Source organism: Macrobrachium rosenbergii, chromosome 19 (assembly GCF_040412425.1).
Source record: "Macrobrachium rosenbergii isolate ZJJX-2024 chromosome 19, ASM4041242v1, whole genome shotgun sequence".
Classification (NCBI taxonomy): Eukaryota; Metazoa; Arthropoda; class Malacostraca; order Decapoda; family Palaemonidae; genus Macrobrachium; species Macrobrachium rosenbergii.
Window position 1 is genome coordinate 17,199,507 of NC_089759.1, and position 72,089 is coordinate 17,271,595.

The following is a 72,089-nucleotide window of genomic DNA, read 5'->3' on the forward strand; positions in this document are numbered from 1 at the left end:
GAAAAAAAGCCTCAGAATGTCTGATAAACGTCTTTGCGCCGGAGCCACGAATATTTCCTCAAGGAAGGATCCGGAACGTTACCTGAGAAATTAAAAATCTACGAAGACTGAAAAGTCCTCGCGAAGTAGGTTTTGGTGTTTCTTATTTGAGTTTATTTGATATTTTTTCGATTTGTTTTTCGGCACGTCCGCATATTCTGACATGTGTAAATATGTTGTTTGAAAAAATGTGCATAATTTGACCTCTTCCTTTTCAGCGCCAGAAACGATTTGCGGTCTTCTAGCTTTTGGAAGCGCGAAGAACCTTTCTTGTACGAGGGCTTCAGAAAATAAATCAAGAGAATAATGAGGTACGCTTCAAAATTGTTTGAATTTATAACGCCTGTGCTTTCCCTTACGAGACAAAAGTAAGTAACGGGAAAACCTGCCCTTTGTTATCACGAGCGTGCTGACGCTTTTCAGTGTCTAGCTCAGACTTCGGAGAACTCACTTCTTGCTTCGGAGCGTTTCTCGGAAATTTGCTTCAAAATCTTCTATAAGGAAAATTTCTCTCTCCCCTCTGTTTCTACGACCGTAAGAAATCCTTAATTGAATCTAAAGCTGTTAAGTTCTTCATATTTTTGTGAGACTTCTCCCCATGAGGAATAAGTTCCATCTGGAGCGGGACCAAGGACTTCGGAATACAAGAATCATACGAACGTCCGGAACTACAGAGCCTCTTTGTGAAGGTTGGAGTCTTCCTAGAGGCTGCAGATCCCGTGAGATTGAGTCTTGGGGACTTAATATCTAGAAGTATGATTCCATTGTCCTTCATGTAGCATATTGTGAAACTAAGGTAGCGACAACATCCAATAAGAACACAAGCGGGTCGGGAGATCCTCTCTTTGGCATACTGTCTCGGGGAGCCAGGGAAATCCCGGCAAAGAAGGCCTCCTCGGGGAAACCTTCCCAGGAGGGAAGCATCCCCCGGGGATGTCTTAACCTGGGGAGCTAGGGAGCAAGGCTTCCGAAGGAAGGCATCCCTCAAGGAAGGTCACCAACCCCTCCCCTAGGAATGCCTTTTCAGAGGGAACCAGAGCTCCCTCCCCATCCTTGGAGGTTCTCCTCCGGGGTTTCCTTCCTAGGAGGAAGGCAAGGCTCCTGCCAGGCCAGGAAGTATCTCCAGAGGAGGGTTTCTCCTGGAGGGTGGGGGCAAGGTTTCCAAGGGAAGGCATACCTTGAGGGGGGAGGGGGTGTCTCTAGCCTCACCCCCAAAAAGGATGCCTCTCCAGAAGGGACGACAGCAACCCCAAGAGGAAGGTTATCCTCCGGGGTTGCTTTCCCAGGAGGAAGACAAGGCTCCTGCCAGACCAGGAAGCATCCCTAGAGGAAGGTTTCTCCTGGAGGGTTAGGGTCAAGGTTTCCAAGGGAAGGCATACCTTGAGGAGGGTCTCCAGCCTCTCCCAAAAAGGAAGCCCTCCCAGAGGGAGCCAGGCCACCCCCAACATGGAGGTCCTTCTCAGGGGTTGTCCTCCCAGGAGGGAGGGAAGACTCCTGCCAGCCTGGGGAGCATCCTCAGATGATGCCTTCCCGAAGGAAGCCAGGGCATCTCTTGTCAAGGAGTCCCTCCCTGGGGTGCTGTGTTCCCGGAAGGGAGGCAAGATCCCTGACAGGCAGGGAAGCATGTCCAGAGGAGAGCTTCACCAGGGGGATGGAGGCCAAGGCTTCCGAGGAAAGCATCTCTTCAGGAGGCCCTTCAGCCTCTCACCTAGGGATACCTTCCCAGAGGGAGCCGGGGCACCTGTGTCAGGGAGGCTGCCTGCCATGTAGGAAACGTCCTTGGAAATAGGTCTTACCGCAGGGATGGGTCCAAGGCTTCCCCTGGGAAAGACAGCTAAAGAGTACTGTAGTTCCTTCCATCTGGATGGTGGGTACTGTTCGGCTTCCCTTAGAGGGCAGCCCTGAAGGAGAACCTCCCAGCTGGGGTATTAATCCAGGCTCTCTTGGGGAGGGAAGACCCGAAATAGAGCCAGTTGGTCAGGCTTTGGCCTCCGAATTTAAGAAGGAAGTCCTTCCGATAGGGCAGTCCCCAGGGCTCTTGCGGGGAAGATAACCCCGAAGGCATAGGCTTTCTAGCTGGGTATGAGCTTTTGGGCTTTCATCGGGAAAGCTGCCTAAGAAGGGGAGCTTTTTTTATGCTAGAGTAAAGCGCTTTTTCCCAGGCATTTTGATTCTGACCTAAAGTTGTTATTAAGCATCGTTACCTGGAGATTTGTTCGATGCATTTTCAAAGAAAATGAAGAATCACTGGTATTTCTTTGGTTTTGAGTTTCTTCAGAAGAATAATCTTATAATTGACAAAAACGGAATATATTGCAGGTATAGCCACAGTTAATTAAACATTTCTGCTTTTTACCAACTGCTGTATTTTCCTGCATGCTTCCATGTCGCTCTAAACGGAATGCCTGTAAATTGTATAGATTTTCCCTCATTTAAATTGCTTACCGACGTATACATAAAACTATACAGATGATAATTATTGTGGTTCAAAATCGATTGCAAATTCAGTTTTTAAGAATGATGAATTAACGTATGATGAACTGAACATCAACTGAATACTATGTTAACAAAGAACAAATTTATTGCGTACTTGTCATTTTTAACATTTCTCGTGCGTGCATGAAGGGCGTATACAGTACATAATTTTTCGAACTCTGTTAATAAAGTCTCAATATCTAATTCAAGTTCTACGATTTATAGATCCTAAGAATTTTCTTTGGATTTTATGGGCGTTCCTAAGTAGTGATAAAGGTGGGCATGCGAAGGAGCTGACTTTTGCAGTGTCTACAGTATATACTTTAAACGAAGTGTACCCATGAACTCGCCTTCACAGTTTGTCTACTATAGGTCGTTGGTCATGAAAATGTAGCACTGAGAGTAACAGAGTTTTTGTGTATTTCGTCATGAAAAAAGAGATAACAAATGATTTTGGAAAACAAATTTAAGTTATTGTGAGGTTGAAAACACGAAGTTATGGATATTACTAGCCGAAACCATACTGAGCATAATACTTGCACAGATAAAAATCAATAAATTGAACAAGAACGGTACCTTGAACAACCGAAAGAGGTGGCGTAGTAGGAGGTACAATTCTCCGACAACAACCAAATAGTGTCAAGTAAATGAATTATTTTAAGTAAGAACATTCGGATATGCCGCCGTTAACTTTTAAAACGACAGGATTAGACAGCTGTAATTGTCTTTACAACAGTCTACCAAATTACTGAAGAAATTGTTAGGCTTTTTTATGAGAAAGCTAAATTAATACAGGATGAATAACGCTCCTTACAGTAACTCACATCCCAACTGAGCTTCAAAGATAAGTATTGACTCATGGAACCAAGACGTAACAAAGATACTGGGAGATGAACCTTTGAGTACACGGCGCCAAACTAATCAATATCCTGTCATAGGAACTAAAAAAATGTAAAATTTTGCGGATACTTAATGTGAAAAAGGCATGTTGGTTGAAAAAATACTTCTATGGCTATAAAGGAAAGGTTATTCAGGACATTAATGAAGTAAAATACCTACTCACAATAGGTATGATTTACACATACTTTCATAAAACGTAGGTGTGTTGCTTCCTTTGAAGTTAGATCTAGGTCTATTCTCCCCACCTCTCTCTCTCTCTCTCTCTCTCTCTCTCTCTCTCTCTCTCTCTCTCTCTCTCCTTTTTTTGGCACTCTTGTTTTTTGGAGCCTAGGCTTCCGTAGGGGCATTTGAATGCTTATCCATTTAGCCTGTTAAGAAAACAGGAAATATTTCCTCAAAATTACATTTACAATTCACGTTTAATTAATGATGATTATCTGTCCAACTGTTTTCTAGACCTCACCGTTTGGTGGGTGCATTGATTTGCCGGTTCCTGTAAAGACTCAAAACAAATAAAAGGTGTCAGTACTTTTTAATTTTATTTTAAGCAGAAATAGAATAAATAGGTAAATCTAAATTATATTAAAATTATTTTATATTGAAAATTTTATTTTATAAAAGCTTTCTGCACCATGTGTATTGACTTGAAAATGAGAAACATTATTTTATTTCAACCATGCCATGTCTGCTTTTTAGGAACGTTTCCTGATTTGTTTACAATGTCAGAAGTCTCATGTTTGTAGTTTTGCGTTTGTTTTGAGCATTCACAGTTCATGTGACTTTGTTTATCTACTCTCACAACCTACACAGATTTTTAGCTTATTTAACGGGGAGAAATAATCATATTTACCTCCCTGCATCAAAAGAACTGAAAATGGACACCATATTAGAACAACAGAGGCGATACCATGAGGAGAGAGAGAGACTTATGGCCGCTATGGTCAAAGAATGCCTTCACAAGAAGAGTTCAGTAAGTTTTTATTGGTCTTCGTACTTTCGCTTGTATTAATCTTAACGTTCATGTCATTAATTAACTTTTGTCACAGTATGATCCTGTGGCAGTGTAGGTCACAGTGCCAGGTCTATGGGCTAAGCTAAAACCCGGAGCCTAGGCTATGCTCTCTCTCTCTCTCTCTCTCTCTCATATATGAATATATGGTGAATATATTTGCTGGAGAGTAGCCTAGCTTATGTAGAATGTTACAAGCTGCTTACAGTTGAGGGTAAAACTAGAAACTATTAGCCTACTGCAGCTTGGTACCCGCCAGTCGCCTATTGGGATATTTACTGCCTTTGTTTATGTCTCTTGATTATGTTTTTACAGTAATCCCCAAGGGGCTGGTACTAAACACAGAGCCCATTTTGCATGTAGTATTTACCTAACCAGAGGGGCGCAGTACTAGTCTTCAGTTTCACTCAGGTTTTTCCAATAGCCTTTCATGTGATTTTGATGAATTTGAGTCATTTTCATAGGAAATGTTTAGTTAGCCTAACCCTTAAAGCACTCCCCCCTCCATGTATAGCTACAGTGGGGTCATACCTGGGCCAGGGGCAAAATCCCCCAACCTAACTTGACCTATAGCACAATAAAATAAATGGTAGTGGTATATACAAGGATATGGTTCTATTGCAACCTCATAAAATTACATTACAATACCTTAACCATATGGATTGATAGTTTTAAGAGGGAGGGGAAATGAAGTAACAATGCATTTCTAACAAAACCTGTCAAAAACAAAGCATTTCCAACAAAATTTACTGTCAAAACAATTCCAAACATATCCAAAACTGTCAGAAAAATTACATTTCAATGATGATTTCAGTTGTCAGCACCTAGCAGATATTTTACTGGGACTGTTAACCTTTACAGACCAGGCTAAAATAATACAATAAGAACACCCTGAGACTAAAGTCTTGAAAGAAATAAAATTTTCTGTATCTTCCATGGAAAGTTGAAAATTAATATTTCCAACCCTCTGTGGGTATGGATGTCACTTTTAGTGAGTTATACATGTAAAATTATAATTATAGCTCTCATGATATCATAAAAGATAAGAACTAATATCAGCAACAACCCTTGAGTATATTTATGGTAAAATATTTACGACATGTACTGGAATGGGGAGAAGTATATAGTACCTTTTAGTAAGTTATACATGTTCTTTAAATTTTATTTTTTTTTTTTACTTTATTTTGAAAAATTACAAAGATGGAAACTATCAACAATCCCTGAGTATATTTATGGGCAAATATATTTAAGATGTACTGGGATGGGGAGATGTAAGGCCTTCCCCGTGACATCTCATGGAAAATTGTTTTTCCTCATGTCATCAGCCGTGGTGTTGTCATGTCCTTATTATTCTTTCTTTCTGTTTATGTCTGCTATTTGTTCCCAAGTTAAGAAGATTACTTTTCTTTATAGATGCTTATCGTTCTGGCTTTGTTATGTAGTAGCGTTTTATTCCCAGGAGGCTTGAAGAAGATGCAATGTAGTTTTCTTTACTTCATTAACACAATAATAAAGTTACAGTAGGTTTTCAAAATGAATTGCAGTGCAAGATTACAGTGAATGTCAAATGTGAGCCTTTCTTCTTATATCAACCCACAATTGGTGAGGCTTACAACCTCACCCCCTATCTTCTCTCTGCTTCTCTGCTACCTTCTCTGCTGCTCCCCCTCAGAACTGGACTTGATAAGGATTTCTGGAAGTCCATGTCCAGCCCCCTCGTGGGTGGGAATCTTGTTTTCTGTCCCGCCTTTGTAGATGCCTGATTGGTTCGCGCTAATCTAAAGATGTCCCTTTTTGGGTGGATTTTTAGAAATCGCAGCGCCTCCAAAGGAGGTGCTTGCATGTCACCGGAAGTTATGGATTCCGGTGGCTGTTTATCCAATTAAGGCCACCATGCATTTTGTTATGAATTCCTTGTGATTTCCAGTTCAATTAAGTGCAGCCATAATGACTCCGTCACCAGGCCACAGTCATAACGTGTACCCGAGTTTGGCTTTTGTAATCCTAACACAAGTTTTGCTTTTCTGGCACTGGTTTACAAATCCTTCATGCTTTCCAGTTTGGCCTTGTCATCTCGATATAACCAAAGCACAAATGTTGTTTTGCTATTTTCTCTCTCTCTCTCTCTCTCTCTCTCTCTCTCTCTCTCTCTCTCTCTCTCTCTCTCTCTCTCTCTCTCTCTCTCTCTCTGTTCGTTTCTTCAAATCTTTCTCTCCCTCTCTCTCTCTAACTACCAATGTCTATTAATGGAAGGTTTCTCTCTCTTTCACTCTTTTGCTATGCTAATTAACATTTAGAATATTCAGAATTCTTAGTTATCACTACATCGTGAGTGTTACCATAAGAGTTGCGTAAGTCATTTATGGCCTATTCAAGTATCTGAACGTTTTCCAACTAAATTCGTTCAAACTGCATGGCTTGAAATATAGAATCTCAGTGGGACTGGTCCAGATCGCACCCCAAAAGTCATTACGGGCAGCCCCTGGTTATTGGCGGGCTAGATTATCGGTGATCCGGTTTTACGGGGCTTGTCTGGCGACGAAAATCATAAATATTGCAATACACTCCCTGAACACCTGAATTCGCCCGTAATCCCACTAACCTGAACAACTCTCAGTTACCCACCCCACTAGTGGGAGTTTTAACAGCCAGCATTACCAACGCTGCAGGTAAAATCTTGTCGCTTGAGCTACCATAATAAACGGTTGGCAATGCTGACACAGGTGTGCACCGACACGCCCCATTTTCATCAATTGCTTTTTGTTCGTGGTGCTGGAAGGTTGCTTCCTTCTGCAGTGCGAGGTTTTAATCCCATTGCCCGACTTCTCTGAATTTTGGACTTCTGGTGAAGACCTGGATTGTATGTAACGGTTTTTCTCTTGGATTTTCTGGATATCCTCGACGTGGAATGTCTTTTGGATTTGGACTCACTGGTTCCCAGTCTCGATTGTTCATCATGGACTTTTTCACCTTCTACTGCCGCGCCATTGGCTTCGACGTCGACCTCAACTGCCCCTATGATGGTGAACACTGGCGCTCACCGCTTCTTCCTGCAAGAGACGGATGAGTACCTTAAGATATGATAGACATTCTGTCAGGTATGTAGGAAAGTTAAGTGTGATATGCAGACTCATTGCGATGAATGTTCCCATTGGAAGGCACAAGAGATGGGGGATTATATTTGTCATCGCAAGTCTTTGGCTAGTAAGGGTGGCAAACGTCAGTCAGATTCTTTGTTGCCTCAAGTATCTCAGGCTTCTACTACAAATCAGTTTACGAATTTAGCGAGTTCAGAGATAATCAAACAGATACAGGATAGGATTGCCAGTAGTAAGGAAAATTTAATAGCTAGTCTTTTCAACATTTCTCAAATAAGGATAGTAGTGTTAGGATGTCTAATCCTTCTTCCTTTTCAGCTCCCCTGCCTGTTCCAGAACCAGCCCTAACAGGTGGTGAGGGTAATGGAGAACTTCAAAGCCTCCGAGTGGGTAGGTTCTCCAGCCCCCTCGGCACAGAGCAGGCAGTGAATGACCCCCCCCCCCAACCCCCTTGTACTATAGTACAGTATTGATAAATTTAATGTTGATAATGTTAGTCAGGATCAAGAGCCTCTATGGCCAAGTTGGTTAGAGCAGCAGCCTTGGACTTCTTAGAGGTCTGTGGCGCGGGTTCAAATCCGCAGCTGACCGGTCAGAGAGGCGGACACTTTGCTATCCGTGTACCCCGGGTTATGTATGTAATCAGCAGATATGTTTGCTTAAAAGCAAATGGGTGTTACAGACTAATACACACACAAACAAAGCCAATCCAACATCTAAAAACATAACAGACACCTCACATGTCTCGACTGTCGACCTAACCTCGCAACAACTCCTCGCTACTGCGAGAACGGGCACTGGTGACTGGTACAATACATGTACATAAGCTACCGGAGTCTAAGCGATGACAGGCAGGGCAGCCGATCGAGACTACAAAGTCTACCCCAAAAGCCAAATCAAAGTCCTTCAAAAAGAAGGCATCGTGCTTACCCTATACAAATGGGAAAAAAGCACGTTAAAAAAAGAAGACTGTTAGTCAGGATCAAGATCTAGGTGTGATAAAGGAGGATAGGTCTGGGTTAGTTAGTGAGGAAAAGGTAGTAAAGGTGCAAAGTCGTTCTCCTGGACGGGTTCCGGCTCCGGCAAAAGTTTCGCCTTCATCGCTTCTTCTCGGTCTGGCTCAAAGTCTCAAGTCAATGTTTCAGTTCCAGTGGTGTAAAATCCTTCTGCTCTAACTCCTAATTCACTTCCGACTGTTTCTGAATCTTCTACTGTAGTTTCTCCCTTCTCTGTGTTTTTCTACTCCTCCATCTAGTAAGGCAGCTTCTGGTGTGTCCTTTCGGCTTCTAAAAGTAGTTTGCGGGACCTGCAATTGGATGTGGCAGAATATAAGGCGGATTTGCTGGGTCTTTCAAGTGGGTACAGACCAATGGTGAAAGGTTATTTTTTTTTTTAATGGTTTCTGTAACATTAGAGAGTATGTGACTCAGTAGTGTCCAGAATTCATGTCCGATATGTTTCAGGATTATTGAGGGGGGAGGTGGATTCGATGTACTTTCTGTCCCTTTGTTCTAAGTTTTCTTCTGGGTTATCTATCGCTTCATGTCCTGCTCCCACATCCTCTGTTGGCTCCTTTTTCAGTCTCCTCTTCGGTCTCTTCTTCTGCTCCAGATTTTCTTGCGGCTTCCGCATCTTCCGTTTTCCATCCTTCGACTCTTGGCTTACATCCTTCGACTCTTGGCTTTTCCTCTTCTCAGGTAACCTTTTTTTATCTGTCTGCTATTCCTCTGTCTCCCGCCTTTCCTTCCTCAGTACAGTCGGGTTATCTGTCGCTTCATCTCCTGCTCCCACATTCTCTGCTGCTCCTTTTTCAGTCTCCTTCGCGGCCTCTTCTTCTGCTCCGGTCTTTCCTGCGGCGTCCACAGCTTCCGTTTTCCCTCCTTCTTCGACTTTTGGCTTTCCTCTTCTCAGGTAACTTTTTTTATGTGTCTACTATTCCTTTGTCTCCCACCTTTCCTTCCTTAGTACAGTCTTCTCCGGTAGGAGGAGCTTCCGGACTGGTGAAAACGCAGTTTCGGTAGAATTTGGCCGCAGGCATTTCATGTTCAATCCCTTCGGGTATGCGCAACCCCTTGCTTCCTCTTCAAGCGGCTGTTCCGGTAGTATCAGGTATTTCACAGGGTTTGCCTGTTGCTTCCAGTTTGGGTTTATGCTCCACGGTTTTGGCAGGGCTTGCGATACCTTCTTTGAACAGTCCGCAGGCTTTCATCGCCTGCATTTTCCACGGCGGTAACTCTGAGAGTAGCTTCTACCTCTTTCATTCTCCCTCCTTCTTCTTTATCTTCTTCCGTCCCTCCACAAGCGGTTTCATAGTTTATTTTAAAATACAAACACATGTAGAGAATGAACTGTGAATACTTTTTGATTGAATGAACGGAAAAATAAATAAATATTTTATATTTAATAAGTGTAAGGAGATAATGAGTCAGTATAGACTTAAGCACAGATTTGTGTATGTTTGCTTGTGATTGTATTCATTTCTATGGGGAAGAGAACAAGAGAATAAAAAACAATAAAAGGTCTGAAGGTTAATTGTAGGAGGAAGTAGTGATTATCTTACGAAAGGTCAAAAAGAGGATATAAGTATCATCGGAAACAAAAAATGCTGTGGTTGATATGATGTAAGGAGAAAAAACATTCACTGGACTCACAGTCATATATTATACTTCTTTTCTTTCTATCTTCCTTGATAATTGCAAATTTAAGTATGAAAATGCCTTGTTACAAGCGATGATATTTTGTACTCTATTGTCCTTGTCAAAAAATCTTGCAGTCCAAATATCTTGAAAGATTTATCATTGATGTATTGGAGAGTAGGCCCAGACAAAGATTATTGCTAAAGTTTCTGTAATCAAGCTGTACCACATTTAGCCATTTTGTTTATAATTTAAGGAATGATTATGAATACAGTGTTTATAAGTTTATAAAGCAGATGTACATGAATTGATCTTTTCAGAATCGGGAAACAATCAACTCTGATCATCGTCACCGAATATTATTAGATCGTTATGTTGAAAGTTCACAACACCTGCGAGACCTGTATGAAGACAAAGATGGACTTCGCAAAGAAGAAGTGGCAGCGTTATCAGGTCCAAATGAACTGGCAGAATTTTACAACAGGCTTAAGCAGATTAAGGAGTTCCATAAAAAACATCCAAATGAGGTAATGTAGTTGTTGATAGAATTAATGTTAATCCAATTTCTCTCTCTCTCTCTCTCTCTCTCTCTCTCTCTCTCTCTCTCTCTCTCTCTCTCTCTCTCTCTCTCTCTCTCTCTCTCTCTCTCTCTCTCTCTCTAAGTTGTGCAAGGGTATATAATCTAGAAGTTTTGTCATATCAGGGGGTGTGGTTGAAGAGGCACCTGGAATGTAACAGGATATGAATTTTTAGAGAACCCTTCTCAAGACCACTAAATCATTTCTGAACTCTCATAGAGTTTGTTTTAAGGATTTTTTCATAAATGAAAGGTGAAAAATGGAGCAAGCAAAGTTAAAGAAGTTGGATAGGTAGTGTAGAAGAGACCATAAGGGAAGGCTAAAAAGTGAGGTTACGGTGTGCTTTCTCATAGTAATTAAAAGTTTAAGTTTCTTCAATTATGTCTTTTACTCCTCTGAATTGGTACATTTTGTAGTGGCACCACAACAACCAAAATTAAGAAATGCTACATTAATCCTCAAAACATTTGTATATCATATACAGTAGTTACGGTTTTGTGCAAGTAATTTTAAATTGTTGCTGTTCACAGTTTTGTCTTTTGCATTTTTTCAACATTTTCTTGTAAATATATACTTTAGTTACAGTAGTTGAAGCTAGTTCACATAAAGCCAAAGTTACAGAAGGCAGATATTCTGTGTTCAAACTGCCCATTAATTATTGTAGTTTAAGTATTTTTTGCAAAGAATGTATTCACAAACCTGAGCATGTATTATTATATGTCACAGATATATAGAACTTATTGGCTGCTGGGTTTTAACTTTAGTAAATTAACCTTCCTAAGGAAAATGATAAACTGATTTTGTTGATTGGATTCTGTTACAAGAAGCTATTGCTTGTTTCCTTGGCTCGAAAATGTCAGTTGTTGGAAAAAAAAAAGAGGAATACTGTAATGACATGATAAATCTCTTGAGGTATTATACCTTCAGTAAGAGCAATACCCCCTCCATCCTGACTCTAGCCCCTAGTTATGAGTGGGTATCATCTGGAAACAACTAAGTGTGAATATCATTGCTCATATTTATATAAATGAGCTAGCTAGATAAGTTAGGTTTTCTTTCTTCCCTTACACTGTCAGAATTCATCTTTATATGATTTGTAGAATTCAAGTAGTTGACATGGTCAGGTGAGGTGAAAGTCTAATGTCAAGCTCTCTACCCCTGATATTGGGCCTGATAGCAACTGATGGATGACCCTTAAGGAACTGAAGCATTGCATATTTCTGGATATATCTTCTTGGTTTATTGGGCTTAGTTAAAGTTTAGAGGTCCACATCAGGCTTCTCATTCCCTTAACGCTCTGTCACACTTGCAGGCTGGCTTTGGGCAAGAGCCTGGCAGCCAGTAAGTGAATGGTTCATCTGTCCTTCAAGTTTAGATTCAATTTAGGCATGGCAGAATAACTGGATGATTTATAATAATCTGTGTACAACGAAGATAGCTAACACCCCAAGCATTGATGGTGTGTGGGAGTGAACATTTCTCCAAGAACAAAATCCAAACAAGGCCCACTACAATACCACAGTATTTCAAAATAGTTGAGGTGACCTGGTAGATAAAGACTATACTAACATTCTCAAAAGAAGGTACAGCAACATACAAGACTGAAATCAGTGAAAATCCTAGCAATAGAAATAAAGGAGTGTCATTAAAAGCTTGAAAGTTCTAATTCATTGGAAAAAGTTTTCCTCAAAAAATTAAAATTCTTACCCTAAACAGAGAAAAAACAAATTTACATTGGCCTCTTCAGTGCAAAAATTGCTCTAAATAAGGAAAGGCAACTTAATAAGAGAAACCCTTATTATTTTTGTTATTGTGAATACGGTGATTTACATGTTTTAAATCTTAATAAAAAAAAAATCCAGTTATGAAAATCCGTAGCTTTCAGGAAGCACCCTTCCTATGTAAAGAGGGTCTAAAAAGGTTTTATTTTTCATGGTGGATCTATGATGTTAATCCTTGTTGACCTTTTGATGCATTGTGGTAGTGTTCCTATCCCTGGGGAGGTATTTTGGGTCACAGGACTACTGCTCCCCAGGACTACAGTCTTTAATTTAACCTCCATGATTACCTTCTTTCTGTTGATGGAATCCAGCGTAGCAAAGGATTTGTTTCCATCCGTATACATGTGATGATTTTCATCCCAACATTGTGAATGATGACTCTTTTGCTTCGGTATTCTTACTGATAGGTCTCTGCTAGTTTCCCCCTGTATGTTTTATTGCAATCATTGCAGGGGATTACAAATAAACTTGGTTTTCCCTGGATTGCAGAGTCCTTGAGTTTGTTTTTTATATTCTTCTTAATGGTGTATTTATAGCCAAAAACTAATTTATAACTTGCATTACTTAATCTTTTGAGAAGTTAATTCTTGGGTAAATCAAATATTAATTATTTTACCATTAGTAATTCTGGGATGAATCAAAGGTTAATCACTTTACCTTTGCCTCATTCCAATTTTTTTTTTATAAGAGATTCTTTTGGCTTTGGAGGTGGCTTTGCTTATAATAGGTGTGTGAGTAGCCCAAATTGAGGAAGTTTTCATAACATGATTCAAGCCAGCATCTTGAAAAACAAGGTTCACAGAATATGCTCTTGGAAGATGCCCATTATTACATCTGATTTTATCTAATGACCATTATTGGAAAATTAGTGGATGTAGCTGTCAGTATGGGGATTTTTCTTATAAACCTTGCTGTGGAATTTCTTGTTAAACCCAAACTTCTGAAAAAAGGCTGTTTGCAAGTGTGAGCATGATAGAATCCTCCTGTTTTTTTGGCTAAAAGCTTCTCAGTCTTGTTCATGCTATCCGATACAGTCAGGGCAATAATTTTGTTTACATGGTTGTTCAGTTTCATGATCTTTAATCCTTGTATATGGATACATAGCTAAAGGGAAGTTTCATAGAATTCCATGTATATGTTAGCCATGATGGGTAATAGGGAAGAGCCCTTTGTTATGTCAAAAGTTTGTCAATAGGATTGTCCCTTAAAGGTGTAAAAGGAGTCTTGCACTTACAACTTGATTAACATACATGTTGATGTATCCTTTTCATGAAAAGATAAACCGGTATATCGAAACGACAGTATGACTGAACTCTACAACGTTTTCTTGTAAGGTTTTTTGAAAATCCTTGGTTCTATTCAAATGTGCCTCTGATGTTAGGCGTAACTTTGCTCCCAGTATCTTGGCAAGACAAATGGTTAGATATTTTTGTAGGGCTCCAGTACTTGAGATAAGTTTGAGGGGCACCCTTGTATGTAAATCTTGGATAGTCTGTTGATGTAAGGTTTATATAGTTTTAGAGACAAGCATTACTGGTAAAGAATTCTCTTTGGTTTAAAGCAAGCTTGACTTGATGGACACCAAAACAGCAAGGGGGATTTAGGGAGAATCTTTTTTATGCGTATGAGTTGTGCAGAAAACCCCAGGTAAACTGGACCAAGCCATGGATCCTTTTGTTATCCTTTCATACCATTACAAGAAGGAGGTTTTCCCTTTATTTCCCAGCCAATTTAATGTTTAAATATCATTGAAGTAGCTTAGTCTTGAGGAAAGTTTCGACAGCCATTATCTTTTTTAAGGGGTACCAGGAAACAAGTGGCAGGAACATGACTGCTTTGGCTCAGTAAGCAAAGTTCTTTAGTGACATTCAGTAAGGTAAGATGTACCAAAACAGCCACAGAATCATTGTTATCTTTTCATCTATATTTTAACAATTACTAATTTTTGGCATAGTTTGTGTCATAAACATAGGGGGTACAAATCATGTGTTTTTCTTAAGGATGTGATAGTCATGTTTAGCACCATTCTTTTCAGGGCCTGGAGTAGCATCTAGACAGGTTATACCTGCTTGAGTTGTAGTAGTCAAGTTTGGTAGATTCTCTTTCTTCATCAATGTAAATTTACTATCATAGTCCTTGTTGACAATTTTCAGGGTGTAGACTATTCAGAGTACTAGTTGCCATGCCATATTTGAGTGATTATGCCTTCTACTACTATAGTCACTTCCACAAGTATTCAAGACAATATTTTTAACCCACAGCTCTGTGCCAGGGTCTTGGCATCATCAAGTACAGTTCCCTTTTTCTTGGAGACACGTGTTTAGTTACTCTTCTGTATTTCAGTAGGCGTCCAGCAAACTTTTCAAGTCTTGGCCAATTTAGAATTTTAACAGCTCATTGCCTTCCCACTTAAGTTGCTGTTGAGGCTTTCTAAGTAATGGGTTTGTTGAATCTCCATATGGAAAAGGAACAAATGTAAATTTTCAAAATAATTTGTATTTTTCCTAGGTACAGTATACTAACTGGAACTTTTCATATTGGTGATAACCCATCTCATCCATCCCGTTTTGTTTCTTCAGTTTTCACATTGAATTTGCAGCAAGAAGACCAGTGGGTAACATTGGTTAGTGAGACTGGGCATCCTGTCTCCCCCATCCCCACCTGGCTACCCTCTGTTAGTCAGTACACAGCAGTCAGTGCACTCCATGTATGAAAGGAAAAATACAAATTACTGTAAAGTCTGGCATTTTTGAATACATATTCATCGCATGTACATGTACATGTGCAGGGGTTCTGTCTACTGTTGATCTGTTTATACAAAGAGCTGGTGCGTCTGGGATTCCATTTTGTTTTAAGTAATTGTTGTATATTGAAAAAAAATAGATCATATGTTTTTTTAGTAAAATGTGCATTAGGCAAGATCCATGTTACTGAAATGTGTTAAGGAATGGCAGTTATCTCTGACCTGGTAACTCACAGCTAATCGTAATTCATAACAAGCTTTACTATCCTGCCTTTTCAGGCCAGTCACGGTAGTGGAAGGTTACTGTACATGACTTTATTTTATAATGTACAGTAGTTCTGATTTGCTTTGGTAATAAAAAATGTTTACCTTTTATTGTTTTGTTTCCTAAGTTTGTATGGTATTGAAAGAGTTTATATAATATTTACTTTCAGATAAGTGTTCCCATGAGTGTGGAATTTGAAGAAATCAACAAGCAGCGAGAAGCTAATGATGAAAATCTCATTATGGTAGACTTTACAGACGAAGAAGGTTATGGCAAATACCTGGACCTACATGAATGTTACAATAAATACCTGAACATCAAAGGTAGGACATTGCTTATTTGTAGGAAACTAGGATAGTGTCTTTTCTGTGCTGTTTAATTTTTCTCAGTTTTCCGGAATATGGAATGAGGAAACAAAGCCTGATGATTGGAAATTATAAGTCATAGCAAATGTACCAAATAAAGGCGACGTAACCAAGTTTGATAACTATTGAGGCACTGCACTTAGATTGATTTTAATGAAAATATGTATTATGCTTATTCTAAGTTGCCTGGAGAAAGAAACTGATAAAAATTTAGCGGTGAACCATCAAGTTTGAGAAGAGGCAGAAGTACCACTGATCAAATATCCGTGTTAGAACGTTGTGCAGCAGTGATGGTTTGTGTTGATTATGAGAAGGCATTTTTTGACAGCATCCACAGAGTAATATTATGGGCAATTCTTTTGGTAGTAATAGTGGTAGCTAAGTCATTCCTTGTGTGTCCAACAAGCCAACAATAACTTGCTGTCGCTGTTCCTAGAAATTGTTAATTTTATCCATTAATATTTTCATTTTTTCTTGTTTCATCCATATTTCTGTACGATTTCAGTATTCGTCCTGTTTTGTTGGTTTGCCTACTCTTCCTAAGAGGATGGAGCAGAGCATATTTGATCATTTGCATATTTATCTTGTTCTCTTTTGAGAGTATTCTCCTTTTTAGAGCCCCTGCTATCTATGACATAACCTGATGGGAAGCATGGGTCTTGTATTTTTGAATCCTGGCTTCCGTAGCATTTGTTATCATGGTTACAGTAGTCTTTGCAGAGAGGCAACAACGTTGTCTTGTGCCACTCATTGAATGTTTTCCTGTGATGGAAGGGAATGTGTTATTTAGTCAGTCTCTCTCTCTCTCTCTCTCTCTCTCTCTCTCTCTCTCTCTCTCTCTCTCTCTCTCTCTCTCTCTCTCTCTCTCTCTCTCTCTCTCTCTCTTGCTACATGTATGGAGTGCCCAAGAAGTGCTGCTCTTTACATTATGGTCACTGAATTCTATCATGATTCCTCTTTTCCAGGTGTATATGACATTTTCTCGTAGTGCAATTACTTGTCTATATCTGGAGTAGTGTGGCATGAGCCACGCTCCAATAAAATTTGACCACATTGTGTGTGTTAGACATTCATCTCTGCTTGGACAGGGGGTGCTATAATAAGCAGAATGCCAAAGAATTCGTCTCTATTGGCTACATGTTTTCTCATGCATGCCTCTCTTGCTAGTAATGTGGTAGATTACATACAGAGTGCAGTGCACTATGCAACAGTTTTCCAAATTTGGCAGTGTGCAGCACTCCCAACACAGTTTCGCTCAAGGTCTATAAAATTGGCTACATGTTTTCTCATACTTGGCATGTATTGCATTACAGCCTGTGGTGGATTACATTTGTGACCTTTAGCAAGCTGTGCACCAGTCTTACCCATAATATGCAGCATGCCAAGAACAGGACTTTATCATTGTTTTTGTAATTCCACACGATTATTTACCTCACCTGTAACAGGTTGCATGCAGCATGTCAGCAACAAAACTAGCTGTGTGACATCCTCTGTTCAGATACTCAGTGTTGGTGAAGATTACATGCTGTTGTTTAGCTTTGCTATGTGTGTGGTCAGTGAAAACCTCCTTGTACACCTACTGTTTGCTTTGTAAATAGTACACATCTGGTTAAGCATAGGGAATCAGTGTTGTCTCTCGAGTCCCACATGCTTACCTAACTCACCCATAATAGATTTACAGTGGAAGGAGTGAGTATCGGTTGTCCAGGGCCAGTCAGAAGAAATCCCAAGTGGGGAAATAGCTGCGACAAGGGCGGAAAGCAGTGACTAGGCCGTGAATGCCGCAAGACTTAGGGCTACAGAAGCAGCCCCAAAAGACCTGAAAAACTGAGGACAGCACACAGTGATGGCAGTGCATATTACAGGCTGGAATGGTCTGACACACGAGCAGTGGATGGAGTGCAATAGTAATACAGCTGGTGATAGTAGTGGAACACCTGTGAATTCCCCCACTGGGGAGGTTAGTATTGTCAGTGCACCTCACACTGTTCAGTAGACATGACGAAAGGTTGTTCACAGTGTCCCTTCAGCCCCTAGCTGTAACCAGTTTTTAGGTGTTCCATCTTACTGTCCAACTTCTCCAACTCCCTGTCTTAAATGCTGAATGGCTTTACTGTATTGCCAAATTAATATCAAATCAATCAGTGACATACAACTGGGGGCAGCTAAGCCCCATAGCAACTGAATACCTGGGTGCAAGCATGAAAGGAAATGGCTGCGGGCAACATAAGCTGTGGGTTGTAGCAAACATTCAGGAGCACCAACCAGACCACTGCTGCTTACTTCATGGCATTTCAGACATCAAAGGCTGTGGCCAGGTTGGTAGAATAACGTGTAGGTCTTTTGACATCTTAGTTCCTTGTTGGGCGAGTCGGTAGAGTTGTCGGCTAGCACTCGCTAGGCCCGAGTTCGAGTCTCCGGCCGGCTAATGAAGAATTAGAGGAATTTATTTCTGGTGATAGAAATTCATTTCTCGCTATAATGTGGTTCGGATTCCACAATAAGCTGTAGGTCCTGTTGCTAGGTAACCAATTGGTTCTTAGCCACGTAAAATAAGTCTAATCCTTCGGGCCAGCCCTAGGAGAGCTGTTAATCAGCTCAGTGGTCTGGTAAAACAAATGTATACTTACTTTTACTTTTGACATCTTGCTATCTTGGAAAAGCACTGATCACATTTATGATGTCAAAGAACATTGTTGTGAACACATGAGACTTAAGAAGATAAAGCAAAAAGGGGTCCTTCCAAAACTCACCAAACAAGGAAGCACAAATGCATTAGGCAAATAGGCAAAAAAGTGAGTTAAAAAACATTTAACAAAAACCCCTAAATAGTTAGCTTCAAACACTACAAAAATGTGATGATGAAGTGTCATTAAGATTCTACAGGTTTTATATATATAATACTACTATTATTTATCAAGAGATAGCCTTTAACTGTGCAGTTTTAGAGTAACTGTCAACTGTCAGCATCCTAAAGATCCTGCAGTAGAGTAAATGTTACATAGCAGGTGTTTGGAGATTAAAGTAATCACCACTCAACAAGATGCATGTTTTTTATTCGTTTGTCTAGCGATATTCCAGAAATAAGGGCACTTTCAAATTATATTTTTTAAGTTTTTTGAGTTTCCAAATGCGCTACCTTATCTCATCTCTTCATTTGCTATAGAAACTATTAAAACACTCTCTTTCCAGGTTTAGAGAAGATTGATTACATTGGCTATTTAACAATATTTGATCGCTTATATGAGATTCCAAAGGATAAAAAGACAACCCAATACCGGGAATACCTTCATGTTCTCTTGGACTACTTGTATTCGTATGTTGAAAGAGTGAAGCCCCTCCTTGATCTTGGTGAAGAACTTGATGCTGTCAACAAAGACTTCAATGAGCAGTGGGAGGCAGGAAGGTATGTGCCGTGAACTAAGCTAGAATTACATTGACTGTAATCTCATTGTCTTATTTAAAGGTTGGGGAAAAAATGTGTCACTTTCCATCTATTTTTATTGACACATTCCATAAATATGATGTTATTTTAACCCATCATATTTTTCTGTGTTGGTCTTTTGTTTGTTTATTCATTGTTTTATTAACAAAATATTGCTTTGATATTTTAAATAAATATCAAATAAAAAATTAGCACTTACCTTTAGCCTAAATTGTATATTGCATTTGTTGTAAATAAAAAAGAAGCAAATTTAGTATTGTAATATGAATACTGTAATATAAATACATATTATGGAACAAATATTTATAGCCTCATAATCCCCTCCTATTGTAGGTTGGGGCATCAGAGAGCAACTACAAGATTTATACTAATAACTAATAAATTAAATAACTAGTGCTTCCCCTCATTTTGCTACTCCATTTTATTTTCTTGTCGTGTATGATTGACCTGTCGTTGTTGAAACAGGCAGTGACCCGTCTCTTGGTCCCCCCACTCCAGTTCCATCACTGACCACTACGTGTTAGGTTAATAGAGTTAGTTAGTTATAAATGATTTGTTTAACCAGACCTCTGAATTACCCTCTTGGAACACTTGGCTACAGCCAAGGTACTACAATTGCACCGGTCTTGATGGATGTTAGCAGTAGCCTCTTTGACTAAGATCTTCAATCCTGATGTTTTTGATGTTCCTGCTGCAACTCCTGTTCCTTTAAGGATGCTTGCCAGGACTTCATCCTTAGTAACCCTGCGAGAGCCAGCAGTTGAAAGAATTTGGAGTGCAGGAAGGCTTCACCCTTCTGTTCTTCTTCCTCTTCACCATCCTTTTCATCTAACCTGTTTCTGGATCAGAATGCAGCCTTTTGCCAAAAGAGGCTAAGAAGTCATGCCATGGATGTGTTGGCCTCAAGCCAAAGTGATGACAATCTTTGCACCTATTCATGGGGGCGGGTGATCGTGGGTGGATTGGTTCACGAAACTGCTTTTGACCTCTCGTTGGTGCATGGGCCCACTTGTGCCCACTTGATCTTCTGGGGAGAGGACTGACTGTGACTCCCTCAGTTAATAGGGAGAGTCCACACTTCCCTAGACTATTTTTGACTATTGACTATTCAGGTTCTTCAAAGCCTGTATAGTAAATCCTTGAGCATGCTTGTGACTGGTCCCTGGACCTTCATGAATGGCTGTATTTCTGTGCCCAGTATAGAGCCATATCACCCCTGTCATGGTACACATGCTCCTGCTCGCCTGGATCAGTTAGCGTTGTACTTCCGGTTCTAGCCCAAAAAGTAGAGATGATGATGGTGTTTTCGCACCTTTGACACATTCAGACTATGGTTTGGTGTGCTTCAGAAGCCTTTCAAAATTATTATGCTAAGAACCCCTTTCTCCAACAGATCTAATTTTTATTCTACAATTATGAAGCTGGTATAAATGTTGACATTACTATGACTAGATCAAATATACTTGTATTCCTGTCAGTGATTTGTTACTGTCTTTAAGCCTCTCATCTTGACTAAGTGGTAGGCATTGTGGAATAACGAATCTGAAAATAACAGATTAAAACAGTTTATCCCAAGTTCTAGACTATAGTGCTCTTTAACCCTGAACAGAAGGCAGAATGTGAGCAAACAGCGTGGGGAGTCTGTGGTGTTGCTTTAGTCATGTTCTTCAGAGCCAAAGTTTTGTTTAGTTGCCTTCAGGTCTAGAGAAGTCAAAACTTTGCTTCTGGGCCTTGACAATTATGTTGGCTTAATAGACAAGAAGCTGAAAACTGTAGCTTAAAAAAAAATTAACTTGATCACATATACATGTTAGAAGCAATTTTATTTTACATATATATGTCTTCAGATTATGTTTTAGAAGAAATTCAGGTGGGATGCCCAATTTCCAACTTTTTGGTTCCCACGATGGCGACTACTTCAAAATGGTGGCCATCCGTGTCCTTCCTATGTCAAAATTACCAAACCTGATAAATGGGAAAACATATCATGGCATGGAGTGAAGTTGAATCTGAAGCTAGTTAGTTAGTTATAAATGATTTGTTAAATAGTGGGAATTGTGGTAGAACCATCATCTACCTGATAATGTTCAGACCTGTTTATTTCAGGCGGAACTATTCTGTGGAGCTGGACCACAGATCCCAGGGGGGAGCCTGGTTCTAGGAATAGGACTCTCAGCTTTCTGTCCGGTTAGCCCATATTGTGATTAGGATGGGGATGACTGTATTATTACAATACACTCAGTCCTAGTAAGTGGGTTTTGCTTACACTTGGGCCATACTAATCATGATATGCCATCCCCTTTTTGTGGTAGGGTAGGGACGCTGACATTTGGAAGTCACTTCCCACTTGTGCCATTAGTGGAAGATTCAACTTCATAAAAATCCAATGATATCTTTTCAAGATTTATTAATTTTTTTTTTCCCTCCTTCATATGCAAAGTAGAACTAAACTTTTCAGTACCCCTGGACCCCATGATGGTAAAATTCTGGCACAGTCGATGAATATTGGAACGTCACTCCAGAATCTCCTTAGTATAGACATAAATGCTACAAAGGAACACCCTGCTCCAAGTCAAATATCAATTCCTAAAGACTCAGAGAGTTTAGAAAGTCAAAAAGAAACAAATAAAAACAAATTGGTAAACTTCAGTATCATAACACTGGAACCATACATAATGGACAATAACTCTAAAACAGAGACAAGTAATCCTCCTAAAACCCCATCAACACAAGACAGCTCATCACCGATGAATGTGAAAAAATCAAAAAGAAATAACCATCGACTCAATCCAACGCTAGTTCATTTTGAACATATTTTTAGACCAGACAATTGGTCCAGATTTTTGGTATTAAGAGCAGAAAAACAAATCTCACCAGCCATATTAGAGAACAAGTTATTAAATATACACCCCACACAAGATATGGAATGTAGACATATCAACAACCTTTCTTCAAATAACCAACATAAATGAAATAAAAGTAACAGTAACCAGCCATGAAATACTAAACTATACACAAGGAACAGTGATGCTCCCAGACAATGATGAAAAAGAGCTACCATCAAACAAAATTTAATCTTAATTTACTCCCTTAAATTAAGATACAACAACATACATGACTTGGAATTATACACTGTCCCAAGTAGAAAGGATGCAAATAAACATTAAAATAGTCAAAATAAAATTTACTAACCGGGAACTACCACGAAAAATAAAAATTCCAGGACTAAATAGAGAAGTTTGCCCCTTTATCCCTAAACCTCTCCAATGTTCTAACTGTCTAAAATATGGCCATTCAACAAAAAGATTTAGAAATAATGCTATATGTGCTGTATGTTCTGAAGACCATACAACAAATTGGAAATGCAAAACCTTTAAATGTGTCAATTGCAAATTAAATCATCATGCAAAATCATATATCAGACTGGCTAGCATCAGTTAAACCTTTAATTTATAGGGATTGGCAAAATGATTGGTCGAATATACCCCCTCAAAACAACTAAGACAAATTAAGAAAAAAGTTAAAAAGTGGCATTCTTCTACCCAAAAACAAAGAATTAATGAAGTAATTTTAACAAGACTCAGAATAGGACATTCCAGACTCACACATGTCATCTGATGTCAACTCAGCACACAAATCCAATAACCTGTGAAAGATGTAACATCCCAATAACAATCAAACATATCTTGATTGATTGTCCCAGATGGCAGCATGAAAGAAATACTTATTTACAAAATAAATCAATTAAAGATATTCTAGCTGAAGGTAATAACTTTTCAGTTAATAACATCATTCTCTTAAACAAAATTAAATTAATAAACAAAATATTATTTCCCCCCCTTTTTTTCTTGATTTTTAAAATTTTTATTTATCTATGTATTTAATTTTTTTGTATTCTTTCCTTTTTTTTCCCAGCCCGAGAAGAACCCTAAAAGGGTTCAAAGGTCTGGTTAAACAAATCATTTATAACTAACTGCATTCAGTATGGCAGCCAAACTATTGGTCGAGCAAGGTGGCATCCCATCTGAACGTGTTCACAAACATCATAATAACAAAATCAGATGAGATGCCAGCTTCTAACAAGCAAAAGTGATCAAGTTCACCATTTCTGACTGTAGCCACCCTACTATAAACCGTAATGTGATCTTACCCATCTTTTTTTTAAAAAGACTGCTGATTTCATTGCTCCTAAGATTACCACTGATTCCTGAAGATTAGTTGGACTTGCAAGATTTCTGTTTGGGGAAAGGGTAGTACAGTATTGCTGTATTACCTAAGGGACTCTGTTGTAATGCCCCTCAGAATGTAGGCCAATTTTAGTTAACCCCCTTTTATCTAAGGTTTTTGAGAAGTAGGTCTCTAAATGTCTTTGGAGGTTTGTTAAAAATAATAACCTGCTACCAGAACGTTTGGGTTTTGTAAAGGTCTTGTTACTTGTGATGCCCTCTTTTCTACCACCTTGCAGTTAATTAGTTAGTTATAAATGATTTGTTTAACCAGACCTCTGAACTCTTTTAGGGTTCTTTTCGGGCTGGGAAAAGAAGGGGGGAAAGAGTACATAAAAAATTAAGTAGTTAAATAAATAAATAAGTAAATAATAAAAAATAAATAAAAAAAAAGGGGGAAATAAAAAATCAAGAGGGAAAGAAAAAACAAAGAAAAAAAAAAGAAAAAGAAGGGAGGGAAAAAAAGGGGGAAGATTATATTTTACTTATCAATTTAATTTTGTTTAAGAAGAGAATGATATTATTAATTGAAAAGTTACTACCTTCTGCTAGAATATCCTCTATCGATTTATTTTGTAAATAAGTATTTCTTTCATGATGCCATCTGGGACAGTCAATCAAGATATGTTTGATTGTTATTGGGATGTTACATCTTTCACAAGTTATTGGGTTTGTGTGCGGAGTTGACATCAGATGACCATGTGTGAGTCTGGAATGTCCTATTCTGAGTCTTGTTAAAATTACTTCATTAATTGAGAATGCTCCTGATGAGGGTGCAGAGGCACACGTAGTTGGTCTAAATTTGAATGCAGCCTTTGATGGTATGAATCGTGAAGCACTTACCTACAAGCTAAGATTACTGGAAGTTGGTGAATCTTTTATTAATATTTTGAGTGAATTCTTGATAGGCATAACTGAAAAGGTCTTTTGTTGGCCAGTATAGTAGCTTTAGTAATGTCATTTCAGATGCTTCCCAAGTACAGTATGTTGTTGTGCCTTTGCTCTTTATTATCTTTACTAGTGACATGACATGTGGCAAGGTCTGGAGAACAAACTGATTGCATACACCATTGATGCTACTTTTCTAGCTGTTTTTCCTTCTCAGCAGAATCCTTGAATAGAGATCTGGCACATATTCATTCATAAGTAGAGTAGGCTTTTGGGCATGAAGCTTAAACCTTCTAGAACTCAAGGTATGATAGCTAGTCGATCTAGAACACTTTTGCCTTTTCATCCCGATTTACATGTAAACAGTGCTGTTTTAAATGTGAGAGACTAGAGATTTTAGGTGTAACTACAGTATCGATAAGAAGTTGACCTGAGAAGCATGTATGCAATATTGCTTCCTGATTCTCAAAAAAAGTTGGGATCTTGCAGAATTGTTTTAGAATATTTTGGGAAGGAGCTATTATATGTAAGTGTTTTAACTTTTTTTTTTCTTATAAGCATAATCAGTTACCAGATCAATACTTTAAATTGAATGATAATTACAAAATCCCGGTTAGGATAGGCTGTTAGACACTATATGGAATTGTGCTAGATTGTAATCTATGAGAGTCAGCCCCAGGGTCCCCCCATTCTGTAGGTTTTATGGCAGTCTTCGTTACTTATTGGAAAGGGCAAACCCCAAGCTGTTCATTAAGTTGAAGAAACACTGTACTTAAAAGAAATTATTAAGTAATTAACATTTTCTCAAGGTCACAAGCTTGGATTAGTTGAAATTTTAATGTGTAAGTCAGACTGAAATTACTCATCAGAATTTTCCATATTGTTATTGTATCAAGTTGAAAAAAGAAAAGATTTTTCTTGGATTATGGAAGATTGATAGCCCTGTTCATATTTTTTTTTTTTTTATCCATTTTGAACAACCTAGAAATGCAAGGGCTTGTGGATATTTATGTTTATGGGATAGAAATTTTGATTTTTAATTTATAAAACTTAGTATGATTATTCAATATTAATTGTAAACAGTTTTAAGACATTTTTTATAAACTGCATTACTGTGTTTGATATGCCTTGGATGATATTGTACTTCACCTTATGTTTATGGATACAGTGTATTGAAAAAATTTGGTCTAATCTGTTCTTTTGTAGAATGCATGTTGTCATGAAGGTTATTGTGCTTGTTTCCTTGCAGTGAACATGGATGTTAAGAGAGTTATTCCTATAAAAATTAAATATTTAAAGTATTTTAACCTTTCATTAATCACTCTTTCCAGATTTCCAGGTTGGCCTAAAGAAACAGGTGGTGCCTTGGCTGCTATGGGAGCTCACCTTGATCTTTCAGCATTTTCATCATCAGAGGAACTTATGTCCTTGGGTTTAGATCGACTGAAATCTGCGCTTATGGCTTTGGGTTTGAAGTGTGGTGGCACACTCGAAGAAAGGGCACAAAGACTTTTCCAAACAAAAGGCATGTCAGTTGAAGAGCTTGATCCATCTCTCTTTGCCAAGTCAAAACCAGGAAAAGTAACGAAAGGAAGAGAAACTGAGAAAATCAAAGAACTTGCCATGCTAGAAGCTCAAGTCTATAGGTTAACTGAAATTCTTAGTGAACAACGGAATTCAACTAAGGAAAATGTACAGCGGAAACAGGCAAGAAGAGATGGTGAGGAAGAAGAAGATGAAGAAGCTTCAGCATCAGAGTCTGAGGATGAGGGTGATGATGAAGTGCCATACAATCCAAAGAACCTTCCTTTAGGATGGGATGGGAAACCTATCCCTTATTGGCTGTACAAATTACATGGTTTGAATATAAGCTATAATTGTGAAATATGTGGGAATTTCACATATAAAGGCCCTAAGGCTTTCCAGAGACATTTTGCAGAATGGCGACATGCTCATGGGATGAGATGTTTAGGTATACCAAACACAGCCCACTTTGCAAATGTCACTCAGATTGAAGACGCCTTGAAATTATGGGATAAACTGAAAGTCCAGAAATCATCAGAACGGTGGATGTCTGAACAGGAGGAAGAGTATGAGGATTCACAGGGCAATGTCGTTAATAGAAAAACTTATGATGACTTGAAGAGACAAGGTCTCTTGTAAAATTTTGTGTTAGTAAATATAGGAAAATAACATTTGCAGATTATATTGTGGTAAGGTGTGATTTTTAAATTTCAGTCTTAAGATGAGTATTTTTTGTTCGGTGGTATAGCTTAAGCTGTGATTTTGTTCAGGATTTTTGGGAGTCAAGTCATTCATCCAAAGGACAGGTAACCTATGAGTATATCATACTTTTGGAGAAGTTCCTTTGCGACGCTGAACTAGTTTTAGTTACCTTGAGTTGCTATAAATAATTGATGGGACAAGTTCTGAGGAGGCATTAACCAAGTTTTTTTGACGTCAGTTGATCATACCTAGAATTATTAGATGCTACTTGAAATACTGTATATGTTTACTTATAAAATATGTAGAAAAGAAAGTTATAAGAGGGAAGATAATACAGTAATAATAGTAAAAGATAAATATCTGCCAGAAGAATAAAGAAACTAGTAACTTATAGTAAACTACATGAGAAAAGGATGTTTTCAATATATATTTCAATAAATAAGGATACAACAGGTTAAGCAGAAAAATCCACATATTTTTTTTTTTTTTTGTTCTTTTTAGTAAAAGTATGATGTTGAATTTCATGATCATAGTTTTGTTAATAGTTGTCAAAGGGGGATGGAATTAGTACAGACTTCAAGTAATCATAAATAAGGCAACTTCAAGGATGACAGGAATGTAACAATGAATAATTTCACGTCTTGACATGTAAATGGATAAATGTTCCCTTCTTGTTAAAGATGTTAAGGCAATTTTATACTTGGTTATCAAGCATTGAATGATGCAATTGAGCAATCCAAGTAAAGCTTCTGGTGCATGTGCCATAGCACAACATAGCACTGCTTATGTCTAATTGGTGCAAAGTATGATTGGTATAGGTGACTCTGACTACCACCTGAAGCAGATGACCACTTTCAGTATATAAATAAATAAGTTTTCTCAAATGTTCCCAGACTCAATGGTCTTTGTCCAAAACAGGAGATGTAAGTATGGTAGTCTCATAGCATGTAACCCACCTAGACCCATCAATCATCTTCCTCACTTTTTGCGAGTATCCTTCACAGTAAATAGCTGTGAATGGATAACCCTAGCTTGTTTCCTATGTAGGATTGCCATTTTCCAGCATTACTCTGTTATTTCCTCATTTGTAATCTAATTCATCTTTTTTAGTTCTTTTCTTAGAATGATGAAAAGTGCAATTACTCGTTTGTCAAGATATCCTTCTGATAGTCTGTCAGGTGATGGATAATTGTCAATAGGTACATATTTATTTCTTTACTGTGAGAATTATCGAGTGTTTTTTTTTTTAGCATTTTTCTCAAGTTTTGGTATCTTGGGTAATGTTAAGCACTTATCAGTAACTAACTAGTTAGCTTTCAGAGGTAGGTTTTCCTTGACTACTTCACTGGTTTCTAAACTGTATTGTGAGCAAAGGGGCACTAATTTTTGGGTATTTTTTTATGGCCTTTTATTAGTGTGTATTTTGTTGACACCTAAAAGGAATACCCAGACACTACAATCTGTTTGGTTGTCATTAGGTATGTTAGTGTTCTTTTATTTTGTGAGTTTTGCCAGCATATTGGTTATGTATAATTTTGCTGCTTGTAGTTGTTATATATTTTGTATTTTATGCAATTTCATGAAATTATACACTACTGCTGTTAGGTGGTTTAACATGGTTTAACTTGACAGTAATCTGAATCTGAGCACTTTTTTTCATAAGGCTGACTGAAAGCCTATAATATATATTATTTATTTTTCATTATGTTGCGTTGTTCATGTTGTCTAAGCCAGCAGTCTTTGTCACTTTTATTATTTCTATGACCTTTGTTAATGCTGTCTTTTGGCTGTGCCTCAGTGAATATGCATTTATGTTGTCTTATGACAAGAAACCTGCATCTCTTGTGCAGCAGCTTTTGCTTCTTTGGGATATGTTAGCCCAACCTCAACTCTGAGAGGTGCCTAAAGTAGTTGCTCTAGGTGGTCAAGGAATTTTACAGTGGAGGTGTCTGCTTCACCTGCATTGAAGGGAGTTTTTGGATGGTTCACTAACTTCGTCCAGTACAACTCTCCTGCCCAGTCATCAAGGCTGCTTCTGCTCAGCCTGCTGTTCTTCCTGTCAGCCCCACATCTGCTCTACCCCAAAATATGCCATGCCTACTGACTAGCCTACCTTCTCTGCATATGCTCTGCTGCTTGGCTCCCATTCAGCCTACACCCCCTGCAGTAACGTACTCGTTTTTAGAAAGATTCTTGCCTGTCCTGTCTGGAGGATACTTTGTTCTCTTCTAAGATCTGCTTAATTCAGCACATGTTGAGGCAAATGATGGATGCTACTCTGCACATTCTGCTGTGCCTGAGCCTCCAGCAGTGGATGCACCTGGAGTATTACCCGTTCCTCCTTCCTTTCCCTCTTGTTTTTTATTTTAATTTTTTCCCCCTTTTTTATTATTTATTTATTTATTTAATTACTTAATTTTTTATGTATTCTCTCCCCCCTTCTTTTTCCAGCCCAAGAATGTTAGTTAGTTATAAATGATTAGAACCCTAAAAGAGTTCAAAGGTTTGGTTAAACAAATAATTTATAAGTAAAATGTAGCATTTACTGTTCTGCAGCAGAGGCAAAGAACATATCATTTTAGGGATCCATTACCAGAGAAGATCCATTTGCCACTTTAGGAGATATTCAAGGAATGACATGCTTTTTAAATTTCATTGTCAGAGGAGTGTCATCATTTTAGGGATCCATTACCAGAGAAGATCCATTTGCCACTTTAGGAGACACTCAAGGAATGACGTGCTTTTTAAATTTCATTGTCAGAGGAGTGTCAGCCAAGATGCCAGCAGCTGCCGAGATTGTGACTGCCTCCAAATCTTCCACATCCAGTCTTGGTTGCACCACTGAAGATGATGATATTGTGACCTGGAAAGTGTCAGCAAGAAGGGGTTGTAACTGTGTTGAGCTTAAAGTGCTCACATTAAGGCAGTTGTCTATCTTTTTGGTGATGTGATGAAGCTAGACAGTGAAGTTCTCTCCAACCTTACTAGACTCATTCTTGTTCCTGAAGGGCTACTAGAGCATCAGTCTTCAGTATGAGCTGTGCAGCATCTCTGGCAGGAGGAGTCAATGGGCAGAGTTGTTTTCACACGAAACTCGGAGGGCAATGGATACTCTGTATGCGTTCTAGATGAACTTCTACTTTCAGCAGTTCAGCTACTGCAAGACAGGGTAGCCTCTTGGCTTAGGAAAGTCAGTTGGCTTAAAGTGAAATCCCCTAGTAAGGGGTTTAAAAGGAAATCCAGCACTCCTACCCCCTCCCCCCTCTCCACTGACACATCTTTGGCCCAGGGGAAACTTGTCTGTGGGAATACTGGAGGTCATGGCAGAAGGTATGAGCAGAACTGTTTTGGGGGTAGATGATGTCAGGGTTTGGTATCTGCTAATTACAAACAGTAATCTACAGGATGTACTGTGGTGGTACCAAGAGGTTCCAGTCTTTGCACTGAGGCAAAGTTGCCAAATTGTCAAAATCAGTGGCCAGTAATCTACCTCAGCCTATTGAACTTCAAGGTGGTCTACTTCAATATTCCAGTGAATGCACTGTTGAGGAGTGCCTTTTCTTCATTTAGGTGTGGAAAATATTTCAATTTGAGTCATGTTTTGGTAGTACAGTACATATAATTCATGGGTTTATGAAGAAATGAATTGAGTTTTAATAGCATCTAACTAGTTGGTTTTATCATTTAAACACATCTGCCACATAGTGAGTTTCTCTTAGCCCCACAAAATCTTTCAGTCTCTTTCCAAACCACAAAAAAGTTTGGAAAGTGATTCATGGGTATCTAAGTGTTCAGTTTGGCATATGCACCTTGAGGCCACCATACTGCCGTTCATAAGTCAGTTAGATGACATTTAAGACCACAAATGTGTTTTAAGAGAAAGTAGTGTTGAGGTAAACTCAGCTTTTTGTAAATTGCCAAAAACATTGGATATACAAGGGGAGGTTTATGTATATTAAAATTATTTTAATGAAAGTACTATATCTTTTGGGTAATTACCTATTGTGTCCATAGAAAATTCTTTATATGAATGTTATATGTAACCTTGTAATTGGAAAATACATAATGTGAAAATTTCTCCAATGGATTTCTTTTTTGTTCTTGGCATATGATTGTTTTATATTAGATTTTATTAATAAACTAAAAGAACTCAAACTGCTTTACTATTGACCATATCTTTTGAAGTTGAAACAGCTACGCAGTTTTTGAATTAGCATTTCACAGGCATGTGCAGTCCATTAAAAAACACACAGTTCTGCCAAAGTTATTATTGTTGGCTGGGGGGAAATCACGAGAAAAGTTACCTAAATCCAAACATCATAACTCAATCCTATGTAGTTGCTTTAAACTACATTGCCTTGAGGCTTCTCCCCTTCTTTGCTGCTGTTTTTTCTCTTCTTTTCCCATCTGGACTGACCTTTGGCTAAAGAACAAGGCATGCATCAGAACCTGTAGGAATGAGTGATGGGCAGCTAGCCACAAGAGAGGGGATCATTTGTCCTGTCCTTCAATATTAACTTGGAGGCAACCAAGTCCCCTTTCCTTTAACTGCTGATAACCCTAGAAGAATGTAGATAAATCTTAGTCTCCCTTCCTGAGTCAAGTGGAAATCAAAGTTCCACACAGGACTTAAGAGCTATATGTGAGAGAAATAAGAATATACTGTAAATATATTCTAGCTACATCCAACCCTTTTTGGGTGTGAATACTGGTCAAATCTCTAATTCTGTAATTAAATCAGTTAAAAGTAACATCCAAGATTCACTTGAGATATCCAGAGAAAGATATCATTTGGGCAAATTAGAGAATAGCAAATAAGGCAATACCACCAAAAGCAGTAACAGCAATAAGATGTTTGTGATTCAAGTGACTATCAGTGTTCCAAACAGGATGTGCTGTAAATGGCACTCCACTACTTTCAATTTATCAAAACCACCTTGCTAGGTCTGAAGAATGCTTTACTTATATAAGGAATACTGTAGTAAGTTTTAATACTGCACAACAAGTATAACATTAAAGATACAAAGTTAGAATTGAAAGTAAGGATTTCAATATCTCTACCAAAAAATAACCCAAAACTTTGAATATTTAAGAAATCATAATGCAAGCCAAGTATAATTATTAGAATTAACCCTTAAACGCCGACTGGATGTATCGTAAGTCGACTAAAATTGTCTGTCGGGTGACGAGCAGATGTACCGTACGTCGACTACAAAAAATTTCAACCTTCGGTCAACTTTGACTCGACCGAAATGGTCGAAAAACACAATTGTAAGCCAAAACTCTTACATTCTAGTAATGTTCAATCATTTACCTTCATTTTGCAACAAATTGGAAGTCTCTAGCACAATATTTTGATTTATGGTGAATTTTTGAAAAAAAAAACTTTTTCCTCACTTTCGCGCGGTAACTCTGCCGAAAATTTCAGAAATTCTTTCGTCATTTTGTCGTAATTTTTGCACCGTTTTATACTAGCTGTAACATAAAGTTTTATATATGAAAATATGCGCAATTTCATGTAGAATACAACAAAGAACAACCCACAGTTGTAGCTTTTATCAGTTTGGAAATATTTTCATATAAATCACGATAAGTGCCAAACTTTCAACCTTCGGTCAACTTTGACTCAAACCGAAATGGTTGAAAAACGCAATTGTAAGCTAAAACTCTTACATTCTAGTAATATTCAATCATTTACCTTCATTTTGCAACAAATTGGAAGTCTCTAGCACAATATTTCGATTTATGGTGAATTTTTGAAAAAAAAAAAAAACTTTTTCCTTACTTCCGCGCGGTAACTCTGCCGAAAATTTCTGAAATTCTTTCGTCACTTTGTCGTAATTTTTGCACCGTTTTATATTAGCCGTTACATAAAGTTTAATATATGAAAATGTGCGCAATTTCATGTAAAATACAACAAAAAACCCATAGTTGTAGCTTTTATCAGTTTGGAAATATTTTCATATAAATCACGATAAGTGCCAAAATTTCAACCTTCGGTCAAATTTGACTCTACCAAAATGGTTGAAAAACTCAATTGTAAGCTAAAACTCTTATATTCTAGTAATATTCAATCATTTACCTTGATTTTGCAACAATTTGGAAGTCTCTAGCACAATATTTCTATTTATGGTGAATTTTTGAAATAAACTTTTTCCTTACGTCATGTGCATGTACTTTCGGCCGAACATTTAAGAAATTCTTTCGTCATATTGTCGTAATGTTAACACCTTTTTATATTAGTCGTTACATAAAGTTTTATATATGAAAATGTGCGCAATTTCATGTAGAATACAACAAAAAATAACTCAAGGTTGTAGCTTCTATCAGTTTTGAAATATTTTCATATAAATCACGATGTGCCAAAATTTCAACCTTCGGTCAACTTTGACTCGACCGAAATGGTCGAAAAACGCAATTGTAAGCTAAAACTCTTACATTCTAGTACTATTCAATCATTTACCTTCATTTTGCAACAAATTGGAAGTCTCTAGTACAATATTTCGATTTATGGTGAATTTTTGAAAAACCTTTTTCCTTACATCCGCTTGCAGTAACTCGGCCTAACATCTCAGAAATTTTGTTGTCACTTTGTCGTAATGTTTGCACCGTTTTATATTAATCGTTACATAAAGTTTTATATATGAAAATGTGCGCAATTTCATGTAGAATACAACAAAACATAATTCATGGTTGTAGCTACTATCAGTTTTGAAATATTTTCATATAAATCATGATGTCCCAAAATTTCAACCTTCGGTCAACTTTGACTCGACTGAAATGGTTGAAAAACACAATTGTAAGCTAAAACTCTTACATTCTAGTAATATTCAATCATTTACCTTCATTTTGCAACAATTTGGAAGTCTCTAGCACAATATTTTGATTTATGGTGAATTTTTTAATAAAACTTTTTCCTTACGTCTGCGCGGTAACTCGGCCGAACATCTCGGAAATTCTTTCGTCACTTTGTCGTAATGTTTGCACCGTTTTATGTTAGTCGTTACATAAAGTTTTATATATGAAAATGTGTGCAATTTCATGTAGAATACAACAAAAAATAACTCATGGTTGTAGCTTTTGTCAGTTTTGAAATATTTCCATATATATCACAATAAATAGAAAAAATTCGACCTTCGGTAACTTTAACTCGACCAAAATGGTCGAAAACTGCAATTGTAAGCTAAAACACTTAAAGTCTAGTAATAATCAATCAATTACCTTCATTCTGCAACAAACGGGAAGTCTCTAGCACAATATTTCGATTTACGGTGAATTTTTGAAAAAAACTTTTTTTACATCCGAGCGTTACGGATTCATGCATCACTTTGAGATAATATTTTCTGTGTTGCTTTGATCGTTTTACAATTTGTTATATACCAAAATCATCGCAATTTAGTGTACAATATAAAGAAAAAAATAACTCATTAGCTTTAACTGTTTAGCTCACAGCGCGATCTGTATACAATTATATATGAAATTTTTTTTTCACGCTGTCATATATTTCAATATTTATATATGATAATTAGATATTTTTTTTCATTTCTGATGGTTGTATACTAAACTTCAGGCAATTTCAAAAAAAGGAGCCAAAAATGAACTCTTAATCTTAAAAACTAAGCGTGCTGTGATTTTTTTAAAGAAACTTTTTTCCCGCTTCGGCGCTAACTCTCGAACGCCGCCGGCATACGGCATACACTTTCGTAAATAGAGGCTTGGTGTTTAAGGGTTAATGAACTAACAAGACCAAATGTCTTATTATTCTCATCACACATGGTATTTCTTAATAAATATATAAAAGCTTGTTTAAAAAAACACTTAAATATTTAAAGACAAACTGAAAATGATTCTGATAATAATTCTTTCAAGGACCTGCCTCCCAGGCTAGATACAGTACTCATTGTTGTTGATAACTGGTCAGTCAAACAAGATGTTCAGTTGTAAGTGTTGCTTGCACATTCTGGAACTAGGCTGTGCATTCCTTTGATGCAGTACTCCTCCAAGAATAAAGAATGCCACAGTCCAACAGCAGGCCCAATCAACTTCTATTTGTTATCAGGTTCGTCATTCCACAAAACCTACCAGTTATGGCAGATCATGGAATCTAAAGGCAATAAAGAATCACTGACAAGAACACGTGCATTTGAGTAAGTTGCAGCCCTGCCTGCTTTATTATCTTCACTTCCCAAGTATACATAGGTGCTGAGACCTAACACATTTCGACACCCACACTGGCTTTATTTACATAAGAAATGGGACAAAATTCCTTAACAAAACATCATAAATAAGGGATAACTTGGAAACTGAAAATATACTGCTTAGTGCAATAAAAATGTATGAAGTAACAAACTAAAAATGCCCCTTCAAAATAAATGATAAATGTTTCTGTAGCAAATGAAATACATTACCACAACATACAGTATGACCAAACATATAGTAGCTAAATGGTACACAACACTGATCAGGACCAGTTAATCTGAAAATTACAGTTATTTAAATCGTACTTAACAGAGTAGAGTGAAAGATTTGTCCTACTTTCCTCACCTTTTTGCATTTTTTTATGCATAATTTTTTTCTATCTGGCTGCTCCATCTTCTTGCGTGGCCTTTACCATGGCATTTTTTATTACTGACATGAGTGTATGATTTTGAAGTCCCTTGGGCTTTTGTGCACGGGTGGGTCATTTCTGAGTACTGTACCATTAAGCAAGCAAGGTAACACAAAGGCAAAATACCTGTAAACTCCAACATTGTTTCTATTTTGAGCAATTTATTGAACCAAACTGTCTTTGACAGGCCAAAAAAAAATCCTGCCTTAACAACTTAGGTGGATATTTAACCAACCAAACTTAGCTCCAACAACAGCCATATTTCCATCTGCCACACCTAGGTGGTAGAGGAATAAGTGACAATGTTTACTGAGCGTGCTGCTAGTTAACTACCTTGTAACCTAGCTTCAACAACTAAACCAGCTCTCACCAAAGGTGACAAAAGTTTATAATCCTGCAGGAACAATTACATTTTGAATCAACTTACCACTAAAGTAAAAAATCTTCTTCAGATACCTCTTAATATGTTTTTCTAAAACTATTGCGAAGGCCACAGATTTTGCATGTCTAATTTGATATGCAGTATATAAGGCCACAGCATCATGTGCAACAATGGCAGCAGCAGCAAAATCTAATTGTTATTCTAAAATCAATGATTTTTGTTCTGGTCTGAAACATTTAGGTAACTAAACAAGAAACCTATTCATACCAAAATATGAAAAGACTATGTCCTCATCATCACCAGGTAATGTAGCACAAATGTCTCAAACAGGGTAATCTCTGATGTTGTACTCTAGGTATTCTCAGCATCACAATCACTGGTAATGGTCCTCAGCATGTGAGGCATGGCCACTATCCTCCACATGCCTGGGCCAACACATGTCAGTATTGACATCCACATCCTACTATACTCATCCAGATACTGATACCAGCAGCAGTTTTGATACTGAAGTATTTTTGGAAATGACACAAGCATATCCTGGAACCAGGAAAAGTTGGTTCTTAAATTCTTAAATGGTGAAGACGGGAAGGAGACAAGTACCATAGGCAGAAAGAAATAACTTCAGTCTTTCCAAGATACAGCACTGTTAGAAGTCAAATGATCCTCTTTCATACTAACAAGTCAAACTAAAATAGACATGCAGAGTTATGAATGAAACTCCTGCCCTTATGAAATGAGATCACATAATGATCTGAATCACATGTCTCCTCTAATATTTTTGCTTTATAGAAAATAAGTATAATTAATAAAACATTTTATTTGTTACTTTCAAAGTTACTTACAGCCAATATCACTCCTATGGTAGTTCCTCCTGTATCTGCCAAGATTCTATGCCCACCTTCATTCTTTCAGCATCTGGTATAAGCTACCAATTACATCATGGAAGAAAAGATAAACAGAAAGTTTTTTTTATTTATTTTACATAAACATAAATAAAACCCGAAACATAAAACATATTTTCAACTCAGTTCCCAAACATATCTGTGAGAAACACTTATTGCATTGCCATTTGCAGAGAAATCAGAGATCAGTGGCTAAAATGCCTTAGAAAAAAAAAAGTTATCACAATGCTTGATGTAATGCTGTACTTAAGCCCAAACAAAACCTAAAATTCAACCAGGTCAGTAAATTGGTATCCTGAATAAAAATGAATACTAAAAATGAACAATGATGGGAGTAAATTTCTTAATATGATACTATGTATTTCCGTTACGTATATTTTAGACCATCATCACCAAAATGAATAGTGTTGATTACTTTCCAAAGTGCTACACACAGAATGATATAGTTCAGTATCCATACTTTGGAAGCCTGAGAGTTGAACAAATTAAGCAGTGATCCTTAAAATTAAGTAGTATCACACTGTGAGGGCCGAAGCATAGGTTTCAAATAATGTTTCCATACTACCATGAATATGGTTGCTGTACTTGAGCATTATTCACCCATCTTGGATAAAATCACCAACAATATGGTAAAATATGTCACAGAAAGATGTGTTTACCTAACGTCTACCAGCACCATGAATTTGAGCTATCAATATAAGATAGGATAATTTCACCCCGGAGCAGTTACATGCAAGAACAGTTTCCAGATGAATGCTTTTACCTATCCTTTCCTCTCCAAGAGATCAGTTTTACACCTAACACTGTAAATAGTCATTAATTTCATTGGCAGTACTGTCTATAAATCAAACTACACTGTTGGTTTCCTGCACGGAATATCTTCGTCCTCAAGAAATGTCTTCAAACTGCAATTTTCTCTATTAAATTTTACCTAATAATGACACTTGATAAGTATTCCTTCAATTGCATCATGGTACAACTCAGAACATATTGTCCGCTCAATAGAACTTTCATCTACAATTTGGAATGCCCCATCAGAAACAAACCAATCTTTGAGGTAAAAAATTCTTGATATATCACCAAAATTGTAGTTTTGTTACGATCTTCCCCCCATCCAATGACTGAATACCTTACCATTGTAGAATGAGTCCCCTTTACTAACACATTTGAAATTCATTCTGGAAAAAGTTACTATGCATTGTATTGTATAGATTTTACCTCACCTCATCTTCTGAAGACCATCTGACCCTTTTTTGATAAATTGATTTAAACCAAAGAACTTCTATTGTTAACGGCTACAATTCTATCGGGTACACTGATTTGACCTCATCATGAAGTCATCCTTCTTGCCACATTATAAACAATAAACTAACAGCATCATTAATTCAAAAATAATCCTTTACAACTTGCAAAATTTGACAGTAGTATCATACTGGATAAAATCTCAACACATTAGTAAGGTTCAACTCGCTAATTATGATAATAACTAGATGCAAGCTCTTGTTGAAGTGAAACTAGACTGTTAATCTGTTTAAGAGAGAGCATTATTATATACTTTCATTTGGCTACTAGTTTTCATAACTGTATACAGTACAATGAACTTTTTGTATGCCTATACCAAAAGGCTATGAAAGTAAGGAGAAAAGTATGGTACACGAGTATGATTCTACAGCTCTTAGTCAAGAGGGGAAACGACTGAAGTTAGTTTGAGCTTTGCACAGCACCTTGTCAAGTTGATTTATGAAAACACAGATTTTGATCCCCAATTTCTACTAACATAGGCTGGAACAACTTTTAGAAACCTCATGGCAAATTTATACAACTTTATGAGCTGTATCTAATATTTAGTACTTACCTGATCATGTCATGATAAACTAAAACTTTCATGTTGCTATCCAAAAGCTAAAGTTGAATTCATGCTCCCTAATTTATGACATACCTAACATTATATCACAAACTATTAACCTCATGCAATAAAATAATTGCCACTTGTAGGTAATAAACTCGTATCAGTTTCGCCTTAACTTAGTTTCCCTAAATAGCCCAAAAATCACACATCAATTTCTAGTTACACCAGTTGCCAGTATGTATGGACATTTCCTTTCATGACCATTTTGTAATCCATTCTCAAGTTACAAGAATATTTCTTTGGGCATTTGATGTACCAAGGATCTTAAATTATTCTTTTCAATGCTGACGTTTAATGAATGAAGAACAGCAAATGTGCATGGAGATGAAAGCTATAGTTGGCCTTGATCATTGCAGCACAACATCTTCAAAGAGAGAGACGATACGAGTTTCAAGATGCATTTATTATTGTTAAAATTAAATAGATGGGAGTTTTCAATATTGTGGAAAATCAATGTAATTCATACTGCTAGTCACACCATACTCCTAATAGGCACTACAATATTTTAGAAAGGAAAAATAAGGGAAAAAAATCTACTGATTTTACTTTTAATAAAATCACTGAATTACAAAATATGAAATATATCCTTCTCATGAAAGGCTTTTCTAATCCAAATAATATATGCAAACTATCTGACTAACGTTAACGAGTCTGGTAAGCTTGCGCATTCAATATGAAACTATCATGCAAAGAAAAATTAAATCTATATGTACTATATACGTATTTCAACAGCGGAAGTCAGAGAAGCAACTGTATCTGCGTATTATTAGACTTGTTTATCAAATCTAATACATCCTGAACATGTAACAACTTTCAAATTAAAATACTGTATATGATTACGGAAAAACTCTTCAAGATCAACAATAAAATTAAATCTATGAGCTCTAACAAAACAAGTATTCTTCAAATCTCAATAAAATCTAAAAGTAATTTGGTCTATACACACTAACTGAGGTAATTAAAAAATACATAATGTGACCAACTGTTTCCTAAAATTCTCAAACACATTTATACTCAATTTGAGTATGAAAGTGCTGTTCTCTTCAGAAACCAACTTAAAAAACAAATCACTCAACAGAAAACTGACTACTGTATACGCTGCATAAAATTTTTGCAATTTATCTGTACTTACCCCATCTCAGCCATTTCATACAGAATAATGAGCTAATCCACTCCTTTCCAATTTCTAAGAGCAGAACCTTTTATCCATATCATTTGGATATTATCAGTGAACTGTAACTAGCGAGTTAATCATTAGTAAAAAAAAAATGTGTAATCCCCAATCTCATTTTTCCATTACAGTAAGAACTGTAGAAATATGCATGGTATTCAAATTCACAATTACATATACACACTAGCTGAATCCACAAAAACATCATCAATTTGTGTGTATAGACTGGAAATACAACCTAAATCTTACTTCTCTTGTACCATACTTACATAAAAAATATCTAGTTTCATGTTATTGCAGATGAAGTTTAAAGCACAAAGACTTTTGACATACTAATAAAACTACACTAATACATCAGCCATTAGTGCCTTATATTATGCAAAGAAAAAATGTTGACCTATTTCATATAATGGACAGAATTGTACTTTCAAGTGAAACTACCAAAAATATTCTTTGCAGATTACAGGAAAGTTATCCTTCACATACTTAAATTTCATTCCTAAACTACCATCTAATCAACTGACTTTTAATGTTCTAATCTGACCCAAATTTTCCAAAAATATTTTGTATCATGAATTTTCAAAAATAGTTCCTAAATTATAACAATGGCCAGCAATACAGTAAAGGAATTACCACAGTACTCACCCAAACTTTTGTGTAAGTGTCATGTAGAATGCAAAGTAACTTGCAAGATTAATTCCTATAAGGACGTGTATTGGACTCATAGGGCATTTATAAATACTATATTGTTGTACATTAATGTATACATTTTCCCTCACGGTTTCTTCATTTACATTAAAAAAGATTATCATCCCAATATTCTTTCTACATTAATGTTTGACTCCTTAATTTCACTAAAATATATCTGTGGAGCAAACTATGGCAAACAGAACTCCCAATAATTTTCATTTTGTGTTTGGCAATGACATTAAATAGGAGTTAAGACTGCAAGAGGGCATATTATAGTCTCATACAGTTGGAGTTGAAAAATGCAGTCGAATCATGCAAAACAATTAAAAACCCACATTGAAGAGTGCTATGTACTACACTTAAATTAATCCAAGATACTGAACACAAAAATTTTTAAACAGAAATGAACTGCTGACTATGGATGACACCATATTTTGAGCTAATGCTGCTTTCAATTACCTCATCACAGAGATATACCAGCAACTTCCTCATCTCAGTTTTCTTGCATGAAGCCAAATATGAGCTATACAGTTGCCACTTAAAAGCAATAAGTATATGGAGCAAGTGCAGTGTACTACTGCTACTATTATCAGCCATAAAAGCAAAAAGTGTAAGAACTGTCAAAATTCTTACTGTATGGTGTAAGTGCTGTACTGTCCAACAGTCCAGTAATTATTATGTTTTTCATGACACAGCTAAACCTATGATAAGCTCCACATCACATGTTGAAAGTATGGATTATTATTTCAACTCCAACTACAAACAACTGGATCTAACGATCATTTTCCATATTGTAACTCAAGCTACTATGATATTAGTGAAGTGAAAAAATTCATGACATGCCATGGATTCTGGAAGAGCAAACAGTGATGGATGTAATAATACAGGAAGCTGTTTTTTTTAAGTGCAAAATCATGGGGATGTGGTGGATGATATTCGAAGTTAATCAACAAACACTCACCATTGTATATAACTGGTGATAAAAGAAAAGCTACAAATACACATGCCACAGCAATTGGCACAAAGTATGTAAATTTTCCAATGCATTTATAAAAAAAAAAAAGTTTTTGCCAACACCTACACAAAGATATAATTCAATTTACAAATCATTTAAATACACAAAACTATTTGCATTAACTGGCAAAATTTAATCAAACACATGAAGCTATATTTCTGAAATCCTTTTAACATTTTTATATAAGATCTATGAGAACTGTAATTCCTACATACACGTTTGCAGAATTCTTGTAACAACGATTTCATATTCACCTAACATTAAAGCATACCCCTAAGACACTATGGTTACACATCATCCTCTGAAAATACACTCTTCTTTTTCTTTGCCTTTTTAAATGCAAAATCCAATTAAAGACCATCCTAAGATATTAAAAGCAAGGCTATCCAATAAACAATGCTTATATACAGTATGACAATTAAAAAAAAAAAATCTTCATCTGATTTTACTGGGGCTTCATGAAGTTGGTTTGAAGAAAGTCAAGGTTGATATCAGTGAAGTCAGTATCTGGTAGATTTTCCAAGATGTCAGGATAATCGGTATCGTTGTATGGGGGCATTCTGTGAGAGGAGAGAGAAATGTGTCAGTCACAACACAGCACGCTGTAGCATAACCTGCCATCCTTACTAGCCTTGACAACCATTACCATCACCTTCTCTAATTAATGAATAAAATATGATCACCAGCACTAAGACAACCTTTCACCTTTTCATACAGCTATTCAGATCTTTGGTGGTACAATTACAGCAACTGGAAATTATATATATGTATGCTACAGTTACATTAAAATGAACAAAGCAATATCATAAGTATAATTCCCAGTTCGTATAACACTTCTCTTGTAGGATAACACCAATTAGGAAAAGTCATCAAAAGAATGAATGGGGAGGGAGTGAGTACTCTATACTACTATCACTGCAAAATCATGAAAAATACCTCAACAAGAAATAAGAAATACTGTATATACAGTATCTACTATTTCAATCTACCTTAGTCTTCAAGCAAAAGGCTAACTAAGGAATCACAGGGGACAGAGTTAATGCAAATGATGGAAGCCACATGGGTAACGCAGGACTCGTGATGTCAGTGCTGGTGGTCACTTTTGTGACATTGCAAATGAGTGCTATTTCAATAACATCCTTTGGCAAGTTGGATTTAATGACTGGATCTTATTGAAATTCACACGAGCAATGTAGCTCTCCTCTTACCATGCTGGTCGTAAGGGTAGTAAATGGCAGGGCTCAAGTGGGGAGATGGGTGTCAATCAGTTACCTCATCCTAAAACATTACTTTGAGCAGCTGCAATAACTTACCCAATGTGTTTGCAACTTAGGATGACTCTACCCAGTTTAGTCAATGTAATGTGAAAAGATACAGCTGTTCAAAGCAAATCTACCACTGGGTAACCAAGGACAACCTTCATTGGAATAAATGTTTGTATGTATATAATGACACAATATTAAAATTTTGTACTGTATATACAACATGCAGGTTACCAGGTTACCCTCTACCCACTTGTTAGCAAGATGATACAAGTCAACAGAGGGATCAAAAACTCAAGCAGCCTTTTGCTGAAAGGATAGATTAACATCCAATCCGAAGTGGTATAAAAACTATCATGAACAAATCATGGATTTCACACACGCGGAAACAGAACTTAGGTAAATTAGAACTCTGTTGACTTGTTTCTACTGCTTGTGACTGACAATTAAAATCTCTATCCTCCAAGCAAATGCTGCGTAATACCTCAATACAACACCATTATTTTTTCAAGAATCTTATCAAAGTTTATATTCCATACCTATGTGTGTAATAAATTTTTTTCTTGCAACTGCTTCAGGTAAAAAGGGTTAGAAGAGCATGCCTGTGAATCACTGTTTATTTCAAGTTACAGTGCATCATATTACATATTACATTCCACCAAAGGATACACTATGAACATAAAAAAATAAGGTGCAAATGTTTTCATAAAAAAAGCTAATGAATATCATTAAAATAACAGTACAGTAATAATAATAATAATCATTATAAACAATCATTAAAATTAGCAATTAATCATAATACTGTTATAATAAAACACTTCCTGTTCTTATTATCATACTCCAGCAACTAATATACAGTAAAGAAACTACATTTGGCACAGACACAAAATACATGTGAGTTTGTCAACTGATAATAAAACATACATTCAACAACCACACACCCCAAAAATCATCATGAACAGTGAAGTGTTATATATAATAAACAAAAATGAAACACTTCATATGAACACTGCAAAAACAGTACAACACAAATTTTTTTTAAATATTTAGATAAAAAGAATCTAATATCTTAAAATGAAAACTGGTACCTTACAGATACCTACTTCATACGAAAGTTAAGGTCCCTATAAGGTAATGGCTTACCTTTAAACAAATAAAGGGCTTGTACAAAATCTTATATAAATAAAAAAAGGCAATCATAGTCCCATTAAAAACTATACTGAAGGTATTCAATAAATTCACAGTGCTTTTGTCATGTCCAAGTTCAAAGCCACATGAAAATTAAGTCATCTTATCGGACAACAAAATCTATTCATCATAAGAGAAAAAAAAATTGTCCAAAAACAGTGGTACACAAGTTAAAAGATGACAATAACCTTTTTTAGTGCCTTTGGAATATTTTATTCCTGATGCTGAAAGACGTAGAAAATTTACTAAATGAAAACAAGAAAAATTAAATTTCATCTTCAGTCCCTGAGGATTATGATATCAAGATATCAAGTGCTACAAGAATTAATATAATCTACTGTTTAAGCTATCTGAGGCAGTTCATTTCCATCCAAGCTTTTGAAAAACAAGCAAAATAACTACTTTATATTTTTTCAGGTGTACAATTCAGCCTAAAATAGTGTAAATTGAAAACTACAGATTACAGAGCTGATCAGTTTCTTTTTTTGTACTCTGAGCACTTGTGAATTCACAAAAAAGGCTATCACATCCAAGATAACATCAAATTATATTTATAAAAATTCAACCAAACCAAAACACAACATTATATTCCAAGTCATTTACTTTCTTAAATGGCAATAACACTTGTAACCCTTATCACTTCACTACATCTGTTATACAATCTCCTCTCTTTTTCACAATGAGCTTTTTTATGCATTTGCTTCTTTACATAAGGTTACTTAAAAATAAAAGTCACACACAAACATGGTCTCCACTTCAAGTGGAATCCAACTCAGAGCACCATAAAATGCCAATGCAGCTTGTTTTGAATTTAATAACAATAGTGTCTATAATCAAAACTGAACCAGTAAATTCAACTGTTAGATGTATTACCAATTCTTTCCATGTACAAACTTCATGCATGTGTCCACATGCACTGTCTTGTTGCACACAATAAAAACATTCAAGAATACTCATCCATATTCTGATATCTTTAAATCTACCAATTCCTCCTTTGTAAGAAGCTGAACAAAGTTCATTACATTACAGTACTGAGCTTCTCTCCCTTTACATTTACATCAGCAATAATTTCGTTACTTTTAAGAGGGAAATCCCTATTCAAAGGTTTCTGCTAAAAAAAAAAAAAGCGAGTACAGTATTTATGGCTTTTCTGTTTTGACCCAGAATATCTTTTTAATAATCCTACGACACAATGTATTCTGTGTTTTTATGAATTAGGGAAACAAAAGTGCTGTGCTGTATGGGCAAGAAATAACCATAATCCACAGCTATGTGACTTAAATGACTACTGAAAAATTACATTTATTTACATCACTATACTTGAAACTGCCATAAAGCATCAACATTCAAAAGAGTTACAGACAGAAGTGCAATTCTTGTTATACAGTAATGAGAAAGCAAGCCCTGATCCAGTAACAAGGAACAATGTACACCCATAAGAAGTGGGACTGCTTTGTCAAGTAGCTGATGATTACAGTACCTCAAAACATTATACATAACATTAGTTGTGAAGACACACATTGTGAACTGAACCTTTAGGGCTGCAGTCGTCCACATTGGTACATTATTTACAGTTTAAGAGGTGCCCTAACTAAGTACTCCTTCCACACAAAAGTATACCCCTAACCTTGAAAAGGCATCAATGCTATGAAGAAAAGGAAGAAATTAAACATCTTAAGTATGGATATTCTTCAAAGCTGAGGTACAGAAAACAGCTAAAGAATTGGAGAAGCCTACTGATAATAGCATTAAAGAAGAGGACAACTCAGATCCCATCATTTTCTGCAAGCAAAGTCAGAATTGCACATTACATCAATTCCATGGACGGCACGGCAAAAAGAAGCATGACAGTCACAAAGGGCAAACATATTATTTTGAACTTGCACTGAAAAAACACCAACTTAGCCAAATACTCCTTTTAACCATTCAATGAAACCATTTTCAAGCCTCAAACATATCTAATGAATATATGATATCATTCATATCTACCCCAGTCAATTTTCTATTCTGCCAGGAAAAATGACAATCATTACTCACAATCCAGATTTCAAACAAGTTCACACTTTCTATTTCAGTAAATACATTTTTTAATAATTTGCCTATGATGTCCTGGATTTCAGAATGAAAAGTACACATGCACCAGTAACTAGGGTTTATAATTTTAGTCATGGGGCTGCAAATGAAGTAACACTACAAGGAAAGTTAAGAAAGCTTTTAGACCTAAAAGATCTATACAGAAATTTAAAGGTAGCAGCAAATGTACCTTAAAATCCTTTCTTTTATACAAAAATATATGGCATTCTTATATTCAGAATCTAATTCTCAATACGATATGCCTATTTTATTAACAATTACCAGGATTTAATTAGAATTCTGTTATTTTTACATCATAAGAATCAGAACTAAACCCTAAGAATATTGTATACTGATGCACCCAAAAATAAAAAATAAAATAAAAAGATGAACACCACAAAAGGACCTCCTACAGTCAATGCCTAAATCATGAGATGGAAACAAGAATTCTACAGGAAAATGTGAAGCACTTTGTTCTTTTGTATTCAGTGACTTAAAAGCAGCATCAAAATTCCAAACCCACTGAAAATTCAGAGCAGCACATGCTGTTCTTTCTACCCTTTCAACGATCACCAACGTGGTAAGAAATATTAACACAGAATACAGTGACAACATAATATGCACATTTAGACACAGTTTATCAACTGGAATGCTTTAAAACAATTTGAGATCATGTATGTAATCTTTGGCAACTGACATGCAGTATTTTCTATAAATTTCCAGTGGACATCATTGCCAATCTACTTACAAACAAATGTAATACGAAAAAACAGTAAACATTTAATACTGCCCTCAACAGGTCACTAAACCTAAACAACCACACCTGACTCACATGAAAGTATCTATGTTCTACGAACAAGTATTTCCCCCAAAATAAACTTTTGTAATAATAAAGACTTTTCAGTGAATGTCACTAAAAAAAATATTTAGTAAGGTATTTTGAGCTGGTGCAAATGCTGATGATAAACTAAGATGTAGCTGGCCTTTGTCTATATCATAATAATGTGCAGTTGAAAAAAAAAATACTACTATAACAGTTTCTATACTTCCTCATTTTAAATTTCATGTTACAGACTGCACTGTATAATTAACTTTCAAGAACAAAAAGTAAAATTTCCACATAGCATTTGAATGATGGGAGACTAGGCAGCCTTACGCTTTTCTACAATCTACCATCACTGATCAAGACAAATTGGTAATTCAGTGAAGGTAAAGTGAAACTCTTATTGCAAACTTCATTCATTTCAGTTCTTGTAATATAAAGAATACAACAACTACAGGGCTGTTATTGAGCACAATACCTTAGTATCTCTACCTTTTGAAAGATCACAAAAAATAGGAAAAGCTAAATAGTTCACTTGAAACTACTCACCTGGACATTTGATGTTACGATACGGCTTGTGCTTATTAATATATAAATATTAATAAAACATACTGCTGACTTTGCAGAACTTGTAACTTTTATCATATTTTCCATAACACATGCTGTCAGAGGAAGGTTAGCTATATACTCCAGTCATCTTGATAACAGAAAACTAGAATTCCAACGTGAACATTACTAATGAAACGCAATATGAAAAACACTTCATGATTACACCTTTCCTTCGGCATGTAGTAATAAGAAAATAGGCCTAGTTTGTTAAAATGCTGGCAATAATGACTAGCATGTTTTGTAACAATCCACGAGAAATGATGATAAAGGCCTTGCCAACTCTTTCATCACTTACAAAGGTAAAAATTGCTTATAATTCATCCAGGCTTTAATGTTTCTTATGGGAACACTGGTACAATTTGCAGCAAGTGAATGATAAAAAAAAAGATTTAATATCAAGAGCACAACCCTTGATACAAGCAGTAGTTGAGGGCAGGCTATATCTGAAATATTTAGACTAAACACATCAAACAGTAACTTCAGTCTTTCCAACAACTGAAGCAACCCCCTTTTTTCTAGTTTCTATTCTTGACCTACATCTTATGGCTGCAATTTGGTCCATTCACCAATTGTCATGTCCTTTTTCTTGTGGGTAAGGAAGTTGTATTACTGATGCACTGATACATTTACATCAACTTTAGTGGGAAATATCCAGCATCAAATACAATTAACTTAAGTAACCCCCACTCCCTGCTTTGGAGTCTAGGTAGCAAATCTTGATTAGGTCTTTACCTCCTTATTCCAACACCTACACTGCACTACACACAAGATGCTATTAATAGAGAAGGGTGTGAAAGTTACAGAGCCTTACATTGCAATTGTCCAGCAGTTGGTGGAGATTATGATGTTTCAGCATTGTTAATACGTCACATTTTCCTCCTTAACTTCAAGTTTATGGATTCTTTACCATTACTAGATTATTTTAGAAATGTTTTTCCTGTAACTTAATCTCAGCTGGATCTCATATCACACTAGTTTTTCCTTCTTTATAATATTCCACACAACACATATTAACATGACTCACCAGGCTTTTCTCATATATCAAACTATTGTGTGATCTATAGTAAAACTGCACTGCTTAGTTTATCACCCAAAATAGTACTTTTCCATTTCTTTATTTCTTCAAGTTATATTATGAATCCCTCTTCCTTGAACCTTTTCACTGAATCCTTATTCACTATTATAACTTATAAATACCAGACAAGCAAACATCAACATAGAAGTAAACTATCCCTACAAAAAATTATACAAGAAAATTAAACTGAAAGACCAAGCTGATGAAAAGATGATTCCAATGAGTTAATTTTTGCACATCAGGCTATTTTAAAAGCAAGCAAAATGCTTCAAAACCATCAGCTAAGTACAATAGTTGATGTTGAACAAGATAATGTTTTATTAACTCTGACAGTGGTACAATCTGATAAAGAAGCTTCATGTTATGAAAAGTATGTTCACTCCAAAATCTGTTTGAGAACCCATGATATACTTCCAAAAATAAAAGAATACCTGCTATTTAATGATAATGTTTCATAATTTAATGATATACAAGAAACAATTTAGATGTAAAGGCTGTAATTTTAGTGAATATCATCTCACGAAAACAATAACTGTACAGTACTACCCCGCAGTACTGCTACATGGAGTTTTAAGGCTGATCCATTCATACTAAGCAAACACCCTTTCTATATCATGGTGAAATAAAATGATACTCCTCTCCCAGTAAATAAACATGGAATCCGTCTTACATTTGAATCATGAATGTCTACAGTACCATGTTTATTTCAATATCTTTTCACAATTGCAATTTATCTGAAATTGTAAATAGAAAAAAGGATTTCTAAACATCTGTGATCTTTGTACCAGAACTTTTTTTCATTTCACTCCTCTAATCCATTATAGTAGTAGGTAATGTGGATATGAGAGGGCATTTATTTACAGAGTTGAAAGCTACTATACAAGACATTTGCCAATTTTTAGAAATCCTTTCTTGTTCTAATATGCAGGGTAGCTTTACAAAACTCCTTTTCAACTATAAAATTTTAAATGCGCTATAACTTTTAAATGTAAATGTAATCTTCCCTTAAGTAGTAAAGGTGAGTACCACAGTTGCAGGAGTGCAAAAAGCAAATCCTTAACCATGGCTTACCAGAGAATGTTCATTGTTCAATTTCTCTCACTACGATAATATAACTCCAGGTTACAAAAAACTTCATCTTAATCATATGGTCAAAATAATTGTGAATTTGGGTGGGTTTCAAACTAAACCATACTTTATCACCTAGCTACTACCACCTACACAGCCTATCCTTGAGCCTCAAAGAAATGGTAGTAACCAGTAATATAGTGCATTTCTAACGAAAGCATTATTAAACCTTTGGGGGAAGACTAAGCAAAGTGTTACTAGTTCAAACCAGTAAGAGCAAGTAATGTATACCCTCAAAACAACCACACAGAAACATTAATGTTTTGTACAACATCAACACTTAAAAGCAAAAATTCTATGGCAAGAAAAAATAAAAAAAGAACAAAATATGAAAGGGCCAAAATCTGTTTAAAGATTAACAGGTAACCATAAACCTTCATCATGCAATCTAATCACATGTCTGAATATGCTAAAAATTGAGTGAATCTCATTTTCCACCCAATGCTGAGACAACTACTTAAGCTCAGTGCACACTGCAGCTTCAATGCAACAATTCATATATTAAACATCAAATAGTTCATATAATACAATTATGCAAGCTTCATAATTCATATAAAGTGAAAAATGTCCTTGACTGTGAATATAAAAGGTTGTGGCACAGCTATTAAAACTGCACTGTCAAGTTAAATCTCAGTTCTGAACAGCCAGTTGAGTTCTACGTGAATATCTTTCAGTGGTTGTTAAAAGAATCAACTGTATACAGCATCTTCTCTTCTAAGTTATCCCACTGTTTAAAGTGGAATCTATAAATAATGTTCAAGATTTAACAATGATAGAAATTAAAATTCTTATGAAAAATGGCCTAAACTGCTAAAGTATTTTGATTCTGCACTTCTTGACTTCCAATTGTTTATACAGATCTTATTCAACTCAAACCTATCACCAGGGATGAGAAATTTCATGGACATGCAAAAGAATTATAAAAGGTTAGTGCTTTCTTAATTTTATTAGGGGTAACACAAAATGACAAATCACTATTATTGATGCTCCAATGAGCACGTCCTTCATTCACAAGTCAGGGACTTTTAAATCAATCATTTATCCCTAAAACAATATGTACTAGATTATTTTGCCAATCTAGTCACTTCAGATAAATACAGTAAAAAATTCAATAAATAAAAAGACAACTCATACAACAAGCAATGATATCCTAAATACAACATAATACTGATATTTAAATTAAAGCAAGAGATTCTAAATATAAATGCATCATTTGGTTCTTGATTACTTCGCTTAGGAACTTTTCACGAGAACTATACCACTATAGTTCATTCATCGCGAAACTAAGACTGCCAAGTTCTGGCAATGTCATGCCCCACAACATGAATGCAAGTTATTCTTGTAGCTCAACATACAAGAGGTTAAACTCCATCATTCTTTTAGCAAGATCTTTGCACACTAAAAAATACATTAACCATTGCAAACTGGTGCTACAGAAATGATGCTTTGCCAAGTGGTGAGAAATTACTACATTTCATTTCATGAAACTTTCTTTCAACCATGAAGCACATCTTCATCAGCAAAAATGATAAATCACTTTCAATCCCACCTACTGCCAGATCAGTGCACTCTTAAATGTTTTTCTATCTAATATAGCTTGGATGTGCAAATAATGTTGCCTTGTATTGTGACCAGATCCATTACATGCCCAGATGGTTTTCTCTCAACTTGAAGGATATGCACGTGTGTCTTGATGAATCGTCTGGAGAAACTGAAGTTGAGGGGGGGGGTACAGAAATGGTGAAAACACTAGGCAAAACTAAAATACAGTAGGGGGGGGCAACTGCTGAAGTTTGGAATCTTTTGTTGCTAGTCACTTGAACCATTATTCCTTTGTGCACAAATACCCACAGGAAATGTTTCTGACAGTACATTTTTTCTAAAGCACAGCAAAAAAGATGTATTTCACTGTTAAATTATACACAAGTCATGCACATTTCCTGGGCATTTACATAATTTTGAAATGCAGGTAATATGAATTTATTTCACAATATGCTAAACCTAAAACTATGTATAGCTTATAAAAATACTGTTTCATGTATATTATAAAAGTTTCATTTTCATCTCTTAAATCACATACATTCAGCACTACATTAATACAAGAGGCCTAATTCCAAAATAACAGCAGGCTCCAGTATACAGTAGGCCAAACAAGATACATTATACAGTAATGCAATTCTTAAAATTTTCTTTCTGTTCTTGTAATAAAATGAATACCAGTCAACTCATTACATTATTCAAGCTTCCTCTTCCGACAACAGTGGTAAATTAACATTTGATAATGTATTTAAGAGCCATAACAGGGTTCACCAATTCACCAACACCATGTGCTAGAACCTATTAGAAGTCCGACAGAACATTCGCAGCATCAAATAAAGGAGAGTCCAACGAAGGCTTTTGGTCACTGTAAAGGAATATTACACCAGTGCTCAGACACAAACAGTCAAAGAACCCTTTTTTCACAATAATACTCAGTACTAAATTAATAAGAATGTGATCTAACTTCTGTTTTATTATTCTAAAACATTTTTGCTATCAAAGAAAAGGACTGCACTATGCTGGTTGAGGAGTGCTTAACACAATGCAGATTTGTGTAAGCTAATTTAATAATGAGATATACATAAGGTAAAAAAAAGTGCCATTCAAAAGAATTAAAACCAAGGAACTGAAAAATGAAGAAAATGAACATGAACTGGATGATGTAGGCATAATAGAAAAAATAATGAATATAACAAATGGAAGAGGTCAAGTGGGCCCTTGGGAAGATGACAAATGGAAAGCAGCAGCTGAACCAGTCGTCCATAAGCTTACTAGAATACATGAAAACATGGTCATTGAAGAGATGTGACCAGAAACTGGAAAAAGAGCCTTACAGTGATGTTATACAAAATGAAAGGGGGTTTAATGCAATTTATAAATTATACAGCTATAAGAATGCTTGAGCAAGCTAAGAAAGTATTGGAAAATGTGGAGAAAAGACTGAAAAGATGTTAAAAGTTGATATGTAATTGTCAATTTGGCTTCATCCCAGAAATCAACAGTAGTCTTTATATGATATATCTGCAGTAAAAATACTATGGAAAGAGGAGGTCATACCACATATTTGTGGATCTTGAAAAAGCACTTGACAAGAGTACCAAGAAAAATAATTAACTGGGTATTAAAAACACAAAGTACCAAAAACTCATTAAACTTCTAACATACTCTACCATAGCACTACAACTACAGTGGTATGCATATAAAACAATCTGAGAAAAGTCTTGTGTTTCCATTAAGGATCAGCACTAAGACCTTGGCTATTTATCATAGAAATGGAAGCTACAAAGGAGTGAGGTACTGGGGAAGATCCTGGGAGCACTTTTATGCAGATGGCACACTCTTAACAGCAAAATCTGAGCAAGAGATTGTGGTACTGCACAAAAGTGAAATGGAGGGAGAGGACTAGGCAAAAGTGCAATAGGGAAAGTAACCATTTGGTTATTGTGGGGAAGGTGTGGGGATAAAGTCAATACTTACACTGAATTTAAGATGGTGTCACAAAAGGTGCTTGGGATTACACAGTATGTGCAGTAGGATTTTTGATGAAGAGAGGGGAAATGATAACCTGTTTTAAAGGATAGGCAGGTCTTACAAGAGAGAGAGTATTTCTGTAACCTTGGGAACATACTGAAGATACATGAATATTTTAAAAAGGTGTGACCATGGGGATTTTGAAAAAGTGAGATTACAGAATATTAAGATTCATGGCTGGGTTACGGCCAAAAGACTGTATCACAAATGAAGAACTGGAAGAGATGTGGAGCCCAGGGGATGAGATCTCCAAGACTGAGATGGTGTTCACATGTTAAGAAGGGATGAGGAACAGTTGGTCAGAGAAGCAGTAGATATAGATGTAGCAGGAAAAAGGCCTGTGGAAGAGGCCAGGAAATCATGGAGAAAGGGGACAGATGATGATGACCTGGACCTGACAGGAGTTCAGACAGAAAGATAACAGGAAAGAACTAGTTTCATATCTAACCTCATCTAGGGAAAAGCTAAAATCAAATGATTAAAACAATGAGTTGACCCATAAATGTCAGACAATGAGTTTCTGATTAAATTATTAATAAAAAGAATTTTGCATAATATTCCTCCAAAAATAATAAAAACAATACCTCATACCAGAGCAGGTAGATATCACCAAGTCTGTAGCTAATCAGAGAAATACATGCAGCACTTGAAGAGCACACTCAGTCTCCTAGGGAGTAGGGACATACTTAGCCTAGCCCAAGCTGAGATCCTTAACAAGTCACTACCTACCTCTAAATAACAGATCTGAGCACTTCAATTTCTAAATTCTCAAACAAATGCATTGTGATGGAAGCAGCAAGATCCAAATCAACTATGCTAAACAAGATTACAGAAAATTATGGACAAAGTTCTCAAGAGGGATAAAAAAAAAAATTTCTGGATATTAAAAATTTAACTGTACTGTAAATAAAAGCCTAATACAAGAGGAGATTTGAAGATAAAGGTAAAGGTTACAGGATAGTATAGATGTGTACGGGGGATATTTGATTCAACACTACAGTACAAACTAGCACCAAAACTAACCCAATCAATTATAAGCATGGAATGACATAAGATGGCCTAAGTTCCCTGGGAGAGAGAGACTAAATACTGTGCAAGTAAGATCAACTGAACCTAGAGGCGCATCTATTAGAAAATTCAGAATACAATACTGACTTTGTAACTTTAAAATTTTTATATCTGGCTTATAATTGGCTTGCCTACAACTAAGACTTCTCTTTGCTTCTGTTATAACTTTTAAAACTGTTCAACTAACATTCCACCGATTCACTCTAAACTTTATTTAACCACAAACCCATTATTTATAATATAGCCCATTTTGTGTGTTGCACAACTATCAGGCACATTAGTCTTCACTTTAATAAAGTTCACCAATAGCAGGTAGCTTTGCACATGGTTTCCCAGGTAACCAGTGAGTAGCTGTTTCATATCCTGTGTCTGCCGCCTAGTTCACAGGTCGCAGGGTTCCCAGTTTTTGGACTCTTTGCAGAGTGGTCTTACTCTGTCATCTATTCACTTAATCATTCATTTTCTGTCTTTTTGCATCTCAAAACCCCAGCTAAGGCTGTCATCGTATCAGCAGAGGATTTTTACCATTGTTTAGGATGTAGTTTATTTAGGTCTTCGGATATTTTGTTATTGTTTTTCCGTTTTTAGGGTATTCCATCTAGCTTTACTAACAAGCAATGAGCTGTTAGCTTAGCTAAATGTGCATTCCAGTTAGCAGCCAGTTGGTACCTACTACTGTGCATTTCAGGCCCATGTCTAATTGATTTTCATTGATAAAATCTTACCAAACATCAGATATGGATCGTATTTTGGAAATAGCTATTTGAAGCCACAGCCTAATTGGCAAAAATCTGCAGTGATGTCTAATGTTGATAATTAAGGCACTTATCAGAGTAAATCAAAGAAATTTAGAGGGAAACTTGGCTAAATCTAGCAGGCTCATAGATACAGGCTAGTAAAACGTCATTACTGAAGGTCCCCCCAATCACTGATATGCCCATATACTTTATGAATGAAGACTCAGATGATGATAGTAGCAGTAATAGTGGTAGTATATAGAATTCTTATATTGTTTCACACACTTAAACACCTATCCTACATACTCTCTCTCTCTCTCTCAAATTTTCTGATTAGTCATGTCCCTAAGTAGAGTACAATAAAGGGAATGGGCATCAAATGATAATATTAGTTGTGTAACACAGTTCCATGGTGCAATTCACGTTTCCTTCAACTTGAAATATGCACCAAGTCTTACAGCAACACACACAGTGTGTAAACAACTATTGTTACCGAGTTTCTGTTGCTTCATATTGTCTCTTGAAAAGTTCCGATTCATGTGTACCTGCTTAGTCCTGCTAAATGAATGTAACATAACTCAAGTGTCCTAACCTTAACTTCCTTAATGCAAGATCAATCCCATAATAAATCCATAGTGCTTGGTATAGCACACTACTCCCCCTTCATTATTTTATTTGTGTGCCTCTGTGTCAGTTTTGTTGGTTCTATACGCTTGATTCATTTACTTGAAACTGACACTAATGTTTGCTGTAGGGTTGCTGAGTGGTTATCAGCAAGTCTATATATTCCTGGTTTTATTTATTTATTTATCTTTTTTATGGATCTGAAGTTACACATTCTTTCAATTTTCAGTTATTTTGATTATTTTACAATCCACTAATCCATTGATTATACTGAACTTTATTGAAATTGAAGGAAATTTGAAGTAAAAAAACAAATATTGTAATATAAAATTATGTAAAAGGATATGCTGTTGTTTGTGAATCAGGGTCTTGCACTTTGAGCGGACCATAAATGAAGAACTTTCAATGGAAAGAGAGAAAATGAAATTTCGATAACTACTGCATATCCTATTCAAGGTATTACTTACTGTACATGAGGTTTAAATATTTGCGTTTCTACAATCATTATCATACTACTGGGACCCTGCTATTACGTCTGATGTCATAGCTTACTTCACAACTAGCCTCTCCCTGGGTGCTTACTAAATTTACTCTGATAAGTGCCTTAATTATCCACATTAGACATCACTGCATATTTTTGCCAATTAGGCTGTGGCTTCAAATACAGGCAGTCCTCGGTTATCAACGGGGGTTCCATTCCCGACAGTGCGACGATAACCGAAAATTGCCAATAACCGAAAATTGGCGATAACAGCACTGATCCCCGGTTATCAGTGCCACCGATAAGTAGGGATCAACGCCAATAACCGGGGATCAGTGTTGAAATCAGATTATCGTCATCACTAGACAAGCGCCATAAAACCGGATCGCCGATAACTGAGACCACCAATAACCGGGGACTGCCTGTAGCTATTTCCAAAATACCATCCACATCCAATGCTTTGTTAAGATTTCCTGAAATGCACAGTCATTCAAGCTTTTTTAAGACATATGTTAAAGTTATTTATTATTAGAGGATCAAAGAGTGAGATCTTGTTATTTTCTTATTTATTTTCATATTTCTCATATTGTTGGTTTTGGTGTTAATGATCTAATCTGTTTTTTTGTTTACTCCACTATATTTTTCACTTATGTATATATTTTAAGTGCTCACAGTGTCTATAAGAGATTATTTCCAGACTTCTGTTAATTCTATTATACCCTCACCTTTTTTCTAGTTTCAGTTATCTATGTAACAACCTTCTTGATTCTTGTTGTACATACTTGACTTTTACCCGATACTGGTTACAGCTATTTCCCTGTTTACGATGGGGTTAGGTTACAAAAACCCATCATTTCTTGAAAAAAACGTAAAATGAAATTAGCCTAGCCTACACTAGGGTATACAGTGCAATCTATAGATGTGCAGTAGCCTAGCCTGCACTATACCCACAGCCTGCTATGGTTTCATGCCATTAATGTATTTTTATACAGCAACTTCCTTATCAGTTATTACCACACTGTATTACCATGCGGGAGATAAAAATATGTAGGCTGTGTGTGAACTATACACGTAGGCCAGCCAAGGTGTTATACTCACAGTATCAATTTGCAAAAGTCAAATAGGCTATTACTGTACAGCTGTATTTATTTTACTTACAGAATCCACTTATACCATATTATTATATTGATATGTTATTATCATATATAAATAAAACACATTTGTCCTGCCTGTGGCAAAAAAAGATTCTCACAATCAGCTGATTCAGCCAACTACCGAAAGAATCAGGAAAATAAATTTTTTAGTTGCTAAAAGAAATTAATGTATTAAAGAAATTATTATTATTACTTTTGAACATAAATGTAAGGTAAACTAACATACTTTATGTCAAAAGTAATATCCCTCACAATCACAAAACAGCTGGTTCCGGCCGATTCGTTTGTTTACCAATGTAAACTCTCTCTCTCTCTCTCTCTCTCTCTCTCAGTACTATACATATCCTTTAATGGAATATGAATTATTGTATCACAAACATAAAATTGCGAAAGTTCACAAAGCCTTTGAATGAGTGCTTGTCAAAATTTTGTTTTTTGCTTTGCTTGATTTACTGTAACAATTTTATTACAAGTTTAGTTTATTCTTAGCATGATTAGTACACATAACAGTAAACAAGAGAATATTTCATCTCCAATCACCATAAAAATATTCAAAATGCTTATTTCATATGTAAGCAAAACAAAACCCAACAGGCTGTACCAAGTTCACAGATGGCATAGAATGGAGTGTGTGCCTAGTACGTACCTTACGGACTTGACTGCATTTATAATTTGGTTTATAAAACTAAAAAAAAAATTAGGAAATGCAGAAAAATATAAACGAGAATACTATAGCATAAAATACAGAATGTGTAGTAAGAGAGTATGTGTTACTGTATTGGGCTTTAATATAAACATGCCCAAGTTCTCTCTCTCTCTCTCTCTCTGTACAGGCAGTCCCCGGTTATCGGCGGGGTTCCGTTCTGAGGGTGTGATGATAAAAAATCGCAGCTAACTGTAATTGGCGATTTTCTGTGACTTTTCAGCGATTTCCAGGGCTTATCAGAGCCGAAACAGATGGCAAAAAGGGTCACTGAAGCATCTTGCATCTTGTGTCTGATGGAGCTATAATGTATCAAAAGCCAATTGTTTTGTGGTTGTGTCCTGCTGAGCTTCAGCTCTCTCCATTGGGACAATTTAGTAACTGCTGCCAAAGGCAATGATAAAAAGAATCAGGATGCAGAACTAAGGTTTGCAATCTTGGTGTCATTATTAGACCTTGGAGATCTCCATGTACCTAACATCACTGACCCCAAATTGTTTCCAGCCAGCCTAGTAAACCAGTACATGGACAAACTGGACTTAGAAACAATAAGAAGAGGTCAGTTCCAAAACCATGGAGGGATTTCCAGTACTCTAACCAGTCACACTACAACAGAGCCTGTCAAAAACAGTGGACACTTTGAAACCCAGTAAGAAGGGTGTACCTTACAATTTCATCCAGATCCTCAACCTGGATGGGAAGAGTTACCTATTTTGTCAGGAGGTGGTGGATGACCCAAGCTGTATGTAAGGGAATAGAAGCTGATGGTACTCCCCTACAATTTTGTCCACTGCCAGTGGGAAGCTTATCTCTAGATTTTTTGGAGACTGTGGTAGGAGATTTATGGTATAAGAGAGTTGTAAGAACCTAAAGGGAAGATAATTGACTGCCCTTTCTGGAAATGGGCAACTCATTTCTCCCCAACACATGCCCTTCATGCCATACACCCACCAGTCTGGCCACCTGGGCCTGACAAACTTTCAAACCTACAGAACAACCCAATAGGGGGACACAATGGCAAGAACTTCCTGGGATGAACTCGACTAACTGCTGAATATCCCAGGAAATACTGACTGATTGCTTTTGCATCTTCCTTCTCAACATTTTAAAAGGTTGCTCATTGTGTGACTTTCCAAGATGTTTTCCTTCCAACATAGTTTTATGAGTAAGAACGAACTTAATCCTCATGAAGTCCACTTATTTTTCAATCAGAATGACAGCTTTTAATTTCTAATGAAGAGTCACAAGGATTCAAGATTTGGACAGAGAGGTGATGTAGATATGTTAAAAAAAAAGTTAGCTAAGAAGTACTGTAATAGGAGACTTTCTGGGATTCAACAGGTCCCTGTTTGTGATTCTTATGGCTACAGGGATTTGGCACCTCACCATCCAACCTCTGCCTGCTGAATCAGTATTTTGAACAAACACCTTTCAAATATGGAGAAAGAAGCTTTAGTTTATCTTTTTATCCAAGAAGGGGACCTCCTTGCACCAGTGGTTCTTATGACATGAAAATTCACATTCCAGTTTACCTGGTATTCAAGCATCTTCATTTTGTTAGGAGAGGCAAGCTTCAGTTCAGGGTACTTGGGTACACAAGAATGGTGTCAGGCAACTTAAAACAGTTAGCTGACCAGTTCCCACTTTAGATGTCTTGAGGAATCTCCACAAGTGGTGAGTATTTAGAGGTAGGGATCCCTCGTTTCTCCTCTACCAGGGAATTGTCTTGTTTTCAGTTGTACTGAATCATGCATGGGGTTCACACTACTTCAGATTTTCAAGCACCATAGATATGGTTCCATCAGGATAGATGTTGAACAAACTTGGTGGAATTGAAGACAAACCTCCTTAGTTTTGCATGCTTTTTCCCTTTAATTAATAGACACTGTGACAACTATCACAAACACAATGACAAACCTGAAAAACCAAGGGGACAAAATCAAGAGACCCACAAGGAAATTCAGAATCATAACCACATGCACTGACCTACTGAAAACAGCCGGTCTTCTTTTCTTCTACAGATAAAGTGTGCCCGTGAATTTGTGCAGATGCCTGAATAACCTACATAAAGGTAATGGATTTTCTGCTGAAAAAATTGTTAATAAAAAATTATGTTTTGACCAGTGTCCCACCTGGCCTTTGAATGGTAAGTCCAATCAGCCCAAAATCTTACAACCTACATTTGCAAAACATTTGACTTACATATGAAAGAATCACTCGTACGGTAAGCCTAAGCTGTTAAACAATTTTAATTAAGATACCTTCCTCCCAAATACTAAATACATAAATAAAACACTTGTCAAGGTCACATTCTTATTAACTTATTTACTGTAACTTTCAACATTACTCATTTCAAATAAAAAGAAGTCATGAAGTTTACATGCCTCCTCCAAGTAAGAAAAAAACCCACTGTAATGTTCATGGCAAGATTTTTGCCTCTTTGACTGTAATATCAACACAATGTACAAATAAAATGACACAGCAAGACATTCATTCAAACAGCATCACAAATTACCTGGCAACTCAAGTTCCTTAATATAACTTTGAACTGTTAGTAGTAAGTATATGCAATAACCAATTATATTTTCAGGTCAAAGTACAAGATTTTTTGCTTCACAACAGAGCATAGATAAAATTGCAATTTGATATGAAAGTACTCCACAAAGGCAAGTCTGAAAGCAGTGTACATACCGTATGTGAAATTCATATAATTTGACAGCTCAGTACTATAAAAAAAAAAACAAGTCTTGTTTAATGGGTATCCCTATTACTTGATTAATGCCTTTCTTACAAGTCTAAGTGAAGAGACCAATCACCAGTTTTTAGTTATATAAAGGGAAGGTGAAACACCTGGTACACCAGCCACTTTACACTCTCAGTAAGAGAATTAAGTGAAAATTAAAAAAAGATATGAAAAAAAGACTTTCATGAAATAAGATTATAAAATCAGAAGAGAAAGTATGGAACATCAGGATATCCATTACTAAATTAGGTTAAACCAACATTAAAAATATAAATGTTGGTCAAGCTACTCTGTATGGGATGAACAACCTAAAGAATGAAAGAATGATGTATACAGCACAAAAACTGTTTAATAGTTATGTTCATACTAGCAAAAAAAATCTAATTAAGAGGGAGGAGACTGACTACCTTGGAAGCGCTATGACAACATCCATCTCTCTTAAAATTACAATTTAGAAGGTAATTATTACCTTAGCTTGATTTAAATCTATAGTAATTTCTGACTGAAAGATCAATTCTGCAGATGTGACTTACAGGAACATGATCTTACTAGAGCCAATGACCTTCATATAAGATGCATACAAACCATACTGTGACTTAATGATTTATGTTTTTGAAAAACAGCATTAAGTGTTATTGGTATTAAGAGTTGAAAGAAAAAAGAATTGCTTTTATGTGAATATATGATGCCTGAAAAAAGATCAGCCAATTTAACTCCTTCCATAGTAATTTCACCTTGAATGCATTATCACTTCCCCCTCATAAAATAACTTTTCCTGTTTTGTTTACTTCAACCTTAAATGTGACCTTAATAAACATATTTTGATAACTAATGCTCTGTATATTTGAAGGAAACATAATGTAGTATTTAAGAAAAAGAAAGAAATGAGAATGTTTAATGTGAATCTACACTGCCAGAGCAGTGTTATATTAGCGAGAGAAAAGCAACAAAAATGCCTTCTTTTGGATATATCTGTAAGGTTGTGGCCACAACTACCTCCTTTACTTTTATATCTTATGGGTGAGAATAAACTACATAAAATTCTCATTAAGTGACAATATTTGAAACCTAATCCCAGCATAAATCAAGAAGTCACTGCACACTCACTACTGCATCTATGTGAAGATTGGGTGTGGATTAACTGGCAAGGAGTAAGATGGGAAAGTAAGGCATTAATGTTCTACATCTCATACTCTGGACTGAGAATGACCTGAAGTTTTGGCTTATCACTAACCATCCAAAAAGAAAACAAAAATCTTAGACAAAATGCAGTGCAGTGCAGTGTCTTGATAAAAAATTAAGTGTCCATGTGGACATCAGATGTGTTCTTCCGTTGGATACCTATTATATTTATTATGGCAGGCACTGCTTAAGGGAAAATCAGTGTCCTGCTTAACTAATGGTGTCTCACAAGAGATAAGCTAAAAAAAATAACCAAGGGCAGACCTAACGTGCTGAAAGATGGAAAAGTAAACGAATGAACATAAATCCATTTAGTACCAGGCATGAAAAAAATCTTTGATGAGATGTTCATAAGAATCGAATTCAGCTGCTGACATGGGGAGTGACTCCCCTAAAGGAAGATTCACCACCCATTCAATAACTACTGCTTAGTTTTCTTATATCTACTGATTTGATAACTGGTCTCTACATATAGAATGGCAATAGAGGCACGTGAAATAAAATGCTCGTGTCATGTGAACATATCTAAATTTTAGGATAACTCTTACGTTACTCTCCTTGTACGCAAGGAACAATTTCAAACTAACGTTAGAGAGATATCAGGTAACATGATCTCTTCCTATAGAAACTGTTACTGCAATGTTCTGTGATTTCAATGGATTACCTACATACACAAAATCTTGACTTCACTATGAAAATCTGACTTCATATCTGTAGATATGATCATTGTAAAACAACTTAAATACAACAAACAGTTTGCCAATTTATTTTTTAAGTTATGGAGCCTCTAAACATCACAAAATCCTTTCATACATAAGTATCAAATTTAAAAATGAAGAGCTTAAGAAAATGACAAAAGATTAATGGAAACACTGAAATCTGCTGTAGGTTAGCACTCTTGAAGCAACAGTGCAAGAAACATTACCAAGAAACAGCCACTAATGTAAATATTAAATTAAATGAATTCTCTTCAGTTCTTTTATCTGTATTTCATGTAATGCCAAATTAGTTGCTATGCTAGCTGTTTTTTTCTATTTTAGAAGCATCCAACTGTTAGGTACATAATAATTATCAAACATAAAACCTTGAAATTCTGAGCCCACTTGGTATATCTGTGCAGCACTGAACCCACACCAACTTTTCTTAAAGCATGGTTTACACGCTACGATAAATTGTAGCGATTTATCGTAGCGATCTGGTTGTTACAATTTGTCGTTACGTGTAAACAGGAGATCGCTACAATAAATCGCTACGATCTCCTGTTTACACGTAACGACAAATTGTAACAACCAGATCGCTACAATAAATCGCTACAATTTATCGTAGCGTGTAAACCGTGCTTAAGAAGATGCATTGACAGTCATGACATATCTGAGAACTCTATCAATAATCACTAGACTAAGTGATACCATACACTGCAGTAGGTAACTTTTGTAATCAATTAAGTTTGAAAGATTTACATTTATTTTCTCTAACTTGAGGCTTGCAAGCAAATATCAAGAAGACTAAAATTCCCTCTATAGCTGTGCTCATCATCCTATTCTAAATTTTTTATAATTTTTTTTTTATACTTTCTCAGTCAACAAATTAGAAAATCAATAGGAAAACTAAAGTTTATTTAAAATTCTTGCAGATAAGTTTACTTCAACTTCCAATAAGTCCTGTTCTCAATACACTTAGCAAAGTTACTGGACAAAATTCTCAAATTTCTTATCATTACCATTCAATTAATACAATCCTATTTTACACGACATGTAAAGGGATACAGTATAGGATGGCACAGATAAATTTGCAGTTCGGTATGATATGTGCTGTACTCCACAAAGGCAAGTCTGAAGGCAGTGTACTGTAATTTGACAGCTTAAATACTACAAAATGGTGTCCATCCAATACAAAAAAAACCAACTCATGCCTATTACTCCCTTGAAGGGCACTTGCTCTAGAGCTTAATGAGTTTGAGATCTATATGGTGATGAAATAGTTAATCAACAATGGACTTCAAAACATTTCTCTTCTTGTAGTCCTGTGTCTTGTTACATTAAACATGCCTACCAAATGGTATACAGTAGCTCCTCGGTATACGAATTTTATTTGTTCCAAACTCTAATTTGTATATCAAAACGTTCGTCTATCGATCCGAATATTCCCGTACAGAATAATGGGAATTCAATTAATTCGTCCCACACTCAAGAATTTCCCCCATATCAACCCTTTCTACCCACTTTAATACAGTTATTTTAAGAGCATCCACAATATATTGTTTATGATAACCACATTCAACAAAATAAATAAAAGAATAAAGAATTTCACAATAAAATTTTAACATAAAAGATGAACAAAATTATGTCACCGTGGTGACACATAGCTGACTTGAGATAAGGGAGGGAGCGTTTAGTTAAGGAGGGAAGGAGGAGAGACAGTAAAAACATTACTGTGCTCTATGGAGTGAGTGTTCAGGACAGTGCTAGTGAGGCAGCAGAGAGGTGAGGGAGGGAATGGTGGTGGGTTATTGGGTGGGGGACGGGGGTCTACTTCCCACTGACTTCCTGGATGTGCCACTTGCTTTTTGCGATTTTTTAGCACTGTAAAAATAACTCATTACCACATCATCAGCAAACTGGCACCATGTTCTGCTTCTGCGTGCCTTGGATTGTTTGTTTCTACAAATTTCTTTAGATTTTCCCACATTTCACACCACTTTCTGATTTCTGTGGATGACAGTGGCGAAGTCAGCACTGTTTCCACCTCATCCTCAAATGAAGCGAGTTCCTCTAACTAACCTCTCTTTGTCTCTTTGAGCACCTCCTTCAATTCAGCCACTGTCAACTCCTCGTCGTGTTTGTCAATCAGTTCGTTTATGTCTTCATGGTCTACCTCCAGCCTCATGGTTTTGTCAAATGACACGATCTCCTCTACAGTTTGGTCCTCATGAGCAAAACCTTTGAGGTCACATTCAAGAAGGCAGTCAGGCTATATTTTTCTCCATGCAGAATTGAGCGTTCTTTTTGTGACGCCCTGCCATGCTTTATTAATGAGCTTTAAGCAGCCGATGATATCAAAATGCTTGTTCCAAAACTCCTTAAGGGTCAGGTTCGTTGCTTCAGTAACCTCGAAGCATCATTGAAACAAAGCCTTAGTATAGAGTTTTTCAAAGTTGGATATGACCTTATGATCCATGGGCTGGAATATGGGGGTGGTATTGGGAGGTTAGTTAGTTAGTTATAAATGATTTATTTAACCAGACCTCTGAACTCTTTTAGGGTTCTTTTCGGGAGGAACACAATGTCGATGAAGTCTGTCTGTCCAACAGCTCATGATCTTTCATGTCCTTTGGATGGGCAGGTGCGTTGCCCATTACAAGTATGGCTTAGAGTGGCAACCCATTTTTTTCTAAATAACTTTTTATAGTTGGGCAGCACACTTCGTTCAACCACTGCAAGAACAAAGCCTGTGTGACCCAGGCTTTATTGTTGGACTTCCACATGACACCCAGCTGCCTCTTCTGCACATTATGTTTCTTAAATGCTTGTGGATTCTCAGAATGATAAACCAGCAATGGCTTTATTTTTAGATCCCCTGATGCATTAGCACAGAACAAAAGCGTAAGGCAGTCTTCCAGTGGCTTATGCCCTGGCATTTTCTTTTCTTTGGATGTAAAATAGGTCTTCTTTGGCATCTTCTTCCAAAAAAGACCTGTCTCATCACAGCTGAATACTTGTTGGGGCTGGTGGCCCTATGAATCCATGAAACTTTTAAACTTCTCCACATACTTTTCGGCTGCCTTTGTATCGGCTGCCTTTGTATCTGCACTCACAGCCTCCCTGTGCTGGACAACTGACCTTACCCCCGTCCGTTTCATAAATTTTTGGAACCATCTATGGCTCATCTTGAATTCCATTTCTTGAAAAGGACCTGGCAGTCCTTGGCAACTTCTCCATAAATGGTCAAGGCTTTCTGCGATATCATGGCTTGATTCACAGAATTTCTAGCAAGCTCTTTCTGCCTCAGCCAGAGAAGCAGAAATTTCTCCATTTCTTCCATTACTTGCAGGCACTGCTTAAATGATATTCTTGTTACTCCTACTGCAGTGTCTAATGCCTTAGTTTCCTCTTTCTTCTTTAAAACGGTACATATCATTGACACAGATATGCCGTATCCTCGAGCTAAGTCAGACACGCGTGTGCAAGCCTCATGCTTGGTGAACATTTCTTTCTTAACTTCAACAGTTAAAGACTCCTTTTTCTTCATCACTTCTGTAACAGGCTTCTTCTTCATGTGTGGCATTGTTATTCCCGATTATTAATCACAATATAATTGCAAAAATATGATGTGACAAAGTTATGCAAAGTCTCGGCCACAAGCACAAACACGAACTTAAGGTACGATTTAGACTAGCACGGATCAACAAGTTTGTGTCAGGGTCACAAGCCAAATGAGGTCGATTAAGGACTTTTCAGAACCTACTTTGACATTTTAAAAAAGAGAACAATCATCCCAGTTGTTTTATTACCTTCCCACTATGTATCCCTCCATCCCTACATCCACATGGCCCTCCCCATAATCCAGGACCAAGGGGATCCCGTCTCTCCCCCCCACCAATACCGGCCGGCTGCTCGCAAGATTCCACCAAACAGCTCGTAAATAGAACTTTTAGCTCGTACATGGAAACAGAATTTTTAGAAAATTTTACTTCGTATAATGAAAATACGAATAACAAATCATTTGTACGCCGAGGAACCACTGTTTATGTATAATAAATCAAAAGTGTCTACTTTATTTATTATTTGCCACAATAAAAGCTTCAGCTTTTAGACATGAATTCTCCCCCTGAATGCTGAATATGTGAAAGAATATGTATATCACTATACTTCATGTCAGACCCAATGTCCAATGCTGCTTTTTCCTTCACATTCATGAAACAGCTCAGATAATGACTTCAATAATCAATCATTAAACATAATTTGTTATGAAACTTTCATTTTCACTGACATAGCAACCAAGATTAACATTTTATAATGAAGAGACCAGACCATTTGGCTACCTAATTATCCATACAGACAAGAAGAAGGACAACTATCACTTACTGGAGTAAAAACTACTGAAACTTGGTACTTACGTTGAGACACTGTCGGAGGGATTGGAACTGACGGACGGAGGATCACCCATATTGCTGTCATGCATTGGGTACAGAGGTTGCGGTGTGTTGGGATAAGAATCCATCGACCCTCCAGCCACTGACCATCTGCACAAAAATAATTCAAGTGATCATCATCATAAATAATATATACAAAAGTTATGATTGATATAAACAAAAGCTTACATGAAATAATATTTTCCTAATTAAAAATCTACACAAGATTCATTATATGACAAAGCCATTAACTTTACTTGGCCTTACTTGTGCATCTGTGTGAATCCCGACACTTCCAACTCAGTTAATAAAAATAATAAAAAAAATAATAAAAAAAGACTAACAGTTGTCCCCTCTTCAGCAATTCTAGATTGCCCTTAATTTCCTTTTTTGCTCCTCTAGCAATTTCTTTGTTTTCAATTTCAGCTATCCTTTGACTTTCCGGTATACTGAGCAGAACTTACAGCTTCTGTCATATTTTTTCAAATTAGTTTTGCTTTGTCAGCTGACAAGTTTCCTTTCCCAACATAGCATAGAATAAAGTATTTAGGCCAAAGGCCAAGTGCTGGGGCCTATGAGGTCATTCAGCACTGAAAGGTAATTTGACAGTAAGGAGGTTTGAAAGGTGTAACTGCAGGAAAATCTCGCAGTTGCACTATGAAACAATTGTTGGAGAGGGTGGAAAGTCAGATGGAAGAAAGAGAATATGAATGGAGGTACAGTACAAGGAATGCAAGAGGTTGTAGCTAGGGGCCAAAGGGACGCTGCAAAGACCCTTAACTACGTCTACTGTGCACTGCATGGGGTGCATTGAACAGCATGAGGTGCACTGACAGCACTAGCCCCCTGTGGGCCCTTCCCCAACATAGAGTATTTCATCAAATGCTTAGTTTTGTTGTTCATACTATTCAGCCTCTTTTCCCATAATTTTTTTCTGCTACAGGCAGTAAAATTTATCACATTAAGTTTTAGTTAATGTTAGGACTTCAAGTACTAGCAGTTTGTTCCTAACATATCTACCATGTACAAATTCAATGATTGCATTATGTCCACATCATGGTCCTTCTCATTCACTTCCAGGTTATCTTGCTTTAATACAGTTAAATGACCAATAGTTTCCAGCATGACATTATCATCATTATGTTAAACCAGACACGTAAGTTAGAATATGGTAAAATCTTGCTTATCCAAAAACTAGCTGGGAGGGACCTTGTCCAGACTTACCAAATGTCCATATCAATCATTCATTTTACATAGGCTGGCTAATTTTAATTACATATATATACTTAAGAAATTCAGTGATACTGTACCCCCCTTAGATGTGCTCCTTCAAAATTATCCTTAATGTTTTAGAAAATGTTAGGACTCAACTAGACCAAAGAGTCAAATTTCTAAGTTTTCAGAACTGCCCCAAAAGGAATTCATAATTGAGTGAGGGATGAAAACTGGGGAAGGGAAAAACCGTAAGACAGGAGAAATGAGAATCTAAGGAACAGATGGAATGTAGTAAAACCAAGAAACAACATTTCCGAGTGGTGAGTTCTTGAGTAATTACAAGGAAATGATGAAAAGCACAAATCCTAGCTCAGAAGTAGAGCAGTATTCAGCCTAAATTCAACTCCCTCACTCAGAAGTAGAGCAGTATTCAGTTTAAATTCAACTCCCTCACTCAGAAGTAGAGCAGTATTCAGTCTAAATTCAACTCCGTTGCTCAGAAGTAGAGCAGTGTTCAGTCTAAATTCAACTGGCTTATAGACATACTGATGGTTAAATCTTGCTTTACACACAATGAGGTGGTAGCTATGACAAAATAATCTTAAAATCCAGAGATGGCACATATTTGGCATTTCAAGTTTCTGAATATCTAATTTCAACCTACAACAAATTCTTTCTCATAACTTGAAGCATCCCCAACCATTTGATATAAAAAAAGATCACTAAAGTATCACTGCAAATTCATCTTCTGTACACATGGCAATATCTACTGTTATAAAAAAATTGACAATTCAGATTAAAACTTAAGCTATTCATTGCAAAAGAGTATTTTACAGGATTTAATACAAAAAAACAAAATGCACAAGACTTTGTGAGGTCTCGATCTGTTGCCGGGACCCTTAAGGCATCCTTGCTTCAAAACACACTAAGCACTCTCAAGAAACACAGATCCAGCACTCCTGATTCAAGCGATCTTTTATGCATTTTTCAGAAGCTACTTTATGTCATTGTTAAAACTGTAATTAATAACGCATGTCAGGTACTGCAAGCTTTCCAACTATATGTATTTGAAATCTCTTCCTAATTTCTATTAAGAATTGTTAACCATTCTCCATGTGTGCAAAAACACATCTGACTGTATATAGATATCCCAATGTTTTTCCCTAACGTCAAATGCTGCTATTATGCTTGCAAGAGTCCTTGACCTGCCAGGGATTTTGTGCTAAAAAAACAGACTACACCCTGACTCTGCCTCTTAATTGCCACCTCGTTGTACTGGTGACCCCAAAGATGACCGATACCACCAACACCAGCTCATCCAGTGACAACCCATAAGCCTGGTTCTTCAGAGTGGAGACTATCTTCAGGTCTAAGTAGATCTCCTCCTCATCCTTATGTGGACTGACCTATCCATCAATGATGTAGAGACGACCATCACCTGCGAGATGAGTAACAGATGCCCTCACTCATACCTGCGTTTAGGGTTGAGAAAGAAAGCCTTCAACCTCGCCAACAACGTCCCGCCCATCAGGCAGATCCACCGCCCAAACCCTGTCGGAGCAGTAAATCGGGTGGGGAATGAAGGCGGACATCAAAAAGTGGGCAAGAGAATGCTTCCCTTGCCAAACATCAAAAATAACGATGCACATAGAATAGAGGATATGAGAGTTCCAGACAACAAAGCGACGACTGGCCCACATCCACGTCGACATCGTGGGACCCCTGCCCCCTCCGGGGGTACAGGTATCTCATCATGAACAGACAGGAAAACCGGATGGCCAGAAACAACACTATACCAGTAAGGCAGCAAACAGCAGAGAGTTGTGTGAAAGCACTAACAGACTGGGTCAGCAGGCATGGAGTACTGCAATACATAACAAGCGACATGGAGCTCTCTCTGCGCCAGACTTGGGAAAAAACTCATTCACACAACAGCATACAACCCAGAAGCGAACGGCATGTGTGGAGCCGCTGCATCTCTCCCGCAAATCAGCATTCATTGCCAAATGTCAAGGTTGGAGTTGGAGAAAGGAATTAACATGGGTCTTGATGGGACTAAGAACAGCCCAGCACGCAGTATTCTATGCATCGCCGGCAGAAGCACTCTACAGGCAAACGTTGGCAATTCCAGCAGGCATTTTCAAACCTGCCAGAGCCCACAGCTCTTCCAGACGTCCGTAGAGCATTGGAAAATATCATGACAGCAAAGACAACATATGACAACAAGAAAAGAATATATCCCCAAAGACCTTTAAAGAGCAAAGTATGCATTCACAAGAATAGACGCATACAAGCGGCCCCCTCTCTCCAGTCTACTCGGGACCAAACCACATACTGCAACAGAGAAAGCGTATCAGCTGACGGTGGACGGGAGGACCACCTGGGTCTCCATCTTGATTAAATCCAGCCTATATTTTAGACTGCGACCCACTCCCCTAGACTTACTTTTTGGGGGAGGGTATACTGTGAGGTCCCGATCTGTCACTGGGACCCTAAGGGCATCCTCGCTTCAAAACAGAAATCTACGTGACACACTGAGCACTCTCAAGAAACACAGATCCAGCGTTCCTGATTCAAGCAATCTTTTACGCATTTTTCAGAATCTACTGTATCCCATTGATAAAACTGTAATTACTAACGGATGTCACGCACTGCAAACTTTCCAACCATATGCATTTGAAATCTCTTCCTAATTTGTATATAGAATTGCTAACCATTCTTCAGGCATGAGAAAACACACCTGACTGTATATAGATATCCCTATGTTTTTCCCTACTGTCAAATGCTACTTTTACGCTTGCAAGAGCTCTTGACCTGTCAGAGATTTTGTGCCAATAAATCAGAATACACCCTGACTATGCCTCTTACTAACTGCCTCATTATAACTTCTACTCACAGTAATGTTTATATAAGAAATTTTTCTACTACATTTTCTAATGTTATTAGGTATTTATTTTTTCATTTGCTTTTCACTAGAAAAAGAAAAATCAAGAAAAAACATTCTAAGATTAGGTCACATTCATCAAAGTATAAGCATAAAGGCAAAATGAAATACAATTTGAACAAGATCTGTGTGACTAGATCTAGTGTTTCAATTTATCTTACCCAGGTACATGAGTGATAAGATGTGGTTTCACATATCCATTATTTGTGGGCTGCTCTCCTCCCATTGGAGTGTAGTACTTTCCAAATGCCTGCTCTTTAGGCACATTTGGATATAAATAGAGCAAATACTTCAAGTCAGCAATAACATCAGCTAGTGGACGGATTGCAAAAGCCTTGCTTGTGAAAGGCTGCAACATGAAGACATCCCGCTGGTCACCTGCTGTAAAAAAAGCAATATGTTAGATCATGTCCATTTACATTAACTATTATGAGTAGCAAACCAAATGCACCCGAAAACTAGCAATAAAAAAGATCTTTCACTTTAGGTTGGCACAAGCAAGTTCCCAGGTCCTCCAGTGGCTAAATGTCTAAATTCTGGTGTAATCTGAGCAACTACTACAGAGCAGTGGGGTTTCAAGGCAGGCAATTAGGGTAAAAGTGGTAGCTTTGTACTGAAGAAAAAAAAAAAAAAGTTATAAAATTATAATTTATTACTTCATGACAAACCTGTTACTTTTACAAAGAAAGTAAACAGACACTATGCTTGAGGGATTTAAGCTGCTGGGAGAAAAGGCCAGACCTGTGCTCTCATCTACCCCAGAAAGACATATGCCTCAACCAATACTGTAATGAAAAGATAATGAAGATGAAAGGATGATACCCCAAACCCCACATGCTCAAACTCTGCAGGTAAAACTTGACATGATGCAACTACTGGGCACAAAAATTATAAATTTGAAAACTTGCAAGTATAGTCCCTCCGACAAAGACAAGCAATGGTAGACAAACATCCACATGCTGGCCCTCAAAACCAATCTTATGTCCACATTCCTCTTAAAGAGTAATGAGAGCCCTCATATTGCACAC

The 72,089-nt window shown here is 36.7% G+C and overlaps 2 protein-coding genes across 20 annotated transcripts in view; one reads left to right on the forward strand and one right to left on the reverse strand.

Moving 5' to 3' along the window:
• Positions 1-4,114: 4,114 nt before the first annotated feature.
• Positions 4,115-30,829, forward strand: noi (splicing factor 3a subunit 3 noi). The gene is made up of 5 exons (XM_067121090.1): positions 4,115-4,384; positions 10,478-10,684; positions 15,694-15,847; positions 19,082-19,295; positions 25,780-30,829. Exons 1-5 carry the CDS (start codon positions 4,289-4,291, stop codon positions 26,609-26,611), a joined length of 1,503 nt encoding a protein of 500 aa, XP_066977191.1. The 5' UTR covers positions 4,115-4,288; the 3' UTR covers positions 26,612-30,829.
• A 5,796-nt stretch (positions 30,830-36,625) lies between these two features.
• Positions 36,626-72,089, reverse strand: part of Stat92E (Signal transducer and transcription activator Stat92E) — a 141,265-nt gene continuing 105,801 nt past the window's right edge. For 6 of the 19 annotated variants that reach the window (XM_067121083.1, XM_067121081.1, XM_067121084.1 and 3 more), the window contains exons 15-17: positions 71,223-71,439; positions 66,888-67,013; positions 36,626-41,911 (exon numbers count right to left, since the gene is read on the reverse strand). In XM_067121083.1, coding sequence (XP_066977184.1) covers positions 41,797-41,911; positions 66,888-67,013; positions 71,223-71,439 — 458 coding nt within the window. In that variant the 3' untranslated portion in view covers positions 36,626-41,796. Of the gene's footprint in view, positions 41,912-50,440; positions 51,914-66,887; positions 67,014-71,222; positions 71,443-72,089 lie in introns of those variants that run through there. The other 13 variants (XM_067121078.1, XM_067121077.1, XM_067121079.1 and 10 more) reach the window with 3 other exon arrangements.

What these genes read in the sequence shown, in the direction of transcription:
- noi (XM_067121090.1), top strand. Translation starts at nt 4,289, where the DNA reads ATGGACACCATATTAGAACAACAGAGGCGATACCATGAGGAGAGAGAG. An exon ending in GCCTTCACAAGAAGAGTTCA is followed by an intron (nt 4,385 to 10,477) that starts GTAAGTTTTTAT and finishes TGATCTTTTCAG; the next exon opens with AATCGGGAAACAATCAACTC. An exon ending in TAAATACCTGAACATCAAAG is followed by an intron (nt 15,848 to 19,081) that starts GTAGGACATTGC and finishes CTCTCTTTCCAG; the next exon opens with GTTTAGAGAAGATTGATTAC.